The sequence below is a fragment of the Sceloporus occidentalis genome, unplaced genomic scaffold, assembly GCF_023333645.1.
Source record: "Sceloporus occidentalis isolate IW3139 unplaced genomic scaffold, rSceOcc1.0.p SCAF_111, whole genome shotgun sequence".
NCBI classification, from domain to species: Eukaryota; Metazoa; Chordata; class Lepidosauria; order Squamata; family Phrynosomatidae; genus Sceloporus; species Sceloporus occidentalis.
In genome coordinates this window covers 617,440-678,090 of record NW_028317091.1, presented here as the reverse complement: position 1 = coordinate 678,090, position 60,651 = coordinate 617,440, and the positions used below count along the sequence as shown (strand labels likewise).

The window sequence follows — 60,651 nt, the reverse complement described above, 5'->3', positions numbered from 1 at the left end:
GCTAAGCGAGCGCTCTACCACTTGAGCTAATCCCCCTACATGACGAGAGTCTTATCCAAAAAACACAATTTGTAACAGATAAGATTGCAAAAATATGTGCAGTACAATAAATCTGACCTCCTTCCAATTACAGCCTCTAAAAATAATCTGGAGAATGCAGGCATCGATCCCGCTACCTCTCACATGCAAAGTGAGCGCTCTACCACTTGAGCTAATCCCCCTACACTATGAGTGCTTAGTCCAACAAACACAATTTGTAACAGATAAGATTACAAAAATATGTGCAGTACAATAAATCTGACCTCCTTCCAATACAGCCTCTAAAAATAATCTGGAGAATGCAGGTGCAAAATAGGTTCTCTCCTAAAGTTTCTAAATACACAGTTTAATAGAAACGAGTGTCTTATCCAACAAACACAATTTGTAACAGATAAGATTGCAAAAATATGTGTAGTACAATAAATCTGACCTTGCAAACATAAGAGAACTCCTCCCAATTACAGCCTCTAAGAAGTACCTGGAAAAGGCAGGTATCTATCCCGCCGCCGCTCACATGCAAAGCGAGCGCGCTACCACTTGAGCTAATCCCCCACACACTGTTAAACATTAGAAGTCAACTTTTTGTTTCTTTTTAAAGTCCTAAAGAAAAGAAACTTGTAAGACCATCTTCATTTCCAATAAAGGCTCTTTTTATTTTGTTCCTAGCACCCTGTCAGTTGAGAAAAAGAGTCACTAATGGAAGCTGGTCTTTGAAAAAGACTTGAAATGATGAGAGGGAGGATTAAAGCAACAAAAACCTACTCAACGCTAAGTGAGCCTTTTGTTTTCTTTTTCAACACTCATTGGGTTAGTGCGTTTTCTTAGCCACCTACATATTGGAAAAGAAAAGCTCTTTATAGTTGCGAATGCAATCAATGAGAAAAGACTCAAAAACATTTCTTGTCCACTAGTCCACCAAAATGCTAGTTTTTTAACCCTTTCCAAGCACTAATTCTACCATCAGCCTTTGTCCAACTTTATGGAAGTAATTTTTTTTGCATTTGTTTTTTCACACACATTTTACTTCAGGTATGAATAAACAGGCTCTGGTGTATGTCACTATCACAAAACACCCCAATATGTGTTAAGCAACATCTCCTGAGTACAGCGATACCTCACATGAATGATTTTGCCTGGCTGTTTGGGGGCAAAAGGACCACATTTGGGGCATGCACATTTTTCAATGTTGAACTTTGGCATTTGGGGATCCACTGCCCATGCCCTATTTGGTACATCTTTGAGCCGGGCCATTTCAGTGTGCCCAATAAACCCATATATTTTTTAAAACTAGACACCCCAGGGTATTTTAAATGCTGGTATTTTAACTCTTTGCATGCACACATTTTACCACCAGAATTTTTTCAAAGTTTGCAGTAGTATTCTTTTGTGTGTATTTTTCCCCACACACCTATGTTATGTATGAATTTACAGCTCCTGGTATATGCTGCTGTCACACGACACCCCAATATGTGTTCAGCAACACCTCCTGAGTACAGTGATACCCCACATGCATGGGTTTATCATTTTTTGGGGGGAACATTTGGTACGTGTGCATTTTTCTAATTGGAAATTAGATGTGTGGCCATCCTTCCCCCCGTGTTAATTGGGACAGTGTTAAACCCGGCCACTTCAATTTACCCCATCAAATCATACATTTTTTAAAAGTAGACACCCCATGGGCATTTAATATGCCAGTATTTTAACTCGTTCTATGCGAGAATTGTTTTAAGCTAAAATGCTAATTTTAGGACTTGCTCACAAAAATATATTTTTTATATATATTTAATTTTTTTTTGCCTTTTTTTACATTTTTTTTTAACATTTTTTTCAACTTGAAGGTTCCGCTGATAGTGACATCAGTGGGAAATTATTTTTACATTTTACTGGGTTTTTTTTACTATTTTTTTCTAATTATTATACATTTTATTTTATTTTTTAATTTATTTTACTAATCACATTGTGATTAGAAAGCTGGGCTCCATTGACTTGCATGGTTGAATGCAGTACCTGTATTCAACCTGCAAGTGGAGCCAGAGTTCTCTAGAGGGTCTGGAAACCATCTAGCGAACTTTTTCTTCTTTATTGGTTTTTTTCCCGGGCCGCCGCCATCTTGTGGATGGTGAAGATCACCGGCAGCGGTAACAGTCCATCCTGGGGTAAGTGTTTGGTGTCGCTGGATGCCTCCTGATCGAGGCATTCCAGTGACACCATTTAAGTTTAGGAGGTGATCGTTGATCGCCTCCTAAACGCTTTTAAAACGTTGACGCCCCGGGGAGGGGCCAGAGATGGCCCCTAGTGCCGATCGTGGCGTTGCTGAATGCCTCGAGGTCGAGGCATTACAGCAACGCCGTTTGGGTGCAGAAAGCGAAAGTAGATCGCTTTCTGCACCCGTTTAAAGACATGCCGGTCCTGGCACGTCAATTGTCGTAAACGACTTGTTTTTCCGTGACGTACCCGGACCGGCAATTGTCATCAAGGGGTTAAAAGCCTATCTCTCCCCCTGCGTTGGTGATATAGTGGTAAGCATAGCTGCCTTCCAAGCAGTTAACCAGGGTTCAATTCCCAGCCAACGCAACATTTTTTTTTTTGGACATCCGAGTCTATTCAGTAAGTTTCAAGCCGTTTGCAATGTTAACCCTTCAACTTGATGTAGTTTGTAACACAATGCATACCATGTTGGTGAGGGAGGGGCTGCTCCAGGTACAGTCAGCATGGACAGTGCACTGAAGTGTGACCTTCAATAGCTCAGCTGGTAGAGTGGAGGACTGTAGAAACCAATCAGACATCCTTAGGTCGCTGGTTCGATTCCAGCTCGAAGGAATGCTTTTTATTTTTGTGAGACGGGAAAAAAAATGGTAGGTTGATCCTACAGAGTGAAGAGTGGACTTTAGGTGCGAATTCCGTGGTCAGCAAAAGGACCACTTTATCTGGGAAGATCCAAAGAAACTATAACTCTGACGCATCTCACAAAGATCATTGGAACAGGAACTCATCAACTGCAGCCGCGGACTGACAGGCATTACAACTGTATTTTAAAATAAAAAGGTTCACCTCCTATAGGATCTGTGGATGCTTTGTCACATACACCATCCCATGTGGTCTAGTGGTTGGGATTCCTGGTTTTCACCCAGGCAGCTGGGGTTCGACTCCCGTTATGGGAAGCTAGTTTTTATTGGAACCCTATGTTGCTATCCATTTGCTAGTTGCTCAAAACAAATAGCATTAATCATATTCCACAACAACTAAAGCGCCTACCTTACCTGAATAGCCACCTCAAAATACTGGGCCAGATTCCTTACTTCTTTGGGCTGGTCAAGGAACATCAGAAAGGGGAGAAATAGATTAGAGAGATTATATAAAATGCAACAGGAGGAAAGATAATGAAAATGGAGAGATTAAAGAAAAGGAGGATAGATTAAAGAAAAGGAAGATAGATTAAATAAAAGGGATCGACTATGTGCTTGATTTTATACACCTGTTAGCAATGGATGTGGCTGAAATACCTAAACTCAATAATTTGAGAGGTAGCAGGATTGATACCCACATTCTCCACAAGCCAGTATTTTAATTTCTATTAAACTGTGTATTTAGAAATTTAAGGAGAGAACCTATTTTGCACTACATTCTCTCCACAAGTTAAACAATTGGTGGACTAGTGGACAAGAAATGTTTTTGAGTCTTTTCTCATTGATTGCATTTGCAACTATAAAGAGCTTTTCTTTTCCAATATGTAGGTGGCTAAGAAAACGCACTAACCCAAAGAGTATTGAAAAAGAAAACAAAAGGCTCACTTAGCGTTGAGTAGGTTTTTGTTGCTTTAATTCTCCCTCTCATCATTTCAAGTCTTTTTCAAAGACCAGCTTCCATTAGTGACACTTTTTCTCAACTGACAGGGTGCTAGGAATAAAATCAAAAGAGCGATTCCTGTGTCAAGTCCCGGTTAAATAACTCTTGTTGGGGTAAAGACAGTCTAGGAAGGTTTTATCAGTCGAAAGAAGTTGTTTATGGAATCGTTTAAGAAAGCTTGATTAATAGCTTCCGAGGAAGTATCCAAGGAGCCATCTTGTTGTCTGACTGCAGGAATAGTGGAGCGAGTTGATGTTGATCTGACTAATTTAGACAATAGTGTCCCCTCTTTATATGCATGTCGAAAGAGATCGGCTTCTCTGTATCGAATCTTTAAAAGGGATGCATTGTGAAGGAGAGTATCATAATTTAATTTGGCTTGTGTATAAGCGGCCTTGGAAGCAGGAGAGGGGTCGGTTATGAGTCTCCTCTTGGCTTTAGATAAGCTAAAGCTGAGCTTGTTGAGATTGGCAATAGTGTCCCTTTTCTTTTTTGTGACATAGGAGATTATATGACACCTGAGAGTAGCCTTCGCAGCGTCCCAGAAAAGTTGAGGGTTGTGTGAGTGTGTCTTATTATTCTCTTCATACTCAGCCCATGCCATCTGAAGGCTGTCCTGAAAGTCTTGTGATTTGTACAATAAAGGATTCATGCGCCAGTTAAAGGAGGAGAGTAAAGGGGGCCGAAATGTAAAGGACAGCGTGATGGGAGCATGATCCGAAATAAGGATGTCCAAGATCTGGGCTTTGCTAATATAATGTGAAAGGGTTGATGTACATAAAAAATAGTCAATTTTCGTAAAAGAATTATGGGGGTGGGAATAGAAAGTGAAATCTCGTTCACTGGGGTTTAAAATTCGCCATGTGTCGATGAGTTGTAACTGTCGACAGAGACGCACTATCGCGTTGCTTCGCGTTCCTGTTTTGGGGTGAGTCCCTCTACTATGATCTAATTTAGGGTCAGCCCATGTATTGAAGTCACCCCCAATTATCAAATTGTCACTATGCAGAGAGAGGAGCACCGCATTTAACGAATTAAAAAAATTGGCTTGCGAGTGGTTAGGAGCATACACATTACATATTACTAAGTGTCTACCCTGGATATTACACGATACTATTACATATCTCCCCTCTGGATCAGTAATAACTTTCAATATGGAGAGCTCAAGCTGACGGTGAAACAAAATAGACACTCCCCTGCCCCCATTTGGTCTTGATGCTCCCACCACCTCCTGCACCCATCCTCTCCTAAGCTTACAATGTTCCCCCATATCTGAGCAAGTTTCCTGTAACAAAGCAACATGAGCACCCAAGGTATTGAGATGCTTGAGACGTCTTGTGAGAAGTAGAGGTCGTGCTGGAAAAGGATTCAGCTCCATATGACGAATGCCCATGCTCGGTCTAACAAAACACAAAATGTAAGAGAACCATACAAATTGAAAAAACAACATGAAAAGTAAATAATTTGAACGTGGAGCTGACATATAGCGTACGCTCCATGGGGGGGCTGATACGAGGACAGCTGTAAGGCGAGAGTCCCTGTGAGGAGGAAAATATGTAGTGGTATGATATCAGGTCACCAACATCTATGAACGGCCATCCAAACGTTGTAGGAAGTCCATAGCATCCTCCGGAGAAGTGAACCAGTTGGTGTTGTCTCCGTAAACTACTTTAAGCTTGGCAGGGTATATCAAGGCGAATTTTATCTGGCGGGTATGAAGCTGAGAGCAGACTGGAGAGAACGCCTTTCGTTTAGAAGTCACTGTCGCCGAGAAATCCTGGAACAGCAGTAGCTTATGATTTTTATACAGGAGGGCTGGGGTGGCTCTGAACCCCGACATCAAGTCTTGTTTATCCTTGTAGTTGAGAAGTTTGAAGATTACTGGACGAGGTCTATCTTGTGCAGTCTGAGCGGGACGGCCAATTCTATGTGCCTTTCAATGTCGACGTGGAAAATTCTTTGCCATGCATCGATTCTGGGAGACCGATAAGGCACAGGTTATTACGTAGACTTCGGTTCTCCAAATCGTCCACCTTTTCATCTAGCAGTCTGATTGTATGCTGGAGATCTCCCACATCAGATTGGACTTGCATAGTAGTAGATTCTTGAGTGGAAATTCTTCCCTCCACCTCATCCATTCTGTCTATGGTGTGTTTTAAATCTTGTCGAACGGCCTCCAGGGTGGTCTGTAATCTGTCTAGTTTGCCTTCCAGTAAGGGCGAGAGCTTTTCCACCACTCTGATAGCAATAGAGTCACCTTCATCTTGAGTGGTGTCAGAATGGGTTAAATCCTGTGAGTCGTCAGGGTTGGTATCCATTATGGTTAATTTGGATTTTTTGGAGGACTTCTCCCTTTGTTGTTTAGTAGACATTGTCGTTTTATCGAGAAACTTCTCCATACACACACGGAAGTAGTAGCTGCACTTCTAGGTCAGGGAGTGTCTCCTATGCGAAGAATACTGAGACAGAGCATGGGAAGATATCTGTCTGAGAATAAGCACGTACAGATGTAGCACCTGTTAGTGAGGTGACGTCTAGGATGGGTGCACAATGAACAAGGATAATGGTGATAATGTTGGTGATGATAGTATTCAGAAGCAATAAACGATTTTCCTCATGAAGGTGGTCCTCTGGCCCCTGAATGCGATGTTAACCCATAACGAGACAGAGTGCCATGCAGGAAGAGAAGAGCATGGTACAATTAGCTGGTAAAGTGAGGGTTAAACAAAAAAGAATAATTGAAATGAAACAGCAGAAAAATAAAAAGCAAAAGTCTTTGACAGATTCCCAGAGCACCACAATGATTGTGACACTGGGATAGCACTTGTACTGTGTTTATGCAAGTAGAGAGAAAAATAAATAAAAATAAAATAGAGTATGGTAATGGCCCCTTCACTGGAGAAGGGAGGTTTTCCAGGAGTAGGCCTCAGAGTTTCCAGGAGCCGTATACAGTGAGGGAGGCACAACAAAATATAGGCAAACCGGCAGGTATTACCGTCAGTGAAAGTGTGATGCTCCGCTAGGCTGTAGGTAAGTGGTGTCACGTTTAGAGGCCCAAAGATTTCAGTGCTGTGCAGGTGTCATCCGGACCCCCGGCCGGTATCTGTCACCATCCGCGGGTATCCCTGCTTGTCGACTCGGAGTAGCCTTCTTGCCGCGTCGGGAGAACACCTATCATCGCCGCCGCAGCAAAATTAGTTGCAGGGAATCGTGTGTGAAGTGAGATTGTGCCAGATGTATCCCGGCGGCCCAGAGCCGAGATGAAGTGCGTGTTGTCAGAATGGCCGCCGACCGGAAGTCCACCAAGAAATGTTTTTGAGTCTTTTCTCATTGATTGCATTCGCAACTATAAAGAGCTATTCTTTTTCAATATGTAGGTGGCTAAGAAAACACACTAACCCAAAGAGTATTGAAAAAGAAAATTCTCATGAACTGCAGCCGCGGACTGACAGGCATTACAGCTGTATTTTAAAATAAAAAGGTTCACCTCCTATAGGATCTGTGGATGCTCTGTCACATACACCATCCCATGTGGTGTGTGCAGAGTGGCGACACTTATCCCATATGGTCTAGCGGTTAGGATTCCTGGCTTTCACCCAGGCGGCCCGAGTTCGACTCCCAGTATGGGAAGCTAGTTTTTATTGGAACCCTTTGTTGCTAGTTGGTCAAATCAAATAGCATTAATCATATTCCCCAACATCTAAAGCGCTCACCTTACCTGAATAGCCACCTCAAAATACTGGGGCAGATTCCTTACCTCTTTGGGCTGGTCAAGGAACATCAGAAACGGGAGGAATAGATTAGAGAGATTATATAAAAAGCAACAGGAGGAAAGATAATGAAAATGGAGAGATTAAAGAAAAGGAGTATAGATTAAAGAAAAGAGGAGAGGAAGTGACAAAAGGTAGCGGTAAAGAAAAAGTGGACAAACAGGGAGAGGTAAAGAGAAAGGGTTGGGAGATAAAGAGAACAAAGATAGATGAAGAGGAAAAGGGAGACATAATGCCAATGTCTGTCTAGGGAGATGGTCGACTATGTGCTTGATTTTATACACCTGTTAGCAATGGATGTGGCTGAAATACCTAAACTCAATAATTAGGGGTGTCCACATCCTTTCATAAAGTGTATATGTTTTATATGTCCCTTCAGAAAATTATGTAAAGGAAACTGTCACTGCGGGAAAAGTGAATTACACCGGACAAATTTATGGTAAAACCTGATCATACTGCTCTTGTTCTCAGGGCAGCCCCATCACCATGAGATGGGCATAAAGGGATCAAGTATTATATCTTCTATATCTGATGATTGCTGGAGGAAGGGTGGAATTCCTGAAACTGCCAGTGCTGCTCAGTTATCCCCAGTCTGGCCACCGACAACTTACAGGTAACTATCCGTACGAATCACAAAACAGGTGTATTTATAACAACATTACATTGTATGTATAGATTTTATAGCACCACAATATACTGACCAGGTATTTCATTTTATAGTTATAGTGAGTTCTGCATCAGGTTCAAACATATCATGGAAAAATCATCTCAAAATCCAAATTACAAACAAGAAAAACAAAGGAATACACTAAAGCAACAAAGCAAAAAGTATGTGAAGCACCAGTCATTTACCTGAAAGAAGGACATCAGTAGATTGACCACCATTTTCTTGACTAGGCCAAGACCTAGGGCAACAGCACCACCTTCTGGTACAAAACTGAGGAGCAGATTGCCCTCTTTGGTGATGAATCATCGGTTCTGTATTTTAAATGGGAATAAGGAAAATAAGTGTTTCTACCCAGTTTCGAACCGGGGACCTTTATTGCATGAGGCGAATGTTACAACCGCTACGCCAAAGAAGCTTAAGTGCAGTAATAAGCCAGGCCAGAGAAGAGGATCTGTTACCTTCGTTGTATATCAGACTGGATCTAACTCACATTATCCTAAAACTCAAGGGTCTCAAAACCCAGCCTTTCCCAGGACATCATCAGCAGGGTTCATTTTTATGAAATTAAAGAAAACGTTACGCAACCTCCATAGAAAGTGAGCATCCTCTGAGTGCTGCTGAGTCTGAGCGCAGGGATATGACATCATTTCCCACAAACAAAAAATGGCTTTGGAAAAAAACGGGAGGAAAATGTTTTTTTTTCTCATAATTTTTTTGGTTTTTTTTCCAGACCTTCCCATCTCTAGATTAAAAGCCTATCTCTCCATCCAGCGTTGGTGGTGTAGTGGTGAGCATAGCTGCCTTCCATGCAGTTACCCCGTGTTCGATAGTGGTGAGCATAGCTGCCTTGCAAACAGTTGACTGGGGTTCGATTCCAGGCCAAGGCAAATGTTTTTTTTACACATCTGGGTCTATTCAGTAAGTTTCAAACCGTTTGCAATTTTAACCCTTCCACTTGATGTAGCTTGTAACACAATGCATACCATGTTGGTGAGGGAGGGGCTGATTCAGGTACAGTCAGCATGGACAGCGCACTGAAGCATGACCTTCCATATCTCAGCTGGTAGAGCGGAGGACTGTAGAAAATAATCAGACATCCTTAGGTCACTGGTTCGATTCCGGCTCGAAGGAAGCTTTTTATTTTTGTGAGACGGGAAAAAAAATGGTAGGTTGATCCTACAGAGTGAAGAGTGGACTTTAGGTGCGAATTCCGTGGTCAGCAAAAGGACCACTTTATCTGGGAACATCCAAAGAAACTATAACTCTGACGCATCTCACAAAGATCATTGGAACAGGAACTCATCAACTGCAGCCGCGGACTGACAGGCATTACAACTTTATTTTAAAATAAAAAGGTTCACCTCCTATAGGATCTGTGGATGCTCTGTCACATACACCATCCCATGTGGTGTGTGGAGGGCGCAGACACGTATCCCATATGGTCTAGCGGTTAGGATTCCTGGTTTTCACCCAGGTGGCCCGGGTTCGACTCCCGGTATGGGAAGCTAGATTTTACTGGAACCCTATGTTGCTAGTTGGTCAAATCAAATAGCATTAATCATATTCCCCAACATCTAAAGCGCTCACCTTACCTGAATAGCCACCTCAAAATACTGGGCCAGATTCCTTACATCTTTGGGCTCTTCAAGGAACATCAGAAAGGGGAGAAATAGATTAGAGAGATTATATAAATTGCTAACAGGAGGAAAGATAATGAAAATGGAGAGATTAAAGAAAAGGAGGATAGATTAAAGAAAAGGGGAGAACTTCTGGGAGGTGGGCCCTTGAGATGGCCGATTTTTAGATGAGCTCCGTGAGGGCTAGCGCAATCGATATCTATCCATGCATACAACTTATTTTTTTTTACCTGATTCATTAGGTAAATTGGCTAGTGGGTCTATTGGATCTGCTGCCCTCTTTCTTTCACTCCCCGGGAGCCCGTGTGCGCACTGCACGTGTTAGGCCTGGAGTGAGGTTCTACCTCCACTCTGCCGTTCTGTCTCCGGCTGCATAGCTGGGCTGTCACGCTATTTACTGGCTTTCGGCCGTCTACTTCTCCTACCCTGCGGACAATCCGGGATCGGTGAGCTTTGGCCTACGGTTCAGCCTGCTTTCCGGAGCTGCGGTACTTACCGTGGTCGCGTTGTGCCGGCGGGTTCTCCAGTGGCTGTCTCCTTGCTCCACGTGCGCTTGGTGAGGGCCTCTGCTGTCCCGTGGACTCTTCTGTGTCTCCTCGGCTGATCTGCACCAACGACCGCTCTGCATCTGCGGCTGTGCTTCTCTGTGCTCGCGATCCCGTCTGCTGCTGTTCGACGACTCAGTTCTACGCTGATTTACACCACACGTATTCTATCCTGCGGCTGATCTCATTGCACGGTCAGGTAGGCCCTGGCAGCATCCCTGCGGGGCTGATTTCCTTTTGTTATTTTACTTTCTGATCTTTATTTTCATTGCCCATTAGCTAGTAAGGGTTACGGGAAGGAGTTAGTTAGGTTGGGTGGGTTGGGAAGGGTTACCAAAGGGTTAATAAAGGGTTTGTTGTTTTTTTTTGTTTATTCCTAATTAGTTAGGTAAGGGTTCTGGTTGGGCTCTAGTTAGGTTGGGAGGTTTGGGCACGGTTTTTGGGGGGTGTGCGTCACAAGAGTCTCAGGACTTCGCTAACTCTCAGGCCTCAGTGGCTTCATACAGCTGGACTACTCCTGCTTCGCTTTACGGATGTTCTCCTCACTTATTTAGACGGGGATTGGTTGGGCTCTAGTCAGGTGGGGTGGAGGGGAAAGGGTTTTTTTTTTGGTTTTTATTCTTTCATTTTTGGGGGTTGTGTTATCGTTTCTTTTCTCTGAGATTGCAGGGCTGCGCTCCCTGTTTCTATGATATATTGATCTGTGTTCATACATGCTCTGCTACTTTTTATTGTCAAGGGATCTGTGATCCAGCTGTGCACACTGTGTCTGCCCCCATATTTCTCTTCTTACTTGTGTTACCCTATTTTCTTCTACTCTTGGGGGGGGGAGTTCCTCACGACTCCTTGCCTACACATGGAAAAATATATGGATCCGCCGCCTAAAACGTCCACCCGGCAAAGTAAGACAAGAGATAAATCCACGGTGACCCTTAGGCCTCCACCTTCCCTTGGGTCGACCGCTGTTGCAGCAAAGGGGCACCCTGTGTCCGGCGCTTCCTTAAAAGATCCACTGACGACTCAAGACCTTGTTGAAGTTATATCCCCGCTCTTGGACGCTAAGCTTGACAAATTGTCTGGTTCTATTAATGCCGTTCTCGCTGAATTGGTCTCTCAGGGCCAGAGGATTACCACGCTAGAATCCAGGGTCTCTGATGTGGAAGATGAGCATGTTTCCATGGCTACTTCCCTCCGTTCGCAGGATCTGCTAATCTCATCACTACAGGAACGTATTGATGATCTTGAAAATCGTAGCAGACGCAATAACTTGCGTTTAGTCGGCCTGCCTGAGGAGGTTAAGGACACAGCGTTACACGACCTAGTTACGACCTGGCTCCCCAAGTCCCTGGGCCTGGCGTTTCCTCAGGGTGAATTGGTCATTGAATGAGTGCACCGTATTGGTCAGCTTCCTGCCTCTGCTACGTCTCGTCCCAGGGCGGTGATTTTTCGTGTCCTAAACTATACCGACAAGGTTGGGGGGGCTGGCTGGGACCTCCCTAGCCCGACCTGTTCTGGCTTATTCTCTGCTTTGTCTCTTCCTCCGCGGGGTATCGGGTAATAACCCGGCTCCGTTGCCGTAATTGCCATGATGCTATCCGATAATAGGTGTGATGCGCCTTCTTCCTTGCGTATTGTTTCGTGGAATGTTGAAGGTTTAAACACCCCTGTTACGCGTAAAAAGGTTCTCACCCATCTTAAGCGTCTGCGTCCGGATGTTATTTACCTCCAAGAAACCCACTGGTGTGACCCTGACAGAAACACGCTAAAGGCGCCGTGGCTGCGCGCTTGTTATTCTGCTATGTACACCAAGAAATCTAGGGGTGCCGCTATCCTACTTTCCAAAAGGTTACCTTTCGTAGTCGAATCAGAGATTGCTGACCAGGACGGGAGGTATATTATTCTTACAGTCAAGTTGTTTAATGAAACCTTTACTTTTGTTAATATATACGCTCCAAATTCTGCCCAGTCCATTTTTTTGGCCAAAGTTTATTCGATGTTGCTGGAGCTGTCGGCCCCTAACGTAATTTTGGGAGGTGATTTTAACTTGGTGGCTAATGTTTCCTTAGACGTCTCTGGAGCTTCCTCCCGCCCTCTGGGACTATCCTCCCTTCCCATGCTGGATCACCTCCGCCTGCGGGATGCTTGGAGGTTTCTTAATCCCACCGATAAGCAATATACGTTCTACTCTCATCCCCATGATTCGTTTTCCAGGCTGGACTACCTGTTCCTGCCTGAATTATTCCTACATAGGTTAAAGGCTGCCCACATAGGCCAAATAGTGATCTCTGACCATGTTCCTATCTGGATTGAGGTGTCTCTCGCTTCCCCATATCAGATGTCCCGTAATTTGAGGTTTCCTAGCTACCTTTATTCTTCGGAAGCGTTTAAGCAATTCCTGATTGTCAAATGGAATGACTACGCTGATGATAACCATATTCATCTGGACGACCCTGATTTATTCTGGGGTGCTTCCAAACCAGTTCTAAGGGGCCACATTATTGCATATGTTGTGGGACGCAGGAGAGAGGCCGAAGCTAAACTTGTCCGATTTACGGAAGATCTCTCTGCGGCGTATGTTGCTCATAAAACTCATCCTAGTCCAGCTACCCTGAAAACGTATAAAGAAATTAAATCTCTTTATGATGCCTGGGTTACTGAGAAGGCGCAGCTTTCTCATAATTACACTCGTAACGCCTTTTTTCCCTGGGGTAAAAGGCCCGGTAAGCTTTTGGGCAACCTTATCCGCCACTCTAAATCTAAATATCATAGTGTAACTCAGCTTTGAGATGGTTCTCGATCGGTTGTGACTGAACCCAATAAAATCACACAGCTCTTTGCCGATTATTTTGAGGATTTTTATTCCTCCGAATCCAATGATCCTGACATGATGCTTCAGATGTTTCGGCAGGCTGATATCCCTAAATTAACGCCTGACGACCGAGACCGCCTGGTCAAACCGTTTACCCCCTCCGAGATTGCTGCGGCCATAAAATCCCTTCCTAACGGTAAATCCCCGGGACCAGATGGGCTGGGAGCCGAATATTATAAATTGCTTTCTACTTATTTACCGACGCATCTCACTGATGTTTTTAATGGATTTCTACAAGGAAAGATACCCCCGAAGGAATTTACGGCTTCCCGGATTATAGTCCTCCCGAAACCTAACAGGGACCCTGCCTTGCTATCCTCTTATCGCCCCATCTCCCTGCTGAACCAGGATCTTAAAATATACGCCAAAATGATGGCTTCTCGGCTGCAACCTGTTTTAATGAAACTTACCTCCCCCTCTCAAACGGGTTTTGTTAAGGGTCGCCACTCTACGCGAAATATTAGAGGCCTTATTTCGGCAATTTTACTGCTAAAATTACCAATAGCAAAGCCTCTATCGTCATTAGTTGTGACGCTGATAAGGCTTTTGACAGAATTTCCTGGCCTTATCTTGTTAGTTTCTTTAAATTCCATCATTTTGGTTTACCCTTTATACAGATGTTTCGAGCACTGTATCATTTGCCTATGGCTCAAGTAACCGTGAATAATGTGAATTCCCGCTGGTTCTCTCTAGGCAGGGGTACTTGTCAGGGCTGTCCTTTGTCCCCTCTTCTTTTTAACCTAGCACTTGAGCCCCTCATACGAGTGATAGAACGTTCCGCTGCGCTTGTGGGTATCCGGATAGGTGATGTTGAGCTTAAAATCGCTGCCTTTGCAGACGATCTTTTATTATATCTTTCTAACCCCAAAGCGGCAATGCCATTCCTTCTTAACCTATTTGATTGTTTTCATAAAGCCTCGGGATTTCTAATCAATGAACTCAAAACCGAGGCGCTTCCCATTTTCCCTCAGGCTAAATGTGGCTGGGGAGGGACGTTCCCCTTTAACTGGACCCAACATCCCTTTTTGAAGTATTTGGGTCTCATTATCCCAACAAATTTGGCGCACCTTTATAAGCTGAACTTTTCCCCTCTGTTGCGTCAAATGGAGGATTCTTTAAAAACCTGGTCCAAATTTAACCTCTCCTTCTTGGGACGATGTCACTTGTACAAAATGGCCTTTTTCCCCAAGCTTTTATATCCGATCCAAATGCTGCCTATTACCTTAAGGGAAAAAGATGTTCAACATCATAATGCACTGCTGCGTAAATTCCTGTGGTGCAATAAAAAAGCCAGAATTTCGCTGCTTAAACTCCAACAGCCTGCTCGCAATGGAGGGGTGAACTTACCCAATCTATTAGACTATAATTTGGCGTCTAACTATCGCTTCGCGGCTGATTGGTTGCGTGGCGGGTCTAAATTCACCAATGTGACCCTGGAGCAACATCTATCTCCAACCATTTCTTTGGCCTCTCTCCTGCATCTATCTAAAGCTGACCTTCCCCTGGAGGCTGTCTCCAACCCATTGCTGTATCACACTTTAAAGGCTTGGGGGCGTGTTAGGCGGCGCCTGGGCTTGGAGGTTCATTACTCTAAATTTCTGCCATTGATCCGTAACCCGCACTTCCAGCATGGGAGGGAGGATGTTGTCTTTCGACGCCTGGCCCGGGAAGGGGGTCGTGCCGTTGGCGATTTTCTGGACCCACGGGAGGGTAAATTGTTGTCTTTTTTGCGGCTCCAATCTAAATTCCCTACTGTTAACGTTCACCCCATTCACTACCTTCAACTCCGTAATTATATTAACACATTGCTTCCTTATCTTTCTGGGGCTAATTCTAACAATCCCTTAGACCAGGTAACGATATTGTCCCCCGTTATAATGCTCAGGATGTCCACAATTTATAATTTGATCAGGCCTGCCATTGATTGGGAGTCCCAGGGTGCAGGTCTTCCCTCCTGGAGGGCTGATTTTCCGAATTTAACGTCAAACCGGATTCTTCAGGCGTTTATGTTTAATGCTAAAGTCCTGGTTTCTAGGGACTATAGTGAAATGTTCCTCAAGATTGTGCATAGAGCGTATGTCACCCCTAAACTTCGGTTTTTGATGGGTTTAGCGGATCACTCCCGATGCTTAAAATGTCAGTTACCCGAGGCGGACCTCCTGCATGGCTTGTGGTCTTGTAGCTTTATTGTCCCATTTTGGAAAGCTCTACAATCCTACATCAATGACACTCTGGGCATTCGTTTTGTGTTATCTGTTGAATGGGCTATTTTTGGTATATTCTCTGACCACATTTCCCCACCTGTAGCGAGGGCTAAATTTCTCCTGCTCATTGTTTCCGCAGTGGCAAAGCGGGCAATACTATCTCAATGGATTGCTCCACAGCCTCCACTGCTTCCTATGGTCCTGTCACGTCTGCATTTCTTGTTTCAGATGGACTGGCTCGAAGCTGTTCTCCATAAGGAGAGCAAGGTCAAGTATCTTTTCAATCGCTGGTCCCCATTTATTGCAACATTAGATAGCACTACCAGATTGTCATTGTTCCAAACGTTCAACGCCACAGAGTGGTATTGTCTCCAGGTCCTGAAAGGTATTTGTCCCATTCCGGGGTTCTGACCTAGTTGTGGGTTGGGGCGTCTCTGGGTTGCGGTCCGGTGTTCTGTGACTGAGGAGGTGTTGTTACCTATATTGTATGTCTTATTGGAATTGTGCATTACTTGTACCTGTACGCATCTAATTTGTTACCATGTCTATTTGTACCATTGTTCTTCTGCTGTATGCTTTGTTTTCTCCATGTAATAAAGAAGTTACAAAAAAAAAAAGTGGTTCCACACTTCTTTTACCTTCGTTGTATATCAGACTGGATCTAACTCACATTATCCTAAAACTCAAGGGTCACAAAACCCAGCCTTTCCCAGGACATCATCAGCAGGGTTCATTTTTATGAAATTAAAGAAAACGTTACGCAACCTCCATAGAAAGTGAGCATCCTCTGAGTGCTGCTCAGTCTGAGCGCCGGGATATGACATCATTTCCCACAAACAAAAAATGGCTTTGGTAAAAAACGGGAGGAAAATGGTTTTTTTTGCTCATGTTTTTTTTTCAAGACCTTCCCATCTCTAGATTAAAAGCCTATCTCTTCATTGGAATTGTGCATTACTTGTACCTGTACGCATCTAATTTGTTACCATGTCTATTTGTACCATTGTTCTTCTGCTGTATGCTTTGTTTTCTCCATGTAATAAAGAAGTTATAAAAAAAAAAAGTGGTTCCACACTTCTTATACCTTCGTTGTATATCAGACTGGATCTAACTCACATTATCCTAAAACTCAAGGGTCTCAAAACCCAGCCTTTCCCAGGACATCATCAGCAGGGTTCATTTTTATGAAATTAAAGAAAACGTTACGCAACCTCCATAGAAAGTGAGCATCCTCTGAGTGCTGCTGAGTCTGAGCGCCGGGATATGACATCATTTCCCACAAACAAAAAATGGCTTTGGTAAAAAACGGGAGGAAAATGTTTTTTTTTCTCATGTTTTTTTTGTTTTTTTCGCCTATTACTCCGTCCAGCGTTGGTGGTATAGTGGTGAGCATGGCTGCCTTCCAGGCAGTTGACCCGGGTTCGATTCCCGGTATGGGAAGATAGTTTTTATTGGAACCCTATGTTGCTAGTTGGTCAAATCAAATAGCATTAATCATAATCCCCGGGGTTCAATTTCCGGCCAACGCAAAATTTTTTTTTTACACATCCGGGTCTATTCAGTAAGTTTCAAGCCGTTTGCAATGTTAACCCTTCAACTTGATGTAGCTTGTAACACAACGCATACCATGTTGGTGAGGGAGGGGCTGATCCAGGTACAGTCAGCATGGACAGCACACTGAAGCATGACCTTCGATAGCTCAGCTGGTAGAGCGGAAGACTGTAGAAAATAATCAGACATCCTTAGGTCGCTGGTTTGATTCTGGCTCGAAGGAAGCTTTTTATTTTTGTGAGACGGGAAAAAAATGGTAGGTTGATCCTACAGAGTGAAGAGTGGACTTTAGGTGCGAATTCCTTGGTCAGCAAAAGGACCACTTTATCTGGGAAGATCTAAAGAAACTATAACTCTGACGCATCTCACAAAGATCATTGGAACAGGAACTCATGAACTGCAGCCGCGGACTGACAGGCATTACAGCTGTATTTTAAAATAAAAAGGTTCACCTCCTATAGGATCTGTGGATGCTCTGTCACATACACCATCCCATGTGGTGTGTGCAGGGTGGAGACACGTATCCTATATGGTCTAGCGGTTAGGATTCCTGGTTTTCACCCAGGCGGCCCGGGTTCGACTCCCGGTATGGGAAGCTAGTTTTTATTGGAACCCTTTGTTGCTAGTTGGTCAAATCAAATAGCATTAATCATATTCCCCAACATCTAAAGCGCTCACCTTACCTGAATAGCCACCTCAAAATACTGGGGCAGATTCCTTACCTCTTTGGGCTGGTCAAGGAACATCAGAAACGGGAGGAATAGATTAGAGAGATTACATAAAAAGCAACAGGAGGAAAGATAATGAAAATGGAGAGATTAAAGAAAAGGAGGATAGATTAAAGAAAAGGGGAGAGGAAGTGACAAAAGGTAGCGGTAAAGAAAAAGTGGACAAACAGGGAGAGGTAAAGAGAAAGGGTTGGGAGATAAAGAGAACAAAGATAGATGAAGAGGAAAAGGGAGACATAATGCCAATGTCTGTCTAGGGAGATGGTCGACTATGTGCTTGATTTTATACACCTGTTAGCAATGGATGTGGCTGAAATACCTAAACTCAATAATTAGGGGTGTCCACATCCTTTCATAAAGTGTATATGTTTTATATGTAATATGTATAATTTGTCCCTTCAGAAAATTATGTAAAGGAAACTGTCACTGCGGGAAAAGTGAATTACACTGGACAAATTTATGGTAAAACCTGATCATACTGCTCTTGTTCTCAGGGCAGCCCCATCACCATGAGATGGGCATAAAGGGATCAAGTATTATATCTTCTATATCTGATGATTGCTGGAGGAAGGGTGGAATTCCTGAAACTGCCAGTGCTGCTTAGTTATCCCCAGTCTGGCCACCGACAACTTACAGGTAACTATCCGTACGAATCACAAAACAGGTGTATTTATAACAACATTACATTGTATGTATAGATTTTATAGCACCACAATATACTGACCAGGTATTTCATTTTATAGTTATAGTGAGTTCTGCATCAGGTTCAAACATATCATGGAAAAATCATCTCAAAATCCAAATTACAAACAAGAAAAACAAAGGAATACACTAAAGCAACAAAGCAAAAAGTATGTGAAGCACCAGTCATTTACCTGAATGAAAGACATCAGTAGATTGACCACCATTTAGAAACTTTAGCAGAGAACCTATTTTGCACTACGTTCTCTCCACAAGTTAAACATTTGGTGGACTAGAGGACAAGAAATGTTTTTGAGTCTTTTCTCATTGATTGCATTCGCAACTATAAAGAGCTTTTGTTTTCTTATATGTAGGTGGCTAAGAAAACACAGTAACCCAAAGAGTATTGAGAAAGAAAGCAAAAGGCTCGCTTAACGTCGAGTAGGTATTTGTTGTGAGAGGTAGCAGGATTGATACCCCCATTCTCCAGTTTCTTTTTAGTGGCAGTAATTGAGAGGAGTACTAGTAATTTTGCAAGAAGTCAGATTTATTGTACTATGTCTTATCAGTTAAACATTGTGTTTGTTGGAGGTGAGGTTCATGACGTTGTAAAGATACAGATATAACGCCTTTCATTATATCTACAGATATAATGTCTTATCTTCCCTCCATACGATACATGTTGGGATCCTTAACCTTGTCTGATAATTTGCATTTTAGAGGGACAGAGATGAGCTCAGCCATTTTACTAATGAATAATAAAAGGTGTTCTCCTTTAAGGCAGTAAAGGTCCTTAACAGTAATTGGCACATATAAAACAGCTATGCGAAGTCTGTCCTTAAAGACATTTGAGCTAGAAACTGTAGCCCTGCCGTTGCCCTCTTCCTTTGTGGTCTGAACATTTGTAAAGCTTATTGGGTGCTTTACTGCTGTCCTTTAGTTTTTGAAGAGACCCACATTCCACATGGTTTATTTTTTGTTTTTTTATGAAATGATAAAAAAAAGTCCTTCGAGCCGGAATCGAACCAGCGACCTAAGGATGTCTGGGAATTACCTACAGTCCTCCGCTCTACCAGCTGAGCTATCGAAGGCTTGCATAGTGATGCTGCCTAAACCAATACTGCTCTTACACAGATCACACCTGCATAATGTGGGTAACCATGACAACATGAAAGCGAGAGAGAGAATTTAAGGATAATTTCATGGCCAAAGACCCTCTCTTTCTCTTAACCCCTTAATGACAAAGCCAGTACATGTACGGGCTCATAATGCATTGTTTTCATGGGTTTTGGGACCGCCATTGTCCTTAAGAGGTTAACATAAAATGTATTAGCATTAAGCTCTCCTATTGATTAAAATTTGCCAATCGGATTAATAGGTTTTTAATAGGTTTTCGTTATTATAATTACAACTGATTTGTTTGGTTTCAATTTTTTTTACAGATTTTTTCCCATTATATACCACTAAGGGGCGCTCTTGTCTAAGCAATTATTAAACAGAACTCATCTAGTGTCCAGGAATCTACTAATTTTTCGTTCCTTATCTACTGGAGGTTAAATCAGTTTGATTGCCTTAACAAAAATCCTGTAACCAGAATGGAGTTTTCTCTCCCTTAAAAATACTCTTATTACCGGATCCAGAGTACATGCCAGACAAAAGACAATTCTATAAATGATAGACAGATACAATATAGTATTCTCCTATATAAAATAAACAAAATAAAGATCTAGGTATAAAATATTATATCAATCTTATTAAAAATAAATATAATATAAAAAAGCAAAGTTATAAAATTACTTAAGGGGAAGTCATCGAGGGGAATGGGATACGAAAATAGAATAGCTGGGGCTGCATCTTTTACATAAAGTATTTCATTGTTTTATATGTTTGTTTATTTGACCATAAACAAGGGACAGAAAACATACAGTGGTTATTATGGTTCTCTTTTTTAAACCCCTTTCTAAAATAACTGATCTACCCACAGTCACATGTGCCTCCCTCTCCAACCATCTCAAACCTCTTCTTTCTCCCATCTGGGTCGGCATATCTGGGAATTTCTAGGTATGGGGTTTTTGTTTATTAATCTATAATTATTCTTTTTATTCAAGAACTGATTTGCTTCTGGTAACTGATTCCTGCCTGTTCATGGTTAATAAATAGGACATTAACGCGATCTCCTGGTTCAGACTGTCTTGATATCTAATGATGAATACCCCACGAATCAGGGATTGGAAAGCTTTTCTTTCAGCTATAACCTATCCACAAAAGGCACAACATGTCTAAAATTTTGAAAAAGAAGACATCCGAAGCCCAATGAACGGTGGGCTTGAACCGCCAACCTAAGGGCACAGAGTGCAATCCCACAGTTCATGACTGTTAAATCAAATGGAAAATGTATTGTAACCCCTATAGAGAAGTGTTTTAGTGTATGTCTTCACATAGTGGCAGTATATAGTATAGTGTAGTATAGTAGGTTGAAAAAAAGACTTTAGTCCATCGAGTTTAACCTTTCACACATACTTTGTTCTAAAGTTGATCCAAAAGAAGGCAAAAAAACCCTACTTGGGGCAATTACCAATTATGCCACAACAGGAAAAAATATGATTGATTCCATAGTGGCAATCAGATTACTTGTTGGATCAACTTGCTAATACTACTGTCCTTTTAACAGTTGGAGCCCTTTATGTTCTGCTTAACCAGGACCTTTCCTAAAAATATCCACAGAGTTACATAATACAACACCCAGAGAATTCCATTCTTACTGTGAAGAACCCTTTCCTCTGCTGATGCTGAAATCTCCTTTCCCCGTGTCTTTTGTAGAGACCTTTTGGTGAATAGATCACTAGAGAGCTGTTTATACTGACCTTGTATGTATTTGTACAATGTGATCAGATCGCCTCTTAGACATCTCTTTTCAAGTGAAAACAAGTTCACTTTTTCTAGCGTTTCTTCATAACTAAGGAATTCTCCATTCCTTTCATTAACGTTGTAGCCACCTCTGCACTTTCTCCAGCTCTATAACATCCTTCTTAAAAACAGGTTTCCCAAAATTGCCCGGCATATTCAAGGTGAGGCCTCACCATTGCTGTATGAAGAGCTAAAATTATATTTTCATCTTGTGATTTAATACTCCTCTTTATGCTCTAGATTGTAAGCTCCTGCGCGCCCTCCTCACCTGTTGTCTCTGTAAGTCAAATTGTTATGTTACATCCTACTTGTTGTGTACTGTCTACCCATTGTACAGCGCTACGGAATTTGATGGCGCTATATAAAACAATAAATAATAATAATAATAATAATAATATGCCAATACCTTACTGGGTATTGCAGCCACTGACTGGCGCTGCACTTTGTTGTTAAGTCTCTGGTCTACAATTATACCCAAATCCTTCTCATTTTCTGCTATTCCCAATGCAATGCCCTTTAGAGTGTAAGCTGCAAGCTTATTTTTGGTGCCAAAGTGCATAACCTTACACTTATCTATATCGAATCTCATCTGCCACTTATATATCAAAATTGTAAGTGTGAAAATTAAATTTTTTTGTGCAGGAATTTGCATCATTAAACAGAGAACACCCTTTTTGTTGCCTATTTTCTTTTTGTCAGTGTCACATAATTGCCCTATGAATTGCAATATGAAGCAAGTATTGCAACAAACGTATTAACCCTTGATGATGACATAACCCTACTACGTCTGCATGCATTCATTGACCTCCAGGCTCCCCTTCATCATCAGACAAACAGGGACCATGTGCTTCAGATATCCTGCTTTAAGCATGCACTTAAGCCCCCAACCAACAGGACGTCCCCATCTGCTCCTGGTGCGCCACCTACCAGAGGGGGATGCGGAAGCCAATTACCTCCCTCTCACCATTCTCCAGACTGCCACTTCAGTCCCGTTCCTTTTCCTGCAGTCATCAGGAATCAACTGCCGCCTTGCTCTTAGTTTGGCCTTCCCTGGAGGACCCTCTGCTCTGACATAGGTGCCCTGGGCCGCCATCACGTTGAGACTTAGTCTTGAAGGAAGCTGCGTTTGTCTCCCTCCTGGTGCCCATAAAGTCCCTGTTGAAAGCTGTGAAGCATAATCCCCTCCATCTGATCCTGAAGCATGCTCATCCATTTTGGAGGGCATACACCTGGGTCTAAGCGAGCATCCCTTCAAATCTCAGATCAGCCATCAGATAAGGTTCTACTTCTTTCTATATGCAATATTCTCCTAAACACTCCATTCCAAAATTCTATAAAGGGATAAGTACACTGCCCTCACCTCTAAATGCTATTTTAAACTGAAAGGACGCTTATGAATTCATTTACATAACCAAAGAAAACACTTTTATTGGTCCACATGACTTTGTATGGAACTTGTATCTTAACATCAAGGAAATTTACCCACATTATCTTCTAGAACTTTAAAAAATACTTGTTTTTAAGAATTTGTTTTAGTAGAGTTAGCAGAAAGTTTACAGTAAACTTTCCAGTAACATTTAGAAAAGGAAACCGTGGGAACTATGGTAAAAGACCAAAACGCAAAAAGAAAAGGCATGTCCCTGGGTGGGCTTGAACCACCAACCTTTCGGTTAACAGCCGAACGCGCTAACCAACTGCGCCACAGAGACTACATGCTGATTGGCTCAATTATTTGTAGGAAGCTGCTGACCTCGTCCAGATTGTTTTTTTATTATTGCATCATCGTTTTCCCTGCAGCGCTCTCCTCACATGAGCGGTTGGTATTTGTATTCCCACCACCTTGCCCAATATATATTTTTTCAAAAATAAAAAGAGACAACATTGTGTCTTACAGATATCACACATGTCCTCTTTGAGCTGGAATCAAACCAGCAGGCGAAGGATTCTTGATTGTCTACTACAGCTGAGCTGTGGAAGGTTCTAGAAAGCTAAAGACGCCATAACCCAGCTATATGTGTTTTTCTTAATCGTTTGGAACTTGTCTATGTATCCTTCGATCGCTCAGCTGGTAGAGCGGAAGCCTGTAGCCGGGACTCGGCAATCATTAGGGCGCTTGTTTAATTCCGGCTCGAAGGATTTTTTTTCTAAATTGCATTCTTAATATCATTAATCATCCTGTTACTTAATTAATGATGAAGTATTATTTAAGAAAAGTGTGATGACGTATCTTAGGATAACACTAAAGCACAATAATTTTATGTGTAACCCCTTGTTTCCCCCAGAGAGAAACTAACAGTTAAGTCAGATACCCCACGTTTACCCTTAACCTCGAATCTGATATCTTCCTTTAGGGCAACAGCTGAGTCCATGGAGCAGGTCGCAAATGTGGTTGCTTGCTAACATGGCAACCAGCGATGCCATCCAAACTGTTAAAGAGCTAGCTGGCCACCTCAAAAAAGCCGTTGAATCAGGGGTTCAAAAAGGTTGATATATTTGTAGACTTGTAGCATTTTTAGGTGTTGGTTTCATTATATGCGGCTGTATTGTGTACTGTGACTTATATGGGCTGCCTACAACCGCCTACATGGCATCACCGTTGGATACTTTGAAGAAAGTGCTCAGCTTTTGGTGAGCGTTAGCCTTGCTGAAGGAGACTTATGTGCTTTCTGCACTGTTTTTTTCTCTCATGCTTTATATGGATGTTTTAAGGAGTCCACGGACCATGAATAAAAATTGTTTTGTACTTTTTCTAATTTTGATATATTGCAATTTGTGAGCTCTGCCTGCAAACTTCATTTTTTTTCTTCTTTTAAGAAAATTATTTAGTTTTAGTTACTTTTACTATTTAATCTGGATCTACAGGTAAATAATTTGTCCTGAATTTTTTTTTAAAAAACCCATGAAAAGAAAAATGTCACTGGCGCCCTCCCCTAATTTTTATGTGATTTAACCCCTTCTTATGTATTCCTAATGTGTATATAATAGCTGGAGGGTCCATTCAGTGAGTGTACACTAATTCCCTGGACCATATTATTCTGATTATCACAGAATCTAAATACATAATAGAATGATTTGTCAACAGCATCTAAATTGTCCTGCTTTTTTTAAATTAAATATTTTTAGTATTGTAGTATGGCTCAAATATCCTTATAGATGATTACTATTTTAATTTGTGTAATTTTCTTTCCTTACAAAATCTTAAAACTAAAAATAATCTTTAACAATTGAAAATAAAAAGTTCTTGCGTTGGCCGGGAATCGAACCCGGGTCAACTGCTTGGAAGGCAGCTACGCTCACCACTATACCACCAACGCTCAGATACAAATGGCTGCTGAATGACTGTAGTCAATGATGATGAAATCTCCCATCATTCTTCCACGTGCAAGAACTACATTTCCCAGCATACCCCCTTGCTCTACTTGATATGCAAATCATAGAATATTGACGCCTTCTTCGTTGTTGTCCGTAAGAGAAATGTAATGTCATCCAATAATAAAGTTAGTTTTTCCCCACCTAGCGGTGAAACCGCAAAGTAGTTTTTAATTACTACTACGAGAACTGCATTTCCCTGCATGCTTCCTGCTTGAGAACTACATTTCCCAACATACCCCTTGCTCTACTTGATATGGAAATCCTAGGATATTGACGCCTTCTTCATTGTTGTCAATAACGATAGAAGGTGAGAAGCTAAAAGGCAGGGGGTGCATTAATTTAGGCAGAGTCTGTGCATTAACAAGGGATTCAATTGGGAAATTGCTTAGCGCTAAGGATTCTGGGTGCTCTGTATGTCACCCGATAATAAAGTTAGTTTGTCTCCACCTAGCGGTGAAACCGTACAGTAGATTGACCAGAGACGAGATATTTTGCTGTGTTGGTTTCTGTAGTGTAGTGGTTATCACGTTCGCCTAACACGCGAAAGGTCCCCGGTTCGAAACCGGGCAGAAACAGTCTTTTTCGTGTGTTTTTAATTTGATTTGACAACCGGACTTTGATGTAATTCGTTATTCACTATATGCTTTTATTTGGGAGAGTACAATTCAATTATTTAAATGATACTACCTTTTGTTTGACAATGTGTATTTATCACACTGAGTGAATACTCATCATAAAATCATACCTGGGAACTCTCTGGGTTTGACCTGGAGATTGCCGGGTGACCACTGCTTCTCTGGTTCTTCCGGTCAAGACCCAAATCCTCCGGGTCGTGATAAAGGCTTGATAAAGACCTCATCGTGAGGTCGAAACATTGTTGTCCTTCTCCTTCAATAAACCTGCCTGAGTGGAACCCTTGAGTGCCTGGAGCCTTTTTCGATATAAATAAATATACACACCAATGTATATTTCAACCTATCATTTGTCATAGGTCTTCACCAAGGTCATATAGTAACAATAAAAAAAAAAAATCCCAGACTATATAAACAAAAATAATGGTTCCTCATCGAACTGCGTATTCTCATCTGGAGATGGAACAAAACTGAGCGCGCAGGAAGCGGAGGAGGTCAGAGCGACCGAAATACGGAAGCCTCACTAGGACAAAGACGGACCTCTTAACTGTATGAGAAAAGGATGTTAAATCAATTTTAGGTGTAAGGGCTGTAAGGAACAACTACAAAAAAAATCTACGTAAGCCTTGTCTTCCAGTTTGTTGCCCACCGAGAATAAAAGAAAAAAGGAGAAAAGAAAAAGTAATTTTAAAAAAATTGGATTGCTTGATTATAATTTTGTTTGCTGTAATTCTGTTGTCTGTTATAAAATAGTGAGAAGAATCATCATATTAAAATGTTTCTTAAATTAAAGGCAAAGTATGCGTTGGCCGGGAATCGAACCCGGGTCAACTGCTTGGAAGGCAGCTATGCTAACCACTATACCACCAACGCTGTCATGTTTGCTTTGAGACAAACTTGAGACAAATCACTGGACACAGTATTCACTACTAGAAGACATTTCCCAGCATGCCTTACTGCAATAGAACTACATTTCCCAGCATGCCCCCCACACGTACAGCTGTAAATGATGTTGAAATCAGGATACTGATAGAATTAACCTTCTTAGGATGAGACCACACAGGGAGGAGGGGGCACAAATAATAATAGGAGACGGAATTGTAAAAATACTTACCTTGTGGGGAAGCTGCAGCAGAACACCTCCTATAGGGGCGATGATGCGTGTCACCGATTGGCTGCATGAAACCAATGAATGGCAGGAAAATGCCCTCTTTTAAATCAATAGGAGCCATTTCTGTGCATGCACATGAGGAGTCTCATTAACTCCCTCTTCCTGAGATCTTTGCCAAAACAGTGCTGCAACTAACAAGGGTCAGTATATCACGTGTCAGGAGCATGGCTGGAATGTTCTTTTTAAGTAAATATCTTTTAAACCCGATTGCCATGTGTCCAGGTCAGAAGATCTTTTGTTGCCTCTTCTATCTGTCAGTATCGGGAATTTACTTTGGTATTGTTTGAAGTCTAAGCCAGTTGTTGAATACATGAAATAATTAATACATAATAAAAAAAAAATAACATTTTACAAACCAAAAAGTTGACCCCTATTTACCAGTGCGGGAGGAAGTGAACTCCCCCTTTTCATCAGTCCCATGTGTGGTTTGGAGGGGGTATGGTCCATACTGTTTCTGATGGGGTTAAAATAAATTAACTCTCCTTCAATGGTATTTATCTATCCATCTATCTATCTATCTATCTATCTATCTAGATATTGGGACATTTTAAAAAGCCCTTTGGAGAAGAACTGTCTCCATCCGATGCCTCTCCCCCATACTCCATTGTTGCCCCTGTGGGATAAAGCACATAGTAATTACAATAAAATGGATATTGGTCAGATAAAATTAAAAAGCCCAAAACTAACCCCGCTTGTATGTTGCTAAAGTGGGTGGATGGCGTGGATGGCACATGTGTGGTTAGCCCTTCGATAGCTCAGCTGGTAGAGCGGAGGACTGTAGCGCTAACGCAGTCAATCCTTAGGTCGCTGGTTCACTTCCAGCTCGAAGGACGTTGGTTTTAGTGTTTGGAATAGGCATTTGGCCGTTCTGAATATAAGATGACACCAAGTAAGATTAAGGTTTGAACCTTTACAGCAGACATAATGTGCTTATCTGCCATCAAAATGTTTTGTTTCCGTGTGAAAATCATTGCTCTCTCCCTTGGGAATCAACGGCGCACAGAGGGTAATTGCTTACCATTTTAGGCCCCATTAAGTGATGATCTGCAATAGAGCCCTGCGTGGGATGGCTTTTTTAATCCCGCTCCCGCTGTTTTTAATCCCGCTCCCGCAAAGGGGGTGTTCCGCTCCCGCCACATTTGTGGCCAATCACGCCCGCCTCCTTACCTGATTTCCCGCGCAGTCCCGCAAGGCTGCCCTCGAGCTGTTCCCTCACAGCGTCTCTTCTCTTGCTCCGCCCAGGAACAAGGCGGAGTCACAGGAAGTGACATCACATCACGTGACTCCGTTTTGTTCCTGGGCGGAGCAAGATAGGAGACACTGTAAGGGAGCAGTGAGAAGGTAGCTGTTACCTCCTCCGTTGTCCCGCGGGTAGGGGAGCTGAGACGCAGCCCACGTGTCCAGCCCCCTGCTCGTTCCGTCGGCGGGAGCCGCCGCCAGGTCCGTTCTGCGGATAGACGCGCGTCCCTGCAGAGATCACTGGATCCTGACGGGGCGCGCGCCTCGACGTCAGGAGTGCATGCACGAACGGCTAACTCATAAATATTCATGTCACTGCTTAAAGCAACATTTATCTTTTTTCCTCCTCCCCCTAATTAGGTGGATAGGAGAATCCTGTGATTGAGAGGGATATTTAAACCCTCAGTATGCACTTCACCTTTGCCTGTGATAGTGCCTTATAGCCTTCACTAGCGTTCCTGAATTTGCTTGATATTTATTGGTTCTGCCTGCCCTGACCTCTGCTTGTGACCCCGACTACTCTTCTGCCTGACCCCTGAATTTATTATTTTTATTTATTATTTTTGTTCCTGATTATTTGTACTACGCTACGCTCCTGTGTCCGTTATACACTTCGGTGTTCCGTTGCTGGGCTCTCCACCTCCGCCAGGAGGCACCTTCCCAATTTCTGCAGCGAGGATCCTCTGCTGTATTGCAGACGTGACAGCAGCCTTGCGGGACTGCGCGGGATTACCGGGACCCGCAGGTACAGTGCCTGACCGCCCGCTCCCGCCCGCAGCCCCAGCAAGACCGCCCGCAAGTTTTTTGGCGGGACCCGCCTCCCAATGCAGTCCTCTAATCTGCAATGTCCTTAACTCCTCATTCTTGGCTTAGGGCCATCCAAAAAAAATTCAATACTGTAAGGTATCTCAGATGATACGAAGGTCCAAGGCAAGGTAGACATTCCTGGTTGAATAAGCCAATGAAGAATGGTCCAGAGTGCGGCGGCTGCAGTTTAATGTTGATAAATGTAAAATAATGTACTTGGGATATAAAAATCCAAGGGTGGCATTGGGAGACCGGTGCTGTCAGAAGAGAGTGATTTGGCAGCAATTGTTTCTGAGAACTTAAAGGAAAGCAGGGAAGCCCATAACAATTAAAGACTGCCCCGTCTGTACCTACCAAATAATTACGGGTCATTTTATGCAAATGAAATTAGGGCGGGTTGAAAGATAACCTGTGCAACCCTTGCTTCATCTCATCTCAATCCAAAATTCAGCAGAAACCCAGCATCGGTTTACAGATCACTTGATGCATGGCTGTGATGAGTTATTTTACAAACTCTAGAACCTATAACCAAGTACCTCACTATTTCCCAACATTTCACATGGGCGAATAAGGACACTTGTATTTGGGGTGTGGTTAGAGGTGGGGAAGGGTGGGGCTGACCCAGAAGAGGGCAGGATGGGAGGTGTGGCCACCTACCCACCTTACTCAAATAGCCACCTTGTCATGTTAGTGCGTGCACAGATGTCCATTAACATTTCTGGGCCCATGTTCTGGGCCCATGTTGGGGATACCAAAGGCTCTCTCCTGCCGGGCCCTTCCTTCCGACTTGGCTTGAAAAGGGGGACTGCGGTGTGCAAAACAGGAGATGCTGGCTAGACAACATTCTATAGTTCCAAAGATTTACAATATTAAATAAATATTTTTTGCTTACTCTGAAGGGTGACCCTGACCTGCTGATAACGGGTCACTGGAGAGAAGCCCATTCAAGCTGCCCAACCAGTGTTTAACCTGGATATCATCCAATTTACACTTATTGTAAAGGTGCCTGTCCTTTAGCTGGAAAATGTAACGTCACTTGAGTAAGGCATGAGGTTTGTGGAAAGAATGATCAGACCAGCTGGGCCGAACTGTTCTTATCTGCTGTCAAATTCTACATTTCTATGAGCAAAGCAATGTTTCTGGGAAATACCTTTGAAGGGTTAATAATGCCAAACAGGCATCAGTGCGGCAAGCACTGCACCACCAATGCCATTCCTAGCAGTGAGGCACGTAGTTATGGTATTGGTGGGTTTAATATATTTTTTTTCACTGGAGCATTTTAGTAGTATTTTGTAGTTATGGGGTTAATGTTAATAACTTGGAGATCCTATTAATCGTTATATGGCAGCAATGGAATTAATGCTTTTGGTTTTTGGTAGTAATGGGAGCTTAAAGATACCCCCACCTCAAAGGTTTTAAGAAATTATGAGGTTAATACTGATAGCTTGTGGATGCATTGGAGGTTTCTGGAAGGTATGTAGTTAATACGGATGTCTTGTAGATATTGCACAGGTTTCTGGTAGTTATGGGGTTAATACTGATGGCTTATGGGTGCGGCATAGGTTTCTGGTAGTTATGGGGTTAATACTGATGGCTTATGGCTGCCGCACAGGTTGTTGGCAGTTATGGGGTTAAAACTGATGGCTTATAGGTGGCGCACAGGTTGCTGGCAGTTATGGGGTTAATATTGATGGCTTATGGCTGCTGCACAGGTTGCTGGCAGTTATGGGGTTGAAACTGATGGCTTATAGGTGACGCACAGGTTGCTGGCAGTTGTGGGGTTAATATTGGTGGCTTATGGGGGCCGCACAGGTTTCTGGCCGTTACGGGGTTAATACAGATGGCTTGTAGATGCTGCGCAGGTTTCTGTAGTTTTTTTCGCATTGTTTTTGGGTTGTTGTCCCTCCCTGTCCGTCCCTTTCATATAAATCCCAGTCTGGGACCGATCTGGCGTTCAGACCCGGCTCAGGAGACCAGTATGAATCCAGTCACCATCAGCCTGCTGCTGGGGCTTGTCCTGCACACCGGACAGGTCGTGACGGCAGGTTAGTGAGAGGGGTGTTTATTATATACCTCCCATGTGTCCCTGTTATATTTGGGCAGTCATTTTTTGGTTCTTAAATCCCCATGCACTTCTTTTCTCCTCTTCCTCTCCCTCAATGCCTCTCTCTCCTCCCCCTGATGTCCCTCCTTTCTGGGAGCTCAGAATGCTTGGTTTGAGGGTATCACAGGAGTCTACAGCCTATGAGAAAAGGGCTGAATATCATCCCTCGGGGAAGACTGGGGACCTGGTTTCCTTTGTGGCCCTATGACCTTGGAGCACCCAACCAAAGTTTTTCACATGATGGAACTGAGAAGCACGTTTAGTGGTTCCCGGAATAAAATACTTCCAATGTGATCTGCAGTACAGTCCTGATTTTTGGGCTCTGTCCCTCATAGTTGTCACGTGCTGATCCTCTGATCCCATCTGATGGTTCCAGAGAGCTGTAGAATTAATGAAGGTCTGCAGCGCAGACCTCCATCACAGGTCCCACTTGCCCTCCTTGTGACGCACCTTGAAGAACCTCTTCAGGTAAGGTGAGTGAGTGGTCTCCTCCCTGGCACTGGCTCTTCCTCTCTGCCCCAGCTCTCCTGCCTGCAGCCACACTACAGGGCACATCAATAGGTCACAAAGTTACCAAAAAAGTCTTGGTAGAACCTCAACAAGGTCCAAGTAACCTTTAAACAAAAGGCCTTACATGCAGCACAATATTCTCCTGGAGCTGTCTGGCAACCTAATCGATCTTTTATCTTCAGCCCATGGAAAGGAGCCATCGAAAGCAACCGAAAAACAAAACCCAGTGCCACAAAAAAATAAAATATGATCTAAAAAACAATGGACCTGTTTGCTGGAGGACTAATGTCACCAAACCTGGATTGGAAGGTGACGCAATCGTATTGCATTTGTACAGGTGAAAGGAAGCAGCCAATTTCCTTCTAAAATGCTGTTATTTATTTCATTTTAGCTACAAGACTAGTCTGCCCTGACATCAATAGTACAACATGTCTAACATACGAGCCCATGCGCGATCAGTGCCTGAATGACGGCTCCTGTCCGAGCATCAAGAAGTGCTGCTGCACCAAATGCGGGAGGAAATGCGTCTTTCCCTTGAAAGGTAATGGACAATGCCCAGACCTCGCGCGTATCTCTAAGTTATGGGGTTCCTAAGACAAGACCAAGGACCGATTAAGGTTCTGAGTCTTTACAGCAGGAAAAAAACAGACAGACTAGAGGGGGGCCGAATGGGGCCGAGTTCTGTGTTTCTCTGTTGATAAGCCACCATATTTATGAAGCCACAACATATAACCTATACAACCAAAGACATCTATGGAGATGAAGTGCGAAGAGCCACCATCTACTCATACAACCTTTCATGGTAACAGCGATGGTGACCAAGCATGTCCATCACTGGCTCCCGGTGGGAAGCTTTAGGAAGGTCCATCTCTAACAATAATCCAAAAATTATTTTGGAATAAATGTAAAGAAGAATTGTAATGTTATTATAGGTGTGACTGCATCCCACGAGAGTCTCAAGGATCAGCAAGAAGCTGCTTATGGGGCTTAACTATTCATGACCCTTGTGGCAACCAAAGTTTCAGCCATCACCATTGGCTAAACATGAATTTATTGGGGGGTTTTTCCCAGTAAAACCTGGACGATGCCCGCCATTAACAAAATGCCAGTTACCGTTCCCGGCACCGCTGAGATGTCAGAGCGACAACGACTGTCCGATGAATCAGAAGTGTTGTGATTCCTGCGGAAAGAAGTGCACCGATCCTGTACCAGGTCCTACCTAAAGATACCTTTTAGCATTATATCAAAATATGATATTATATCGCATAATGTATAGGGGGGAGGGGATTGGGGAGAGTGACAGCTGTGCTTGGCATCCCTGTCTCCGCAGAGGTCCAAGGAGTTTGCCCCAAAAGTACAATCATAAGAATTGGAAACCTGGAGTGTCCTTCAGTGAGGTGCAACAGTGATGAGGAGTGTCCACCTAACCAAATGTGCTGCTCCAACCAGGAGGTACAGGAATGCGTGAGGCCTTCTTCAGGTACGAGTTTAATTAGATGAACACCTCATCCGCCTAACACTTTATTTTGTTGAATACGTCAAAATTGTCCGAAATTCTAAACTATATTGTAGTTTCTCCAAGTCGTAAGAAGCCCCTTTCCTTGTTTAGTTTGTGAGCTGAGACGTTCTGACTGCTGGCACTTATCGCATAAAATATTGTCTGTAGATTTAAACGCCCAAGACATCTGCCCCGCGCTTAAATCTTCTTATTGCCCCACGGGCATATCCGATAAGTGTAAATCCGACAGCCAGTGCCCCAAGGGAACGAGATGCTGCTGCTCCAGCTGTGGAAGGACCTGTCTTGCCACCAGAAAAGGTAACTTCCAACACTCAGTGCTCAGGCTGTGCCCGGTTACTTGGTCAGGCGTTAGACTCCAGGGAATAAGAGCCGCTAATGTAAAAACACCCACCAAAAAATGTGTTTTTCCCGCTTTTTCCCAGTATTTCTTCTCCCTGCTTACTTGTTCCCCAGTAATCGAGTTGGGGTGCTTTCAATGACAGCTAGCTAGAAGTTCACCTGAAGGCCACGCTAAGCGCTCGGTGTGTTACCCAGGGGTCTTAGCTCACCCCACTCCGTAGCGTGGGCACTGAGACCTGTGAGTCTGCGACACAGCGGCAGGACTGGATGCCACATCTCAAGGCTGGGGGTTTATGCCGGTGTAGCAACGGGGGCAGACAGAAGTTTTACTGAGCACAAGCTTACACGTCAGTAGTTATTATTGTTTATTGTTTTATATAGCGCCATCATATTCCGTAGCGCTGTACAATGGGTGGACAGGACACAAGTAGTATGTAACATAACAAATTGACAAACAGAGACAACAGGTGAGGAGGGCCCTGCGCACAGGAGCTTACAGTCTAAAGGGAGTTAGGGTGTATTACGCAATAGGTAAAAGTGCCGCTGTTAGGGATGGAGCAGCCGCGCTAGTAAACGTATCGCAGGAGAGGTCAGCGGTGACCCCACTGTAACAAATTTATCACATGAATTTTTGTGATCTCGTTACAGTGAAACCGGGACGCTGCCCCCCCCGATCCCCAGAGTGTAGAAACGTCTTCATGTTTCCAAAATGTGAGAGTGACGTGGACTGTCCGGATACACAGAAGTGCTGCGACAGCTGCGGGATGGCTTGTGCCGACGTCTTGCCAGGTAACATCAGCACTGGAGATGGTGCGCGGAGCGAGATGCGTCCTAAAGGGGCTCCTTGGCGTTCTCCGCTGGAGTTCACACCGTTACAGCCGAATAATAATTATACTACATGATTATTTTTATATAATAATGCTTTATTCCCATAAATATTTGCCTCGTCCATCACTTTTGTTCAGGGATTGTTTGGCTAATCCTGATCTATCTGAGGGCTTCGCAGGGGAAATGTTCATCCTATGGGTAGAGCAGAGAAGAAAAAGCCACTTTTTAGGATTAGAGGAACCATAATTCCAAATGGAACAGAGAGGGCCGTAAAGCTCTGGACTTCACTTCCCACGTAGACGATGCCCACGGTACTCTGGAGACTTTTTACCCTTGACATTTTTAATGTTGTTGGTCGAGGTTTCATTCTGAATGCTCCTGAATTCATGAAGTTTCGTTGTTTGCCCGCTGAGACTCTTCTGGAATTGAAAGGGGAAGAGCACTGCAACCCGCATAATCTCCGTATTAACCCTCTTACTATCAATCCGCACAGGACCCGAGGAGTCGTGTCCCGGCTATGATATTAAAGACGCGGGGAGCCTACAGTGTCCTTTCATATTCTGCACGAGCGATAACGACTGCCGCCTGGATCAGAAGTGCTGTCTGTCTGATGAAAGCCAGAAGTGTGTGAAGCCCCAGCCCGGTAAATCTTCTCACCCCGTGGAAAGTGCTGATTATTTAAGCAGTGGGCACGGAAGGTACCTGCCAGCCTTGTGGAGCTGCTCGTCATTCCAATCGTTATGCAGCGGAACGTCGGCTAGCACGATGTATAAGTGATGAGTTTGTTATCGGCCGCCAGCCTTAAAGTGCCAGGCATCTTTTTTTTCATCCCCAGTCAAGCCCTCATTTTTGGTGTTATTTAAATGTAAAGTTTTTGACTATTACTCAGTAATGTACCTTCGGTGAACCTTCTGTTACGGCCACTTCCCTCCCACAGTCCCACCCCTAAGCGGGTCACCCATGGCACTATGTGAGGCTAGCTCTGCCACTACACAATGGTATTAGTCCAGAACACAGAGAGCCCCAGGTAGCCCACCCTGGGAAGTTCCCAGGTACGATGATTAGTCGGAGGTGGTGAGTGCTGTCCAGCCAAACCTCATTATAATTTTTACTAAATTATCGCAGCGCTGTCTGTAGGATCCACCGATCCTACATATTAATTATCACATGAATTAATTATCACATTAATTAATTATCACATGGCTTCGCCCCCTATCGGCTTACTGGGTTCCTTCAAACCTCTCTATAGATGTTCTAAATGTGTGTCCTCCGTTTGATCCCGCGATCTGCCCGCTGGCCAGACCTGGACCCGATGAGTGCCAAACCGACGTCCAGTGTCCCAGAGACAAGAAATGCTGCTGCTCCAACTGTGGCTGGAAGTGTGTCCCCCCCGTCCGAGGTAAGAGATAATACCTCGCACCAGCGAGTATATCTATACTGACATTTGCCCCAGCGAAAGTTAACATATAATAGCCCCAAGAGGGGTGTATGCACAATATTAACAATTCATTGATTGCCAGAAACATATAGAGAGAACCTCGTCCTCTTTGCGTTTCAGTGAAATACGGCCGATGCCCTCCCATACTGGCGAAGTGTGAAACGCCTACTCCGGGCCCAAAATGTAAGCAGGACAGTGACTGCCCTAACAAAAAGAAGTGCTGCGATATATGCGGGAAGAGCTGCTGGGACCCCGAAGAAGGTGAGAGGGTTTGGTTTCTCTTCGTGTTGGTGGTAGAAGTGGGATCCTGGGAATCCACGAGGATAATGGAAGCGCGTCTCCTCCCTGATGAAGCCGATTGTGTTGCAGAGCCTTTTGGGTCTTGTCCCGACGCTGGGATCGCCGAGGCGAAGTCTCTCCGGTGCTCCTCCGTCGCTTGCAGCCGCGATGCGGATTGCGCGGCGGATGAGAAGTGCTGCGCGTCGCGGGGGAAACAGCAATGTGTCAAATCTCCGACAGGTACAGCGGCACGAGTACGCGGCTGGATTAACATGTTAATGAAATTCAATGAATTCAATGCCGATGTTTCTTTACCTTTAGGTAAATGTGCAAAAATGTGGGGTTTTTTTAGTGTTTTTTTTTTTTTTGTTTATTGAAAAAAACATAATAACAAAATATAATTATAATAATTTATAATAATTATTTTATATATAATTATATTATTATATATATAATTATAATAATTATTATTAAATTATTATTATTAATTATTAATAAATTATCATTATTAATTATTATTAAATAACTTTAGTTAAAGGGGTTATTTTGCCCTCCAATGTCTTCTTTGCCGAAAGGCAGGCGCCAGTGGTTAACCGGTACCCTGAACGGCCATGACAGCTCGTAAACATATTTTTTCAGAATTCTTTCCATCGTATATTTGGTACGTGAATATGTGGCCCTAACATCATCATCATCATCATCATCACAGTGCCCCCCATGTTTACCTTTTCACATGGTCCATTAGGTGACTTTATGTTCCAGCGCCCCACTCAGTTCCATCTGTGTAACTGAGTGGGGCATTTAGAAGAAGAAGAATAATGGGGTTTATTTACCCCGTTTGATTTATAAAACCGTTTCCTGCTGTTTCTATACACATTATCGGGGCTTTTAGGGCTGTCGAACCCTGCGATCCCCTCATACCCAGCAAACACTCTGACCTCCTAGAAAAGAGGGGCGTCGGGGGGAGAGAGGGGCATCAGGAGAGGTAAAAGGAGGAACAAGGGACATCAGGGGAGGAGAAGGGACATCAGGGGAGAAAAGAGGGAGATCGGGGAGGAAAAAGGTGTTGTAGAGTGTGGACAATATCAGGCACCTTAGGAAGCATGATAAGATCCTAATATTAAAAAGATATATTTCACATGAAGCGTTTAAGTGAACTGACCTTTCGTATTCAGTCCACAGGAAGGACAGGCGGAGACTTTTATTTAAGTATAATTATAGTCTCTTGAAGCCCACGTCAAAAGGCAAAGGAAACAAAAGCATGTCAGCCGGGGGTTTTATTGGCGTGAAGCGCTGGTTTGTAAATGGCGTATTGTCTGTGGAAGCCGTAGTTCCTGTTTGTGAATAAAGTCCGATAGGATCTGTCGCGTTTCTTTGGTCTTCTGATCTTTGTGAAGTATTCCTTGTTCCCGCACCCCTCTCCATTCCCAATGTTCGCCTTTCATAGGCCTCATCGCACTTCTAAACCCTCCGTTTTCTTATCAAAAAAGCATTTTTATTGTTATTATTTGTGCTGCGTGGGGTTAAACGATTTACCCGCTAGACAATGATGTCTAACCCCCTCTCCCCAAAATATATCCCATTTCTGAAAAGAGGGACATCGGGAGAGGAAAGAGGGGTCTCAGGGGAGGAGAGAGGGGTATCGGTGGATGAGAGAGGGGTATCGGTGGAGGAGAGAGGGGCATCAGGGGAGGAGAGAGGGATATCAGTGGATGAGATGAGAGAGGGGGTATCAGGGGAGGAGAGAGAGGTATTGGTGGATGAGAGAGGGGGTACCAGGGGAGGAGAGAGATATCAGTGGAGGAGAGAGGGGGTATCAGGGAAGGAGAGAGGGGGTATCAGGGGAGTAGAGAGGGATATCAGTGGAGGAGAGAGGGATATCAGTGGAGGAGAGAGGGATATCAGTGGAGGAGAGAGGGATATCAGTGGAGGAGAGAGGGGTATCAGTGGATGAGAGAGGGATATCAGTGGATGAGAGGGGTATCGGGGGAGGAGAGAGGTATCAGGGGACAAAAGAGGGGTATCAGGGAGGAGAGGATATCGGGACCTCAAGACATAATGTATTAAGTCACCTGTATTCAAGCAGGGATCCCAGCTGTGGTATAGCAGGGAGGAAACCTCCAATCAGGGTGCACAGATATTATTAAACCATGTGAATCTGCCCATTTACCCCAAGACCTGGGGGCAAACACTGACAGTTCCAAGAAATGCTCCTTAAACATAGACTTCCGTGTTACACACTAATCCTTTCTTGACATATTTTGACAGCACTGCTCCTGTTTACACCATGTTTTAAGTCCTTAGGGACAAGATAATGCACATGTTGTTGTTTTTTTGTCCTGAACCTTGTATTGGGAACTGGGGATTTGCTTGCGTGCTGCCATTTTGGAATATCTAGAAGCATCAGGGGAGGAGAGAGGGATATCAGTGGATGAGAGAGGGGGTATCAGGGGAGGAGAGAGGGATATCAGTGGAGGAGAGAGGGATATCAGTGGAGGAGAGAGGGGTATCAGGGGTGGAGAGAGGGGTATCAGTGGATGAGAGAGGGATATCAGTGGATGAGAGAGGGTTATCAGTGGATGAGAGAGGGGTATCGGGGGAGGAGAGAGGTATCGGGGGACAAAAGAGGGGTATCAGGGAGGAGAGGATATCAGGGGAGGAAAGAGGGACATCGGGGGAGGAAAGAAGGATATCAGTGGAGGAAAGAGGAATATTGGGTAGGAGAGAGGGATATCATTATTATTATTATTATTATTATTATCTTTTATTTATATAGCGCCAACAGTTTACGCAGCGCTTAATACAATACATAAATTCAAGGGATATGACAAGACAAGAATTGACAGACTAAGACAAACCGATACATTTGGTGGAGAGAGCCCTGCTCGCAAGCTTACAATCTAGAGGGAAAATGGGGTGATAAACATAAGGCATAGAGAAAGGGTGAGAGGTATTGTGGGGGTTGTATCAATGACAAGGATGTTCTAGCAGCTAAGATGGTGCGGCTTCTCTGAAGAAGTGGGTTTTTAGATGTTTCTTGAATGTCGGGAGGGAGGGTGAATTCTGAAGGTTCCTTGGGAGCAGATTCCAGAGATATGGGGCAGCTCGAGTGAAATCTTGTAGACGGGAAAAGGAAGAGGTGATGAGTGAGGAGGAGAGCCTTAGCCCATGGGAGGAACGTAGGGATCGAGTAGGAGAGTATTTGCTAATGAGGTCAGAAATGTACGGAGGAGCAGTATTATGGATGGCCTTATATGTCAGTACCAGGATCTTAAATTTAATTCTAAAGGTAATCGGAAGCCAGTGGAGGGTTTCACAGAGGGGGGAAGCAGAAGAGGAGCGACGTGCAAGGAAGATGAGCCTAGCAGCGGCATTTAGGATAGACTGTAGTGGAGAGAGTCGAGACAGTGGAATGCCAACCAGAAGAGTGTTGCAGTAGTCAAGACGGGAAATGATAAGTGAATGAACCAGAGTTTTTGTGGATTCTTGGGTGAGGAATGGGCGGATACGAGAGATGTTTTTTAGGTGCAGGCGGCAGGATCTGGCGAGGGACTGAATGTGAGGGATGAAGGAGAGGTTTGAGTCAAGGATGACCCCAAGGCATCGGGCCTGGTTAGTAGGAGAGATTGTTGTGTTGTTAATGGTGATAGAGAATTCAGGTAGTGGAGTGGAGATGGAGGGAGGGAAGATAATGAGTTCCGTTTTAGAAAGATTAAGTTTCAGGTAGTGTTGTGACATCCATGAAGAAATAGTAGACAAGCAGCTGGTGATCCGGGACATGAGAGATGGAGAGAGATCAGGAGAAGACAGGTAGATTTGGGTATCATCTGCATATAGATGATACTGGAGGCCAAATGAGTTGATTAGTTTGCCAAGAGAGGAAGTATAAAGAGAGAACAGCAGAGGGCCAAGGACTGAACCTTGGGGGACACCAACCGAAAGTGGAAGGGGCGAAGATGTGTTGCCTGAGAAGTTGACAGAGAAGGAACGGTTAGACAGATATGAGGAGATCCAGGAGAGAGCTGTATCTCGAATGCCCATAGAAGCAAGTGAGTCAAGAAGAAGGTGGTGATCAACAGTATCGAAAGCAGCAGAGAGATCCAGTAGAATTAGAATAGAGTAGTGACCTTTAGCTTTGGCAGAGAGCAAGTCATTGGAGACTTTTGTTAGAGCTGTTTCAGTAGAGTGAAGAGATTTGAAACCAGACTGTAGAGGGTCAAGGAGGGAATTAGAGGAGAGGAAGTTAGTGAGGCGGTTGTACACAATCCGTTCAAGCAGCTTAGAGGTAAAAGGAAGCAGAGAGATAGGGCGGTAGTTAGTCAAACAGACGGGGTCTGAGGAAGGATTCTTTAGAATTGGTGTGATTAGCGCATGCTTGAAGGCAGATGGTACAGATCCAGATGATAGAGAAAGATTGAATAGGTGGGTAAGTGATGGACCAAGGGATGGACATAGAGACTTTGTGAGGTGTGAAGGGATGGGGTCAAGGGGACAGGTTGTTGGGTGAGAGGAAGAAAGAAGAGTGGCTATCTCTTCTTTGGTTGTAGGGGAAAAGGCAGTTAGTATAGTAGGAGTGGAGAGAGTGGTGGTGAGTGGTGTAGGAGGGAGTTGTAAGGAAGAGAGGTCTTTTCTAATAGTCTCGATCTTCTCTTTGAAGTAGGTAGCAAGATCTTGGGCAGTGAGAGAGGTTTGTGGTGTGGGTGTGGAGGGACAGAGAAGGGAGTTGAAAGTAGAAAAAAGGCGTCGTGGGTTGGAAGAAAGAGAGGATATGAGAGTGGAGAAGTAGAGCTGTTTGGCGAGAGAGAGGGCAGAGTTGTAGGTGTGAAGCATGAATTTATAATGAGTAAAGTCTTCGCTGGATTTTGATTTTCTGAAGTAGCGCTCAGCTGTGCGGCAGCACTTCTGAAGATACCGTGTGGTTTTGGTATGCCATGGTTGGCGTTTAAATTGTCGGGGGTAACTTGTAGTAATTGGAGCTATGGTGTCGAGGGATGAAGCAAGTGTGTTGTTGTAAAAAGAGGCTGCTGTGTCTGGGCAGGAAAGGGTTAACATGGAAGGTAAGAGAGGTTCGAGTGAGGCTGACAGTTGGGTAATGGTATTTTCTGGTAATGGCCTACAAGTATGAGGTGAACGCTGTAAGTTTGTCTTGTTAGGGGTTAGCACTGGAGAAAAAGATAGGAGGTGGTGGTCAGACAGAGGGAAGGGGTAAATGGAGAAATCTGAAAGGGAGCATGATCTGGAGAAAACCACGTCAAGTGAGTGTCCCTCAGTGTGCGTAGGGGAATTAGTCCATTGAGAGAGACCAGAGGAAGATGTCAGGGAGAGGAGTTTGGAGCTTGCAGAGTTGTTAGATATATCTAAAGGGATGTTAAAGTCACCCAGAATAAGACAGGGGATATTAGGAGAGAGGAAGAAAGGGAGCCAGGCAGAAAGGTGGTCAAAGAACTGCGAGGTAGGGCCTGGAGGGCGATATATGACAGCAATTTGAAGAGAGAGTGGAGAGAAAAGACGGATTGTGTGAGCTTCAAAGGAACCGAATGAGAGGGAGGGAGGGCTTGGTATATTCTGGAAGGTGCAGTGAGGTGAGAGAAGGATGCCTACACCACCACCCTTTCTGCCATCAGGCCTAGGAGTGTGGCTGAAGTGTAGTCCTCCGAAGGAGAGTGCAGCAGAAGCAGTAGTGTCTTGGGAGGGGATCCAGGTTTCAGTAAGAGCTAGGAGGTTAAAAGCATGAGACAGAAAAAGGTCATGTATACAAGCGAGTTTGTTGCATACCGAGCGGGCATTCCATAGGGCACAGTTAAAGACGGGAGGGAGTTTATGGTTGGAGATGATAGGAATAAGATTGGTTAGGTTGCGCATGTTGATTGAGTTTGCTGGTTGAGAATGATAGGAATAGGACAGGAGTGGTAGAGCAAATGCAGGTAGGTTTCACATATACAGGTTGAGTGTAGAGGTACTGGGATAGCTTTGACAGCAGAGAGATTGGGAGGGATAGGATTTGGAATGCTTTAATGGGGAGTAGTGGGTAATAAAGGGATCCACAGTGTGGTGCCCCCTACTGGCGTGATCCAGTAGATCCGGTACTTAACTGTCTATATATTAGAACACCACTGGGGCGGGTGGGAGAGGGAGAGGGAGAGGGACAGGGAGGGCGGGCAAAAAACCAGTTGATTGTGGGGAACATGAAGGTGGGTATTGCAGGTTGTGAGAGCTGTAATAGAGAGTGTTAAATAGTGTTAAAGTGGACGGGGGCAGTAAGAGGGCAGATATAGGAGATAAGGGGTCAGTGGAGCAGAAAGATAGAAAGTAAAATATAACACACTTAAGTAGTGACAGGCATGACATAAATTTTACCAAATAAAAACAAATAAAACAATCAGTGGAAAAATGCTGCAACTCCCAGTAAGGGCATTCCTAGGCCATAAAGCATAGATAGACAGAAAAAATGGTAATAGACAATTCAGGCACAGAAACAGGAAAATGATAATAACAATACAGAAAACAATAACAGATAATAAAGGAGATCTCTTGGTCCACTCTGTATACCTTGTAGCAAAGTATGCAGGTTTGCTTGGGCTTCAGTTGATTGTGGGGAACATGAAGGTGGGTATTGCAGGTTGTGAGGGCTTGTAGCAAAGTATGCAGGTTTGCTTGGGCTTCAGTTGATTGTGGGGAACATGAAGGTGGGTATTGCAGGTATATCATGGGGAGAAAGAGGAGTATCAGGGGAGGAAAGAAGGGTATCAGGGGAGGAAAGAGAAGCACAGGAGAGGCAAGGGACATCAGGGCTTGGGGCCCTCTGGACAAGACACAGAGGGATTATTGAGATAAATCAGGGACCCTCGAGATGTATTCCACGCTAAAATAAAATGCTTTATCAGTTTCTGGCAAAATGTCCCAAAGTTCACCTAACTCCCCCGCGTTGTTATTCAGCATTGGATGGGTTTATGTTCTGACCGCTGACGCGTGGAAGCTTTGCTACATTTCTAGCGGGTTACAGGGAACACATTGAGGGCTTATGGGGGAAAACGATGACACTGACAGCCGATTCATATACATAATGTGAATATCATCCACACAAGTAACACAGAGGTTTCTCCAGACATTCATTTGGTAAAATAAACGCTGTCTTCTCCTCCAGAGGTAACCACTGTTTGTCCTCCATCGAAGGCCATAACGTGTGTCAGCGGGAAAGCACAGAGCGACGACTGTCGGAGTGACGCCGATTGCCCCAAGTCAAAGAAATGTTGCTGTTCGAGTTGTGGAGCCAAATGTGTCTACCCTATAAAACGTGAGATAATGATTGGTTCCAATGTTTTATCCCCGCATCATTCACTAAAGTCTCTTCATCAAACCTGCGAGACATTTTAATAGCCCTCGGCAGGGACTCACTAATGACATCATGTGATCCTCGTGGAAATCGGGACCTCAAGATATAATGTATTAAGTCACCTGTATTCAAGCAGGGATCCCAGCTGTGATATAGCAGGGAGGAAACCTCCAATCAGGGTGCACAGATATTATTAAACCATGTGAATCTGCCCATTTACCCCAAGACCTGGGGGCAAACGCTGACCGTTCCAAGAAATGATCCTTAAACATAGACTTCCGTGTTCCACACTAACCCTTTCTTGACATATTTTGACAGCATTGCTCTTTTTAGAAGGCCCCGATTTACACCATGTTTGAACTCCTTAGGGACAAGATAATGTCCTGAACCTTGTATTGGGAACAGGGAATTTGCTTGCGTGCTGCCATTTTGGAATATCTAGACGCATTGGCTGCCCCGCAGCGTGACAGCGCAGCACTTCCACCTCACTTTCTGTGTTCATGTTCATGGACTATTTAGGACTTTGAATTTACTCAATGGATCGGAAGCTCTGAAAAAACGACCTATTAAGCTCCATTAGTGTCCAACACTAATGGAGCTTAATAGGTCGTTTTTTCAGAGCTTCCGATCCATTGAGTAAATTCAAAGTCCTAAATAGTCCATGAACATGAAGCTACTGTAAGACAGGAAGTGATGCAAGAATGTAACAGAACATATTTGCTTCATGCTGTTTATTGTTTATTTTCTTACACAAGTTTAGTAAATTTACGCAATTAGTGTAAATTGACTAAACTTGTGTAACAAAATTCTCAAATATGTGAATTTTATTTTCTTTCAATTTTGGTGTCTCTTTCAGGAAAAGCAGGCCGTTGCCCACTCGTCCAGACCATCTGTGCTTCTTTCCCCTCGGACCCACAGTGCGACACTGACACAGACTGTCCCGATGATAAAAAGTGTTGCGAGGGCTGCGGCAGGTTCTGCAGTGATCCTAAACCCGGTAACGTATGATCCTAAGAAGACCGGGACAGTCTTAGGTCTACAGGACCAGAGGAGAAGACCTTAGAGAAGACAATTGCCTTGTTCTAAAACTGGGCCTTTCTAGTCGGGGTGACCATCCAATATCTCCAGTGCTCGTAGTTGGCTTCTGGGGCCATCAATCTTCTCGGGACATCATTGAGCTGCCAGAAGCTATTAAAGCATCCTCAACGGTTAATTTTCTCCAGTGTATATAGTTGTAGATGAACAATGTGTTTTCTCTGGGGTTACTGATGCCCCATTTATCAACTTACTTCTCCATAATTTCAGGTTATTGAGCTGTTTTCTCTAGCGTCTGCAGTTATTGAGCAGTAAGTTTGTGTCTGGTTTATGCAGAGCCAGCAGAGGCCTGTCCAGCGGTGGCCGAGGACGCCGTGCCATGCACGTTACAGAGCTGTAATAACGACGATGATTGCACAGAAGAGGAAAAATGCTGCACCTTTAAGAACAAAAGGCAATGCCTGCAGCCCCCACGACGTAATTATGACCCTCACAATAATAATAATCCACAACTGTGGATACAAATATCTAGTCCATCTAGAGCTTGGCCATGTCCACAAGTCTCCTGTCCATCAAAAGATAGACAATGTCCAGTAGCATGAAGTCCATCTACAGACTTTGGTTACTTGCGTGAGTGGGTATCGCTAACAAAGTGGCCACTGACTTTTTATATCGGCCGCGTGAAGATGATCAATTTGCAACCTGGCCATGATAGATGGTCTGTCCATTAAGAACAAGTACTATCACTTTATTTCTAAACTTTCTGTGGTTGCCTAGAGGAGATCCGGTATATAAGGGGGTAATTATATCTATATTAAGAAGCTGTTTATTCCATGTAATTATCTGTAAAATCACGAAAATAATGATTTCTCTCCCCACAGAGAAGACGTATGTGGCTGTGAAGGAAGTCTGTCCATCCTATGACCCCTTCAGCTGTATACACAAGAGTCCAGAACCCGATGAATGTCGTAAGGATGACGAATGTCCTCGTTCCCAAAAATGCTGCTGTTCCCAATGTAAATTGAAATGTGTGCTCACTGACAAAGGTAAGAATCCAGTATTAATACGCAATATATAGGCATTCTTAATTCATGGTGGATTTAACATTGGGCTCCAGGGATTGTATCAAGCTGGTGGTCCGTGTGTATCATCCCAAAAACGCCGTAGGTTGGCACAACGGCAACTTATCTTATGGTCCATTGCTGGGTCGCCACATTGACCTTGCAGACTGTCCCCTGCATACGGAATAACACTTGAGCGTCTTCGCGGCCAATTCTTCATTAACCTATACCTCCTGCCGGCTTATGTAAGTGATATTTCCGTTGCAGTGAAACCAGGGCAGTGTCCGAGAATATTTCCGTTATGTAAAGGCTTTCCCGGCGAACCGAGGTGTAAAGGTGACGGAGACTGTCCCGGAGAGCAGAAGTGCTGTAATATCTGTGGCTGGAGCTGCAGGACCCCAACGCCAGGTAGCAAATATCTCACTCCCTAATTGGTGGCAGTGGTGGGATTCCTTCCAGTAATTAGCCGTACTTTATACTTAACTGGGAGGGGGGTATTAAACTATGAATGATCTTCACAAACTAGGATGAGTTCAAATCTACAGATCGCTGTTTTTTAAATTTAGCGAAAAGACTTCTGAGTCACCAGAAAGTTAAAGTGGACAAGCGCGGCAACGAAGAAGCGCTTTCCATAACATAAAAGTTAAAATAAGCCATGTACATGGACCAGAAACCCAGCCGCTGGAAGCAACGGTCTTAACTTCTTGTTCTGCATCATTATTCCTCCCCACCCCATCATACTTCTCAAGTGTCTTTCTTCAGGAGCGGTAGTCCCTCCTTGGAACCCAAATTCCCCCCCCCCCTATTTTGAAGGCGCTCGGAATGTTTGTCGCCCATTCTTCTATGGTTCTAGTTTCTTTTCCCCGTCTTTCTTTCCGGTTGGCTATTTGGATATATTTTTCATTGTCTGTCTATACAGATACCGTCGGGACGTGTCCAGAAGTAAAGAGTCCAAGGAAACTGTCCTGCAGGGATTCATTCTGCGGACAGGACGGCGACTGCTCAGTTGATGGAAAGTGTTGCCGTACGGCTATGGGGCAGGACTGCGTGTATTTCCCTCCAGGTGACAGAATGTTTGTTATGTGGGTTCTGCCGCCGACCCCGTGTATCTGTCTAGTGTCTAAAGTCACCGTCACAGCTTCTAGCAGGACTAAATATATACATTTATGGAAATATCACAGTTAAAAGTAAGGGACTCTTTTACTTCGGGGGGTCGGGGAACTCAGGCAAAAACTGGCAAGATAAGCCCCATCCAACCAATCTCATGTCCTGAAGTTCTCTACCATCTCCTCTCCATCCTAACAAAGGCTGCCCGAACCAATCAGCAACAATCAGGAACCTTACAAGAAGGAAGGGATAACTTAACACATACGAGCGGGCTTCTAATACATAATGTCTGGCTAATCAGAGGATCTTTGGTTTTTGCTCCTATAGTGCGACCTGCGTAACATGTCTAATGGCGCTAATGTCTTCCCCGGTACTGAAGAGTAAAGGATTGTGGGATCGAGATCTTGTGTTTACCCTTTCGCTGCCAGAGTGCTGAGACACACTTGATTATTGTGAAGCTCAGTTCTGGAATTCTAGTAAAGTACCCGAAAAATACATCATGAAATCATCATGTAAATAATGATATGAGCTGTCAGCATGTGAAATGAGTAAATGTGTCGCATGAAGATGGCCGGACCTCTGCTTCTGAAGGCAATAAAACTCAGCTCTTCTAGATATGAAAACAAATCCAAAAAATAGGTATTATTTATATAGGATCAAAATCATTCTACATTGTCCACAGTACCGAAACCCCATGTGGCCTGTAGGCGTGATGCCTTGGAGGTCATTTCTTCATGGTGAATGTAAATGTCTCTCACAATCATTAGATCATGAAGGTCTTACAGAGCTGTCTTACACCATTGGGGTCACATAATTCTATCTTTGGAATTTTCCCCCAAAAAGACACTATTTTTGGTAGAAGTTTAATTAAACATTACACGTTGCTGTCATAAGCATTCACCTTTAGTGGGCAGGACACTGAGATGGGATCTGGCGGGCAGCAGGACACTGAGATGGGATCTGGCGGGCAGCAGGACACTGAGATGGGATCTGGCGGGCAGCAGGACACTGAGATGGGACCTTGTGGGCAGCAGGAGACTGAGATGGGATCTGGCGGGCAGCAGGAGACTGAGATGGGATCTGGCGGGCAGCAGGACACTGAGATGGGATCTGGCGGGCAGCAGGACACTGAGATGGGATCTGGCGGGCAGCAGGACACTGAGATGGGATCTGGCGGGCAGCAGGACACTGAGATGGGATCTGGCGGGCAGCAGGACACTGAGATGGGACCTTGTGGGCAGCAGGAGACTGAGATGGGATCTGGCGGGCAGCAGGAGACTCAGATGGGATCTGGCGGGTGGCAGGAAGCAGTAAGAGCATCCAGATGATTAGCAGGACAGATGCCAGAGAGAACAGCATGCACAATGAAGGTTGGTATAGCCGGGGTAACCAAAAAAGAATAATCAAAGTCCAGGTCGAAAGTCAAATTCCAGGTAATCCAATTAAGCAAGGGAACCAGAAGAGCAAAATAATTTCATAGGCCAAGGCTGTGTGTGTGTGTGTGTGTGTGTGTGTGTGTATGAAAGCCAGCGGGAAAAACAACACTGACTAACACAACAGCACCACCAATCAATGCCAAGAAGCAATGCCCCGTCCAAGGAAGCTGGGAGCACTCCTGGGTATGAAGGCGCTTGGTCACCAGACAAGCCACAGGTGTCTCAGAAGACACAAGGATGACAGGAGACATGGTGGGACAGGCAGAGCCTTCTGCTCCTATTTTATGCCAAAGTCCAACCAAAACCGGTGGACAGATCATCATCTTGGAAGATCCCCCCAGCATGGAAATAACCCTATACTTAAGTACGTGTACTAGGATTCTGTAATTCTTTAAAAACATGGAGATCAGATATAACCTCAGATGTCAGATGCCTATTCAAGAGTTCAGCTTTCATCACCATACCCTACTTAGGAAATCAGGTTATAAATGGTCAAAACAAGCCCGCCTACAACTCCATCTAGAAATATTTTGCTGGTTGTTTTTTGCCCCTAAAAACATTTAAATGCGTCGGGGTTACTTGATGTACCTGCTTCCCAGTACTGAAGAGCGTATTCACTAACCTGGGAGGTTGCAGGAGAGTTTAACATCTCTATTACCGGTATATCTGCATTATAACAGAAACCAACCCCTATGAGCTTCACCTACGGGAAGCGGCCAGACGTGGGACCTAGTGGTCGTTTAATAGACCATTCGCCACCAAAGCAGCTATGCTTTTCAACAAAATGTCATATTTTTTTAACAATTTGCCTTCTTCTAGGTGGACAGCAGGAGCCAGAATTTAGGTAAAAGTCTCCTAGAAGATTCCACAACTAATTGTTGGGTTTCAAAGACTATAATCTTCGTGGACCGATAGCACAGACCGTCCGGGTCTCCGCAGATCTCCAGAGTCCCGTAGGATGTCCCAGAGGTCCTGGATTCCACCGCCGGCAATTAAATGTCATTTTTCTCAATCTAGGGGGACTCAGAACCTGTAATTAATGGACGGCCAGCCTGTAATTTCTGAGTTCCTCCTTACACCAAGTGCACTCCATATGTTGGGTCTTCACAAAGCTCCAGGGGTATGAGAGGTGGAAACCTTCACTGTTAATTATAACGTTCCGACGTCCACAGAGTGCAGGGATCCCATCTGCTCTCCAGAAATGCGAATGGTCCATAGACATATAAACGTATATATATACATGTATGTAAATACTTCTTTACTGCCACAGACGCTGACAATGCCTAGGAACACGCAACGGCCATACTGATTTAATTGTAAAGGTATTTGGAGATTTATTTCGGTACCTGTAGGCATATCAGCCTGATATTGTACTAAATGCACAAACCCTGAAAAGCACATAATTATATAGTGATATGTAGAATATATATATATAAGCGTACGTTTTCCTAGTTTCTGATTGCATTTATTTAACGTTACGTTTAGAAGAATTCACAAGGAACCACCTCGTGCCGCCTGTGTATAGGTACGGGGGCCTGAATCTGACAGGACTTTAAGGACTAAAGAGGCGAGAAGAACCCAGACTGAGAGGTGGACACTAGAGGTGAGGAGTCTTGTAAGAGGTGAGGAGCGCATGTAACACGTGTGGAGGCTGTAAGGACAGGAGTACAGATGCTGAGTTGCGGGGAGTGGAGATAGTGATTGGAAAGGAGTTCTTATGATGAGTGGTAGGGAGCACAGGCAGTGAGTGGTGAGGAGAGCAGATATTGAGTGACGGGGAACATAGAAGTTGAGTTGTGCGGAGTACGGAAGCTGAGTGGTGGGGAACATAGGCGCTGGGTGGTGGGGAGTGCAGGAACTGAGTTGTGGGGATTGAAGATTCTAAGTGGAGGAGAGCACAGGCACTGAGGTGTAGGGAGTGCCGATAGATACTGCGTGGCGGGGAGCAGAGGCACTGAGGTGTAGGGAGTGCCGATAGATACTGAGTGGAGGGGAGCACAGGCACTGTGGTGTGGGGAGTGCACATAGATACTGAGTGGAGGGGAGCACAGATGTTGACATGTGGGGAGTGTAGATAGATACTGAGTGGTAGGGAGCACAGGCGCTGAGGTGAGGGGAGTTGGCAGGGAGCACAGGCGCTGAGGGGTGGAGAGTGTTAGGATAACAAAATGTTCAGAGTATTAAGGAAGCACCGAGGCAAGTGTTTGGTTCATTGGGTCTGAAGGTATTGTAAGTGAAATTATGTACTAACGGGACAGCATTTTAATTTTCTACATTTTAATTGTTCAACTGGACTTCATCCACAGTTCTGATTCGGTTCTCTCATTGAAACAATCATGAAATGTTCTTGCAACGCCGAGTGAATTGACCCAAATTCAGAGTCAATGAGGCAGCTGCTGCATGTCCCACTCCTCCTGATCTTCTCCTTGGGTGAGGGGCAACCAGGTTGTTATCTCGAGCCCTGGAAGATTGCGTCCTTCTACCAACCTGGAGATGTCCTCATTGGGGGACTGTTTGTCATCCACTCAGGATATGACTTCCCAGAGCTGACTTTTCAAGATGTGCCGCAGCCTCCTTCCTGTAAGGGGTAAGATATATCTATCGATCTTTCCTACACATCCCAGAGATGGATGGTCACACAGGACCTTCTTCCGTTGAGAGGCGCTGACCTGTACGTCCAATTTTCTGTTCCCCATGCAGGTTCCACGTACGCTACTACAGAGATGTTCTTGGTGTGATGTTCGCAATAGATGAAATTAACAAGTCTCCGGACCTGTTGCCCAATATCACCTTGGGGTTCAGTCTTTTTGACTCATGTATGTCTGAGCTCCGAGCCATCTGGGGAGCCCTGTCCTTGGTGTCAGGGACTGGAAGCCCCGTTCCTCGATACAACTGCCACAAGTCCTCAGATATGATCGGACTCATTGGAGAAACCATGTCGGCATTATCTCTTCCTATAGCAAGGGTCCTTGGCGTCCTTCATTACCCCCAGGTAACCAAATGTGATTCTCGCTCTGTTATCTGACCCCCAATCTACTAACCCCCCCCCCCCCCGACTCCTTATCATACTGCCTGTGGGGGACAATAGAATGGCTGACAATTGAACGTCCGGTCAGACATTCTTGCTAATGAAAGTCTATGGAGGAACCGACGGCAATGGCAGCCTTCGTGGCTGTAGATAAAGGGAGACACTGGAGCCAGCTGGAGGTAAGGCCTTAGCGGTGACGCAATGCTGACCAGGAGATGCGTTGAGAGAAGGACTTGCGATGAGAGTTGTGTTTTTCTGGGTATTTAGTGTTCAGGCAGCTTTTCTTTCTCCTTGTTTTACTGATTTTTTGGCACACAGCCAGTGTTACGGACATAGTACTTCCATAGTGTTTGTGCACATTCAGATAAGCAGTGATGTATGTAAATCGAGGGCCGCCCTAGTGGTCCTAGTCCAGGTACAATTATGGCGCTCTATGCATTTAAAAAATGAAGCATCAGGATATGATGTCATAACCTGCCGCAGTGTGTCTTAAAGGTGGCAGCACCTTTTAATGAAGTCTGTTGGAGGCTGTGCTGAGCCAGGATAAACAGATAGAAGACCTTCATTGTAACCGGCCCATTGTGCAGCGGGACACTGGGGGGTTGATAGCCTGAGAGGGCTATTTATCATGGAAGTGAGTGAACACAATAAATGTATAACATGGATTCTGAGGAATCCCTCGACACATTTGCATGGATAAAAACTTTAGGCAATACTTACATGGCCATTACATGCATTAAAGTGCATATGAAGGTAGAATGACAAAGTTGTTCCTATGTAGTGCATATGGACTGACCACGTTATGTGGCGTGGTTTATACCCAAGGTTTGCCATACAGCCCATCAACAATTCACTCTTTGGGCCAGAGTTAAAGGGGCTGATGGCCTTCTACTGAGAAAGGCTGTTCCTTTGATCTACCACTCTGTTCTTCTCTTTCCAGATCAGTCACAGTGCATCCTCATCATCACTGAGTGACAAGGTGAACTTCCCATCATTCCTCCGTACAGTGTCCACCAATATGTTCCAAAACATCGCTCTCAGCAAGATCATTAACATGTTTGGGTGGACTTGGGTGGGGATGCTGGTTGTGGACAATGATGTTGGAGAGCAGGGAGGACAAGCAATTCGGAACGAGTTAGAGAAGAGTGGGAGTTGTGTGGCCTTCATAGAGAAGATCCATTTGAGCTACTCCATGAGACAGATTCAGAGAGTGGTGGCTGTCATTAAAGAAAGTTCAGTTAGCGTGATTGTCCTTCATAGCCCAGAGGCTCATGTGAAAGCACTTCTAGATACGATGTACAATGAAAAGGTGATTGGGAAGATCTTCATCTCGTCTGCCTCCTTTACTATCACACCTGGGCTCTTCTCCAAGAAGGCCTGGAGGGTATTAAATGGAACCATTGGTCTAATGCCCAGCACGGGATCCATGTCAGGATTTCAGGAGTTTCTCCAACACCTGCAACCATCTGGGGACCCCAAATACCCTTTCATCCAGATGTTTTGGGAAATTTCTTTTAACTGCACCTGGATAATTGGGAGAAATGACACCGTTCCAGGGATGGCTATGTCCTGTTCAGGGAAAGAGGATGTGAAGGAGGTGATCTATTCCTTATTTGAGATAAATGACCTGAGTTACACATACCATGCCTATCTGGCAGTCTATGCCTATGCCCACACTCTCCACGTCCTGCTTACATGCCAATCAGAAGGAGGATACCACATATGCACCAATGTCAGCAGCATCAGCCCTTGGAAGGTAACAATCACGTCATAATCCTGCAGTTTAACAGGAAAACACCAGACGGGACCAACAAGGTCATTCGATACAATTTATATTTAATTATCGGATAAGAACAGGGAATTGAGATGAATCAAACCATATCACCATGGTCTATATCTACAGGTTCTTCAGTATCTGAAGAAAACAAAGTTTCGAGCCAAGGACGGACCATGGGTCAACTTTGATTCCAACGGGGACCTCTCTAGCTCTTATGACATCATGACTATCCAAGTTCTGGGTGGAAACTTCCAGTTAGTGAAAGTGGGAACCTTTAACCCCAGGACATCACAAGATAACTGGGTCATTCTTAACACCAGTTCCATAATATGGAATGAGAACTTTTCTAATGTAAGTAGAACAGGAGTCCCAAATCCCTCATGTCCCTCTTTTCTAGGAGCCCTGAATGTTTGATGGGTATGATGGGTATCGCAGGGTTCTACAGCCCTAAAAGCCCCAATAATGTGTATAGAAAAAAGCAGGAAATGGCAATTGTGTGAATAAAATGCTTCTAGATGTCTTAGTTACATAAATAAAACTATCAGTTATAATATTATTGCCACCTTCGGCGGCCATGCCTCTAACCATTAGCCCCCTAAAACAACGCCATTAGGCATTGGTGTGTAAGGGGGCAGAATATTAAATCTCATAGTTACCCTTAACCTACACGGGCTCTCTTTTTTTATGGACATTTATACTGCAATAAAATACTATCCTCTTCCCTATTGTTACAAACGTTATATAATTCTGTCATCAGTCAAAACGTGTCTATGACCCCCCAAATCGTGTAGGGATAAATACTCCCAACCCTAGAGGGCTGAAACAGGCCACATTTCTGGCACAGGCATCGCAATTAAATTTAATTGCCTGGCATTGAATTGCTTGTTTTCAGGGACCTGGTCTGTTTGTGGTCCTTGGGGACTCGAGTTGTTTGATCCTGATTTTATTGTCTCTCAGTAAATTTATTCCGTGAAGGAAGAAGTAGCGTCCATTTCTGGTCCCTGAAGGGTTAGCTGGCAGCGTGTAACGAAGCTTTATTTCAGCAAGGTTAGGCTTTGGACTACACGCGTAATCAGGGTGTCCTTCCCCACCAGGTTCCACGCTCCGTATGTAGCGACAGCTGCCAACCGGGCTACCGAAGACTCATTCGACAAGGCCAGCCCGTGTGCTGCTTCGACTGCGTGTCCTGTTCGGCAGGAGAGATCTCAAACACGACAGGTTCGTACGCCCTATCACATACATCTATATACTAAGCAAAGTGGGGGGGGTTTAAACAAGCATATATTTATTATATCGTCACAAGAAATGGTTCTCCTGGGTGTAGTATTGATGGCTTAACGTAATATGAAGTAGATCATAGTAACAAACGTCTTTTTTGTTAGATGCCGCTGAATGCATGAGATGTCCCACTTACCAGTGGTCCAATGAAGAACGGGATCAATGTGTTCCAAAGGTTGTCGAGTTCTTGTCATACCAAGAGCCGCTGGGATACATACTAGTGTCAAATATCATCATCTTTTCCATTATTACTTTTTCCATCTTATTGCTCTTCATCAGGTACAAGGAAACCCCGGTAGTTAAAGCCACCAATAGGGAGCTGAGCTATGTCCTCCTGGTGTCTCTCATGTTCTGCTTCCTCTGTTGCCTACTGTTCATTGGTCGTCCATCCACTTTTTCATGTCGTCTGCGCCAAATCTGCTTCAGTATTGTGTTCTCCATCAGCATCTCTTCCGTTCTGGCTAAGACTATCATGGTGATACTTGCATTTAAAGCCACCAACCCAAACAGCCCCTTGAGGAAATGGTTAGGACCAAAGATACCCCGTAACGTGGTAGGACTTTGCTCTGTGATGCAGACTGGAATCTGCTCAGCTTGGCTTCTCGTGTCTCCTCCGTTTCCGAGAATGAACACAGAGTCTGTAAGCCATAAAGTGATATTTGAATGTGATGAAGGTCAAAATATCTTCTTTTACATGGCAATGGGCTTCATGGGCCTCCTAGCAATGGTCAGCTTCGTGGTCGCCTTCCTGGCGCGAAACCTGCCTGGTAACTTCAACGAGGCCAAGCTCATCACATTCAGCATGTTGGTCTTCAGCAGCGTCTGGGTGTCATTCATTCCTGCCTATCTGAGCACCAGGGGCAAATACACAGTGGCCGTGCAGATATTTGCCATCCTGGCATCCAGCGCAGGACTTCTGAGCTGTATCTTCATCCCCAAATGCTACATTTTACTGGCGAGACCGGAGAGGAGTCACAGGGAGTATTTATCCAGCCATAAAAGGTTTGGGATTGAAAAGCTGTAAGGTCAGGTGCAGACGTGTAGTAACTGCTTAATAGAGCGAGGCTCTCTGTCACGTGTGCGGTGATTGTACCCACCAGGACCTAAAGAATAAAAACAGACACCACATTCCTTCTGAAACAACGCATAAGTCTTGGAGGATGAAATAAAAGGCAACCCACGTTCCTTAACGTTGAAGGCACCATGCGTGCAGCGGGCCAGGTGGTGCAAGGTACGGACAACATTTCTACCAACCACCAATCTGGAGGATCATCAAAAAAGGTGAACGTCTAGTTTGTTGTGTGGGAAATCCGATCCAATCAAGATAGATATAGATACAATTCAGGCTTTACCTCTACCCTGGAAACATTTCAAAGGACCAAACGTAGACTCATCCCTCCTTGGCTTAGCATTAACGAAGACCTGGTTAAAAATCCTAATTTATGAGTGACTCTAAAGCATATAATTTAATAACATATACCAACAAACTGGGTTTTTTAAGGTTTCATATTAAAAACAGGCATTTAATCTGTGTGATGGTTTATTAAAATGACACCAGCTTATTTAATAACCGACACCAGGTCCCCTTCATACATCCAGTGAATTCTCTAGCTGAGGACTCTTGAAGTGGGTAGAAATATGCATGCTTTTTTCGGCAAGACAAGACACACAAACTAGAAAATGGTATTTATTATCACGAGTTTACATGATGCACCTTTTTGTTAGTGTCTGCAGAGCAGCCACTTTGTTACTTTCAGTTTTCGGCAGATCACAATGATGAAGTACGATGGCCGACCATTCAAAAAAAATAAAGGATTGAGAGACGATCAGCGCAGAGATCCAAATAACAGCTGGGGTATCCACGTGTCCATGGTTAGCCAGTACTAGGTGTGTATACTTACACACACGCACGCACACTGTGACAGAATGAGCTGTCATACAGGGGCCCAAGGTACTCAGAGATGGCTCCAGCCCGGCTGCCAACCAGGCAGGAACTCCATTGTTTAATTAATCCCATCAATAGGATTGCTGACTGGGGATTAAAGGTTGGGTGGAATACATGTATCTGTTAATTTATGTTAATGAAGTTCTGTGGCTATATCAGTCTATGTTTTACATCAATAAACTGTTCATTCCTGCTGTACTCAGTTCAAGGTAGTTGTGTCTACTTATTGGGTACACATAGCAGGGTTCCAAGGTGCGCATGCTGGCTGGTGCTGGAAGTGATTCCAGGGACAAGAGGAGGATACATGTGGGTGATCTCTGGGAGTTACTACAGCTCTCTTGGTGAACCCGTTACACACGCGCACGCGCGCACACGTGTTAGAAAGTCCATAGCGAGGTTGGATGTTCCAGACCAACCCACGAGCCCCGGTACCTCACTCTACTCCATGAAGAATGTCCTCCACCGCATGGACGCGGTTGTGCATAAGCAACTGGGATTTGTATACGAACACGCGATTGCAGCGGGGGCACTGATGGTGGTGGTGGTTTTGAGTCAAGTGAGTGCGCATGTGACGGTTGAGATCGGAGCTCTGGCTGAAGCTCTTGTGGCACACGTTGCACTTGTGGGGTCTCTCGCCCGTGTGGGTTCTTCGGTGATGGACGAGGTTGGAGCTGTGTGTAAAAGCCTTGCCGCACTCTTGGCACTTGAAGGGTCTTTCTCCTGTGTGGGTGCGCTGGTGGTTCCTCAGCTCGGCGCTGCGGGTGAAGCTCTTGAGACATTTCAGGCACTGATGCGGACGTTCACCTGTGTGCGTCTTCCAGTGCGCCTTCAGCTGGGAGCTTCTTGCGAAACACTTTTCACAGTGGGAGCACTTGTACTGCTTGATCAAAGACTTCTCTGGCAACCGTTCGGGAAAAATGCCGACTCCAGGGAGCCCCCAGTATATGGTGCTTGGCCAAGTCTGCCCCCCGGCTGCGGTCAGTGGATGAGGCGGCTGCGTAAACGTAGATGAGGTTTCCGGCAAAACTTGTTCTGCTTCTTGCATGTTGCCCATTGCCACTACATCTGGCCCGGGACGGGCTTGGGTTAACACCTCGGCCGGGCCTGCGTGACCCCCGAAGGCAACCAAATCTGAAACAAATATAAAAAATGTCATGATCAGGGGTGGACAGTTTGACCCAAAGGTATTCAGATGAAGCGGCACAGAAAACACGACAAGGCCGGGTCTGGTTTAATCCAACTACAACCTTACCGGCACCAATAACACCTCGGTGTAGCAGCCGGGCACCGGGGGGGGGGGGGGATGCACATAGCTGGGAAAATATATCCGGCTACAATAACAACGTACAATAAGGGCAGCGGCGGCCCCCTGTCCGCGTATGTTACGACATAGACATGGATCTTAATATGCAACATATGGGCCATGAAAATAGAGGAATTTAAATGTTTCAGATCATCCAACTAATCCTAACACAAGACAAAGACGCAGCTTCTAAACCATCATTTCATTTGTGGAAGGTAAAGAGTTGATAAAAAACTGACATCACCCATGCGAAAAAGCAACTGCCCCCTAAACCTGATAACAAAGGCAGTCAACCGATTACAATAACCGGCAATGAGTCTTTCCCATCGCCGGGGAGGAATTTTGGACGCTCTTCTTGGCAGAATTCTTCTAATTCAGTCACGCTGCTTTTTTCTTAGGGTCCGCATCATCTCAATCAGACTCGAGTCAGGACTGTGACTCGGCTGCTCCAAAACCTCGATTTTGTTTCTTTTGAGCCATTTACAGGTGGACCCGCCTGCGTTCTTCGGATCGATGCCGTGTCGCGTAACCCAAGCGAGCTTTAGGTCGCAAACTGACGGCCGGACGTTCACCTTCAGGATTTTTTGGTAGAGAGCAGAATTCATAGTTCCTTCAGTTATGGGAAGTCGCTCAGGTCTTGAAGCAGCCCCCGACCATCACGCAACCACCACGCGTGGGACCGCCAAAACGTTTCACTTCTGACTCATCAGTCCACAGAACATTATTCCTAAAGTCTTGGGGGTCTCACTGGGGATCGCTGGCGTCCCAGAGCCCTAGAAGTGTCTTTGTAACCCTTTCCAGACCGATAGACGTCAATGACTTTCTTTCTCATGTGTTTGCGAGTGTTTGCGAGCAGGGCCGGCAGTAATCACGCCTGGGTGCGTCCAACCAAATTGAACCCGATTATCAATTCATTTTGGTTCATTGGTAGATTTAGTAACGAAGGGGGCAATTCTTTTTTCTCATAGGGCTATGTAATGTAGGGTTGGATGGCTTTTTAACTTCTATACATTAAGGAAAATACTACATTTATTTTGGGTTATCTTTGTCTAGTTTTAAAATGAGTTTGATGACCTAAAACAAAAACATTATGTGTGCTAAATATGCAAAAGATAGAAGAAAATACTCGGCTCTGTACACTTTCTATTGGGTAGTGTATTAAGCGCACAGCCACCGACTGAAATGGAGCAGCGATGCACCGTCTTAAACCTCTTAGGGCAGAATTAACGGCGTCACGCACACCTTTACACATTAAACATGCAGAAAGCACAAATAAGGACATATTTTAAGATAATTCACTCTATTTTATATAAAAAAAAAATACAAGAACATGAGGCATTTTTTAGGACGGCCAATACCCCCAGCAAGCACCCTGACTCCTTATCATACTGCTTGTGAGAAGCAATAGAATGGCTCGGTCTTAATCACCCGGCCTGACTCTCTGACTAATGAAAGTCTATGGAGGAAGGGACTTCATTAGCATCGCCATAAAGCATCAGCTCAGTGTGGTGTTGGAGCCGGGAAAGTCACCCCAAATATCACATGACTGACATGACAGTTTATGGGAACTAAAGAAACAAAAAGGGTTTATGTCCAACTTTACTGCACTCGAGGAGTTAAGCCAGGCCATTGGTTTCAGCGTACCTGCGCATGTTTTCCTCACACAAATCTGTAGAGCAGGAAAGCCCTCCGTTTACTAGAGACGGGCTCCAGTTATTACCAGCCCAAGTCTTCCCTAATGCCCCCCCTCGTGCAACATGGTTCATTTGGACAGTAAGGACCTAAAAGCATGACCTCCCCCACCTTATTTTAAAGGAGGACTCGGGATGTAAATTAGATCACCTTGTCCGTGACCTCATTATAATAAGAAGCCACAGCGGATATCGAAGTGGAAATAAATATTAATAATAATAATAATACGAAGCAACACCCGGAGAGCGTGGGAAGCCAGAGAGCCACGGAGGGAACGTTTATTACCTCTTCGAGCTGATAACGCTACGATTGAGCGCCGTCCCCGGGTGACGCGGGTGCAAGTAACACACAGAGACCGCGGACTGAGAAGCGGTCAACTTCGAGGCCAAAACGCAGGGCGCGAGTTTACACCGCAAGGTTATTCGCCGGAATCAAACGCGCATCACCGGCGAGCTGACCGAGGAACGGATCCCGCGGCCAAAAAATCCACTCGGACGAGCAACTTAAAAGGCATCCCCGGAGAGCGTCGGCTCTGTCGTTACATCCACGCAGGTCACAAAGTTCTTCTTTGATGCCACGTTGTCCAGTGATGAAGAGGTTAAAAAGGGATAAGTGGACCAAAAACTCAGAGAGAGATATGAGAGCAAGGCGGGGGGGTGGGGGGGGGGGTCAGGAAATATCATATAAGACTAAGAAAAAGGCAAAAAAACACTATGTGGAAATAAATAGAACGCCAGTAACTGGAAGCGGTCTCTACGGGGGCGTCACGGGCAGCCTACGGGCCGAGGGGTTCGTCGGGGTCAGCCAGAAGTCCGTCCTGTCGTCCCCGCCGCTCGCGTTACCAAACGGCAGCGAGTAACAGTGGATGTTGTGGGCTTTTTTGAAGCTGTTGAGCCAGCCGTTGGAGGCCTTGAAGTCCTGGATTCCGTGCTCTCTGGCGATCTGCAGGGCCTTTTCCCGAATGACGCGGCCCGAGAGCGTGACGTCCGCGTCCCTGGCGGTCTGCAGCCATTCCCAGACGGCGGCGTTCACCTGGTCGTTGGTGGTCCTCCTCTGGCGCCGGATGCGGTCTCCGCTCACGTTGTTCTGCAGGGCGCAGAGCAGTTCCTCCCGCCGCCGGACGATCTGCACGATCTGAGACCTGCTGACTCCGAACTGCGAGGCCAGCGATGCCACCGTCTCGTTGTTCTCGTAGGCGCAGAGCACCAGGATCTTGTCTCTTAGCTTCAGCCCCGTGCGCTTGTTGGCCGTCAGCCTGGCACGGGATCCCCTGGACGGCGCTCTGCTCCTCAGGCTCATCCGGCTGTCGTCGGCGCCCCAGGGGCTCATCTGGCCGCGGTCGGAAGCCCCAGGGCTGTCAGGAATAGGCGGTGCTGGAAGGGACAGGAATGAACCAGGTTACAGGCCCGAGCGGAGGAAGAAGAGCCAAAAACAATCTGAGTCCACACCTTCCGGAAGCTGGAGCGAACTACTCTAGAGCTCCAAACACGAAGGCGAGCAAAACACCCGAGCCTAAAGCACAGCAAGAAAGGGCCTGCTGAATCTTTACTGCGTCCGTGCGAGGTCCTGCGACAGGAGGGGAAGCTCCGCATGAGCTTAAAGAGACATCGAGGCGTGACTGACGGGTGGGACTATTCCTTTCAGCTATAACACCTACAGCCTGCCCCCACCCCCGCAGAGCTGCCCGCCCCCCGCAGAGCTGCCCTCGCCCCTCCCCCCCCACAGAGCTGCCCCCACCCCCCGCACAGCTCCCAGAATCCAGCCCTTTGCCATGCGCAGCAAAACACGGCAGCCAGGAGCCACCCAGCGATACTAAGCTAAGCGACCCACCGTACGCCACAAACCTACGGGCTACGAGAGCGGCCGGCGGAATTAAGCCCCCCTAGTGCGGCTGAGGGGCCGCGTGGAGAAGTACCATCAGACACCGATATCCGCTGCCCAAAGCCAGCCTGCAGAGCAAGCGTTCCAGGCGTAGTA

At 44.8% G+C, this 60,651-nt stretch overlaps 1 protein-coding gene and 11 non-coding genes across 12 annotated transcripts; 8 read left to right on the top strand and 4 right to left on the bottom strand.

Moving 5' to 3' along the window:
• The first annotated feature begins 2,541 nt into the window (after positions 1-2,541).
• TRNAG-UCC (transfer RNA glycine (anticodon UCC)) lies at positions 2,542-2,613 on the top strand. The gene has a single exon. It is a non-coding gene; the product is annotated as a tRNA-Gly (tRNA).
• Positions 2,614-2,773: 160 nt separating this feature from the next.
• Positions 2,774-2,859, top strand: TRNAY-GUA (transfer RNA tyrosine (anticodon GUA)). The gene is given in 2 exon segments: positions 2,774-2,810; positions 2,824-2,859. It is a non-coding gene; the product is annotated as a tRNA-Tyr (tRNA).
• Positions 2,860-7,443: 4,584 nt separating this feature from the next.
• On the top strand, positions 7,444-7,515 carry TRNAE-UUC (transfer RNA glutamic acid (anticodon UUC)). Its single transcript has one exon. It is a non-coding gene; the product is annotated as a tRNA-Glu (tRNA).
• A 2,239-nt stretch (positions 7,516-9,754) lies between these two features.
• Positions 9,755-9,826, top strand: TRNAE-UUC (transfer RNA glutamic acid (anticodon UUC)). Its single transcript has one exon. It is a non-coding gene; the product is annotated as a tRNA-Glu (tRNA).
• Positions 9,827-17,648: 7,822 nt separating this feature from the next.
• Positions 17,649-17,720, top strand: TRNAE-UUC (transfer RNA glutamic acid (anticodon UUC)). The gene has a single exon. It is a non-coding gene; the product is annotated as a tRNA-Glu (tRNA).
• Positions 17,721-19,539: 1,819 nt separating this feature from the next.
• Positions 19,540-19,625, bottom strand: TRNAY-GUA (transfer RNA tyrosine (anticodon GUA)). The gene is given in 2 exon segments: positions 19,540-19,575; positions 19,589-19,625. It is a non-coding gene; the product is annotated as a tRNA-Tyr (tRNA).
• Positions 19,626-23,076: 3,451 nt separating this feature from the next.
• On the bottom strand, positions 23,077-23,150 carry TRNAN-GUU (transfer RNA asparagine (anticodon GUU)). Its single transcript has one exon. It is a non-coding gene; the product is annotated as a tRNA-Asn (tRNA).
• A 1,533-nt stretch (positions 23,151-24,683) lies between these two features.
• Positions 24,684-24,755, bottom strand: TRNAG-UCC (transfer RNA glycine (anticodon UCC)). Its single transcript has one exon. It is a non-coding gene; the product is annotated as a tRNA-Gly (tRNA).
• A 560-nt stretch (positions 24,756-25,315) lies between these two features.
• TRNAV-AAC (transfer RNA valine (anticodon AAC)) lies at positions 25,316-25,388 on the top strand. Its single transcript has one exon. It is a non-coding gene; the product is annotated as a tRNA-Val (tRNA).
• An 858-nt stretch (positions 25,389-26,246) lies between these two features.
• TRNAG-UCC (transfer RNA glycine (anticodon UCC)) lies at positions 26,247-26,318 on the bottom strand. The gene has a single exon. It is a non-coding gene; the product is annotated as a tRNA-Gly (tRNA).
• A 1,042-nt stretch (positions 26,319-27,360) lies between these two features.
• TRNAY-GUA (transfer RNA tyrosine (anticodon GUA)) lies at positions 27,361-27,447 on the top strand. Its single transcript is given in 2 exon segments — positions 27,361-27,397; positions 27,412-27,447. It is a non-coding gene; the product is annotated as a tRNA-Tyr (tRNA).
• A 22,588-nt stretch (positions 27,448-50,035) lies between these two features.
• On the top strand, positions 50,036-54,758 carry LOC149282677 (extracellular calcium-sensing receptor-like). The gene is made up of 6 exons (XM_089497945.1): positions 50,036-50,238; positions 50,352-50,643; positions 51,620-52,435; positions 52,583-52,720; positions 53,551-53,674; positions 53,839-54,758. Exons 1-6 carry the CDS (start codon positions 50,036-50,038, stop codon positions 54,756-54,758), a joined length of 2,493 nt encoding a protein of 830 aa, XP_089354071.1.
• Positions 54,759-60,651: the final 5,893 nt, after the last annotated feature.

What these genes read in the sequence shown, in the direction of transcription:
- LOC149282677 (XM_089497945.1), top strand. Translation starts at nt 50,036, where the DNA reads ATGAGGCAGCTGCTGCATGTCCCACTCCTCCTGATCTTCTCCTTGGGT. An exon ending in GCAGCATCAGCCCTTGGAAG is followed by an intron (nt 52,436 to 52,582) that starts GTAACAATCACG and finishes CTATATCTACAG; the next exon opens with GTTCTTCAGTATCTGAAGAA. An exon ending in GAAACTTCCAGTTAGTGAAA is followed by an intron (nt 52,721 to 53,550) that starts GTGGGAACCTTT and finishes CTTCCCCACCAG; the next exon opens with GTTCCACGCTCCGTATGTAG.